Genomic DNA, 60,948 nt, shown 5'->3' with positions numbered 1-60,948 from the left:
ACAAATATTAACACCAAAGCAGTGTTAATTTTTATTGACGCGGAGAAGGCCTTTGACAACATTTCTTGGAAATTTATGAAGAAAAACTTGGAAGGGATGGGAGTGGGAAGGGGGTTTGAGAATGGAATAGAGGCAATCTATTCAGAACAAAAAGCTAAGTTGATAGTGAACAATGTGGTGACAGAAGAACTTCATATTGAAAAAGGAACACGCCAGGGGTGCCCCCTATCCCCTCTGTTGTTTATTTCAGTCCTGGAGGTTTTGCTGAATATGATAAGGGAGGATCGGCAGGTACAAGGAATACGGGTCGGAGCGAAACAATATAAACTGAAAGCATTTGCAGATGACTTGGTTTTAACATTACAGGAGCCAGAACCTAGCACAAAAAGAGTTTTGGAATTGATTCAGAAATTTGGTCGGGTGGCGGGTTTTAAGCTGAATAAACAAAAAACTAAGGTGTTAGGGAAAAACTTGACGGTTACTGAAACAGAGGGGTTTCAGAAGGAAACAGAACTAAACATTGTTAAAAAAGTGAAATACCTGGGGGTCAATCTGTCCTCCAAGAATTTGAATTTATTTAAAGATAATTATGAAAAATGTTGGTCAGAAGTTAAAAAAGATCTAGAAATTTGGTCAAGATTGAAACTATCCTTGTTAGGCCGAATTGCAGCTATAAAAATGAACGTTTTGCCAAAAATGTTGTTTTTGTTCCAGGCCTTGCAGGTCGTGGACAGAGTGGATTGTTTCGGAAAGTGGCAGAAGGACATTTCTAAATTTGTCTGGCAGGGCAAAAAGCCCCGAATAAAGTTTAAAATACTAACTGATGCAAAGGAGAGAGGGGGGTTTGCCCTGCCGGACTTAAGGTTATACTATGAAGCTGCGGCCTTCTGCTGGATGAAAGATTGGATTTTATTGGAAAACACTGATGTCCTAGATCTGGAAGGCTTTAATAATTCGTTAGGTTGGCATGCGTATTTGTGGTATGACAAGGGGAAAACACATGGAATGTTTAAAAACCATATTGTCAGAAAAGCAATATTTATGGTCTGGAAAAAATACAAAGACTTATTGGAAAGTAAAACTCCGAGGTGGATTTCACCAATAGAGGCCAAAGCTCGGAAAACATCCAATATGGAGGCATATTGGCCGAAATATTGGGAAATAATAGAAAGCATTGGAGGTAATTGGAGGTTGCAGAGCTTTGAAAAATTAAAGGATAAGGTGCAAAATTGGCTACATTATGCCCAAATTAATGAGGTTTTTAAGCTAGATAAAAAAATAGGATTCCAGGTGGAAAAATCGAAACTTGAGACAGAGTTGTTAGAACCAAAGACCAAGGTAATATCGAGAATGTACAACTTGCTGCTTAAATGGAACACTCAGGATGAGACAGTTAAATCAGCCATGATAAAATGGGCTCAAGACATTGGTTACAATATTATGTCTGAAGACTGGGAAAAGTTATGGACCACCGGTATGAAGTTTACGGCATGTAATGCCTTGAAAGAAAACATTATGAAAATGGTATACAGGTGGTACATGACCCCAGTCAAGCTCGCTAAGATATACCATTTGTCTGATAATAAATGTTGGAAATGCAAGGAGGCTGAAGGGACATTCTTTCACCTCTGGTGGACTTGTCCAAGATTGAAGGCCTTTTGGGAAATGATCTATAACGAGTTAAAAAAGGTGTTTAAGTACACCTTTCCCAAGAAACCAGAGGCCTTCCTTCTGGGCATAGTCGGCCAGAAGGTGTTAAAAAAGGATAGAACTTTCTTTATGTATGCTACAACTGCAGCAAGAATTCTTATCGCCAAGTATTGGAAGACCCAAGATTTGCCCACACTGGAGGAGTGGCAGACGCAACTGATGAACTACATGGAATTGGCCGAGATGACTGCAAGAATCCGGGACCTGGGAGAAGAGGCAATGGAGGAGGACTGGAAAAAATTTAAAGACTATCTGCAAAAGTATTATAAGTTGTATGAAACATAAGACGTCGTATGATTTGGAACGTTAGCCCCAGCAATGAAATTTAATTATTTATGAAATTGCTAACATTTGCGAAAGAATCAAAATTTAAATGGGTAAAAATGATATCAGGTTATATTTTTAGAGTAAATGGAGAATAAGAGATTTAAACTTAAATTGCAACTGAAAATATAAAGAAACATACGAAATAAGGGTATAATTTGCTGATGACTTTATTATCAAGAATGCATTATGCGGGAGATGCGGGGAAGTCCAATGGAAATTTGAAATAAGCTGTTGAAATGGATGTGACTTTCTGTTCTTTTTTCTTTTTTCTTTTTTTTCTTCTATTCTGTTTTTTCTTCTGTTTTTTCTGTAATTTGGAAAAATGTAATAAAAAATTATTATAAAAAAATAAAAAAAAAATAAACAGGAACATGTGTTGAGCCTGGCTTCTATTTCATGAGTAGAGCACATGGGTGGCAGGCTTCATGATGACAGATGGGCATTGGACCTTTGGTTCTGTTCTTTGGAACAGGGATGCAGGTGGCACTGAGGTCTAAACCGCTGATCCTCTTGGGCTTGCCGATCGGAAGGTCAGCTGTTCAAATCCCCACGATGGAGTGAGCTCCTGTTGCTCTGTCCCATCTCCTGCCAACCTCGCAGTTCGAAAGCACGCCAGTGCAAATAGATAAATATGTACCGCTGTGGTGGGAAGGTAAATGGCATTTCCGTGTGCTCTGGTTTCCGTCACAGTGTTCCATTGTGGCAGAAGTGGTTCAGTCATGCTGGCCACATGACCCGGGAAGCTGTCTGTGGATGAACGCCGGCTCCTTTAGCCTGAAAGTGAGATGAGCGCCACAACCCCATAGTTGCCTTTGACGGGACTTAACCGTCCAAGAGTCCTTTACCTTTTTTTACTCTGTTCTTTGAATAATCATATGGGCTTAATGGCAGCTCGGCCTCCTCCAGTTCTGAGCAAGGCCCCTCGAGATCTTGCAAAGGAGGCTGGGATCGAGATCTTGCAAAGGAGGCTGGGATACCATATCCCCTGCAGACTCTGGATCTCCTTACTCCATTTCATGGTCCCTTGACACACACTGCTCCCCCACAATATTTGTTTTGGGGAGCACCAGATCCTCTTTTGAAGAGGATTCCTCCAGCAAAGACATGAGAAAGATTAGAACAATGTTCACCCAGCATCACAATAAAGGGCCACAGCTTCTAAGAGCCTCTCAAGCATTATAGCCTTTCCTTTCTCCAGACATTATTCCATTCCCTCCACCTCCCGTCCCTGATGTGGGAAGCGAAAGGGGGAGGATAATTGTTTGGGCTAGAACAGGCACCCTTTGTTGAGATGACACCTGGCAGAGGAGGGGCATCCATTCAGCCCGCTTCCCTAAATATCAATTCCTTCATGTGGTTAGGAGGGTTAACAACCATTTGTAATCACATTAGAGAAAAACGGTTTAATTCTAAAGAGGGCTGTTTTCTGGACTTGCTTCCCCTGACTGCATTACAATGAGAAGATCAAACAGAATCAGCTTCAATGGCGAGATTATAACCAAGGAAGAGAGAAATCGTTAGCTGGGAGAGCAAGGGGAAGACAGCTCTGTCCTCCTGCAACAACGGAAATCTTTGCAAATATAATTAACAGATGTCTGAATTAGAAAGCCAGATAGTCAAGCTCTGGGAAGGCAGGAGATAAAAGAAGAGACTGGAAGAAATAACTAAGTGTTGTCCAGAGTAGCCTTAAATATCACACAAGTCAGGTATGCCCACATGCTCAAAAGGACATAAAAAGAGCCCTGCTGGATCAGGTTGATTGCTCAACTAGTACAACATCCTGTTCACACAGTGGTCAGCCTGTAAGCAGGACCTGAGGACAAGAGCACTTGCTTCTCCTGCAGTTTCCAACAAATGCTATTCAGAAGCCTACTGCCTCCAACCACTGATAGCATTTACATGCATGAATTTATCTAATCCTGTTTTAAAGCCATCTCCACATTACTTTGTTACTCAGTGCTCTGTGATTACAGTTGAATCTGTGAACAGATCCCATTGGAAAGTATTGTGCCTTGAGTCAATGATATAAACCAGGGTAGCCAACATTGTGCCCTCCAGATGTTGTTTGATGCCAACTCCCGTCAGCCCTAGCCATCATGGCCAATGTGGAGTTGTAGTTCGACAGCAACTGGAGGAGATAAGAATATAGGAAGAGCCCAGTTGGACCAGGCCATCGAATCCAGCATCTTACAGTGGTCAACCACATGCCTCTGGGAAACCCACATGGAGGGCAGAAACACAACAGCCCTCTTCCCCACTCATGTTCCCTAGCAACTTGTGTTGAGAGGCAATCCTGAGCCAGATGGACAGATGGTCTAGTTTAACATTGTCCTAAGACATCCTCCCCCTGAGAGTTGTTATAGTCCATGTGTAAGAGGTGCCCTGTTGGATCAGACCCTGCTGGATCAGTCTAGCATTCTGTTCTTACAGGATGACTAATCAGATGCCAGTGGAAAGTCCACAGGCACAACACAAGCACTCTCTTTCCTGCTAACCCCAGAAACTGGTATTCAGAGGCATATTGCTTCTGCTACTACAGATACCAAGTATATACAGTGGTACCTCAGGTAACAAACGCTTCGGGTTACAAACTCTGCTAACCCAGAAGTAGTTGCTCTGGGTTGTGAACTTTGCCCCAGGATGAGAACGGAAATCACGTGCTCCCAGTGCGGCGGCAGCGTGAGGCCCCACTAGTGAAAGCGCGCCTCAGGTTAAGAATGGTTTCGGGTTAAGAACAGACCTACAGAACAAATTAAGTTCGTAACCTGAGGTACCACTGTATAGTAAATCTGTTTGCAATTGGTAGCTTTATCCTCCATTAATCCCCCTTTAAAGCTGGCCAAGCTAGTGGTCATTCTTGTGAAACCAAATTCCATAGTTTTAACGGTGTTCTGTCTCAATAAGTACGGTACTTCCTTTTGTCTGAGTCTCCCAATGTGCAGCTTTCCAAAAACCGTTTGATTTTCCTGCCACACTCAAAGAACAGATCTGCTCCACCAATGGCAGTCAGAGACCTTCCTGCGTGTTCTCATCCTGTGACATCAGCACATTTCAGCCAATCACTCCCAGAGACTTCATCGCCGCCACCATATGGACCACAAGGACTTCCAAGCCTTCCTCACACTGGTGCTCCTTAGCCAATAATGGAGTGGTTTTCTTACAAGCAAAGAAACCCCCGTGACTGTTACGGGAAGAGAGGCAAAGGAATGAAGGGAAGAAAGGGACTCAAGTCTCCTTGGGAACATGTTCTGGTAAGAAACCTCATAATTCCCAGTGCCCCATTTATTTTGATTAATTAAACTGTCAAAAGGGGAAGGTATTTACCTGTCATTCACCGCAGGCGCTGATGAGGTGTCAGCCTGCTGATAGGTAGCTGTTCAATTACAGTAATTGCCTTTGTTTCTGTCCCAGGCTTCTGTTCATCGCCCACAGCTTTCCGCACTGCCTCTCCTCTAACTCTTTCCTTGCTTGGTTGGGTTGACATCAGGCACATCAGGAAATGTGGTAATACTCTCATGTCCTCATGCCATGAACTCAACCATATTGAGGTCATGAATGCACACCACTGCCTCCTATTGTTGGGTGGGGCAACCAAGGGAATCTCTGGAGGTGGAGCTAAGGAGACCACAAGAGGCCATCGGACTACAACTTCCACCATACCTGCCCATTGGCCATGCTGTCTAGGGTTGAAGGAAGAAATTGGAGTCCAACAACATCTTGAAGGTCACAAGTTAGACACTCCAGACCTAAATGATTCCAGGAAGAGAAAATAAAAAAAATCCTTCCAGTAGCAGTTCCAGGAAGAGATTCAGCCTACGCACCATTGTTCAACTCTGGCCAAGACTACTGGGAGAGCTACAAGGAAGTTGCTCAGGATCTAAGTCTGAGTATTTTAAGTGATGCTGATTGACTTCTACACAAGCTTAGCAATCAAAGTGGTCAGGATACTCCCCAGGCTACTGCAGGTTGACTCTGCCACCATCTTCCCTGCAAGAGCTGCAGAATTGACACCTGAATAAAGCTGGTGCAGGAACACTTTCACGGCACACAGAGTTCTTCCTCTGCTTATTTTTGTTCTTCTCACCCTAGTTGTGGAGCAAATGGGGATGATGTGAATTTTTAAAGGGTCCCCCCACTCTCCGCTGCTGCCAAACTGTTGGAGCATCTCAGTCTTTTCCTTCAACAAAATTTCCTCCTCGGTTTTGCCATCTGTGAATGTTAGGTGCAGCCATGGACCCAGTTTAATTATTGTTTAATACTATTTTAATACTGTTTGAAGGAAACAAAGACACCCCCAGCTCTCCTATATTAGCACATGACTTCCTTCATCTACCAGTAGGAACTAATGACAGAGTTTTTATTGAACATCAAGTGAGCCAAAATGTCTCTTTAAAATGATTTTTTGGCCATGGAGGGGTGGTGGTGTTAGTTCCTCCTGATTAATTACCGGAAAATCTCAATTGTCCCCTGGAGAAGGGTTGGCAAAATCCACCCCCTTTCCCACCTTCCCACCCACAAATAACATGGAGAGTTTTAGAGGCCATTTTCTAACAGTCGTAGAACCAAGAGTTTGCATGGGCTCATGTTAAATGGAAGCCATTTCTGGCTGTTTAAAAAAGAATAATGAGGAATTTTTTCACTGCTTTGTTTTAAGTTTCTTTCTCTGGAATGATGCTTGTGGCCATTCCAGTGGGGATGTGTGATCTGCATTTAGACTGCATCGCCAGGATACAGAATGCAGTGGACCATGTAAGTATCAATTTTCCATAGTGGGCAGATTGTGTGTAATTATAGACCATTCCAAGGTTTACGGCCATGAAGAATCTTTGCGACCGGCACTAAAATGCTTATGGAGTTGTTTTGAAATGTTTCCAGCAAGGTGCTTTTGCAGGAAAGGGGAGAGCCCCTGCCTCAAGGCTCCCCAAATTCCACTTCTGTGGGAGCGTTACTTGTTATGGGAATTGCCTGTAGACTGGGCCTCTCTCATGCTCGTATGCCACCCGCAGAACTGCTACTTCAAGAAGGGGCAAACAAATTTGATGAGTTATAAATCCTGAGGATGTGAAGCTGGGGATGGGGTAGGGAATGCCTTCCCAAATCTATAAGGTTGCATATTGTTCCTGTGGTTCTCTGCTGGTGCACTAAAAAAAGATTTTATTTTTCTATTTTAGTGCTTAAATATCTATTATTTATCACCGTGCATTCTGCAAGGCTATATATAGGTTGAAGTCAGATGGAGCCATCGTTACAGCAGTCAGAACATTCTTAACAACCAACAGAGCAGATTCTTCACTCGTGACTTGAACTTAGTTTTGCCACTTGCCTTATCTGGGTACGTATATGAGTTCAAATGAATGGATTACATCTCCAATAACCAGTGCTGGATTTACATATAAGCTAAACAAGCTATAGTTTAGGGCCCCACTCTCTTGGGGCCCCCTAAAAAAAACCAAAGAAAAACACACACCTGGATGTACATTTCCAAAATATTAGATAAAAAAGCGAATAAAATAAAACCTACATACAGTAACAGTGTTTTGTGTTGTGTAGGCTCCTATGATGTAAGTAATGGGCCCCACCTGCTAGCCTGTTCCCTAAAATATCACTGGTTTGCTCATCTCTATATGGCTTTAGATACCTATTAGGTCCATAAATTGCCATATAGCATATATTCAATGCAAAAAAACAGTGACAATTTGTTGTTGACAAAAGATAGCTGGACATATAAAGGGCCCCATTACCTTCAGTAGCTTAGGGCCTCATCAAACCTACAGCAGCTCCAATAGCTACTGGTCTGCTTCTGAACACAAATCAAAGTGCTGGTTATGACCTATAAAGCCCTACACCAGTCACAGGCAAACTCGGACCTCCAGATGTTTTGGGACTACAACTCCCATCATCCATGACCACTAGTCCTGCTGGCTATGCTATTTGGGGATTACAGTCCAGTAACATTGGGAAGGGACATAGGTGGTGCTGTGATCTAAACCACAGAGCCTAGGCTTGCCGATCGGAAGGTCGGCAGTTAGAATCCCCACGACGGGGTGAACTCCCGTTGCTCTGTCCCAGCTCCTGCCAACCTAGCAGTTTGAAAGCATGTCAAAGTGCAAGTAGATAAATAGGTACTGCCCCAGCGGGAAGGTAAACGGTGTTTCTGTGTGCTGCTCTGGTTCACCAGAAGTGGCTTAGTCATGCTGGCCACATGACCCAGAAGCTGTCTGCAGACAAATGCCAGCTCCCTCAGCCAGTAAAGCGAGATGAGCGCTGCAACCCCAGAGTTGTCCGCAACTGGGCTTAATGGTCAGGGCTCCCTTTACCTTTAACATTGGCAAGACCACAGATTAGCCCCTTGTTTTTACTGTCTTCTTTTTCTAAGGCAGCTTCTGGAGCATCCCATAATACTGTTAAGTCAGAGGTTTTACAGCCTGAGTGCCACACGCCAGTGTTGTCTGGAGTCAGAGGTAAAAGTAAGAAGAGCAATTAATGTGAATGTTATCTTTGTGCATTAGGGTAGCTTCTACACAACCTCACACAACCATCTCTAACCTCCACGCACACAAGCAAGAGGCATCATCAGAGTCCAAGGAGATGTTCCCACCAGACAAAAGGATAGCTCAGTTGGTTAGACCGTGGTGCTGATAGCACCAAGGTTGCCGATTCAATCCCTGTATGGGACAGTTGCATAGTGCTGCATTGCAAGGGGTTGGACTCAGTGCATCCCAGATGTGGGTCTCTGGCTGTTTTTGGACTGCAACTCCCACCATCCCTAGCCAGCTGGACCAGTGTTCAGGGATGAAGGGAATTGTAGTCCGGGGTGGAGACCCAAGTGTGGGAAACACTGGACTAATCTGCAGGGTCCCTTCCAACTCTACAATTCTATTCTATGAAGATGCAAAGCAGTGAAAGGTGTGGCCTGTGGGGCATTCCAGGGGCCAGCTAGGGAGACCTGGAGGGTCATATGTGACCTATAGGCCTGAGGATTCCCACACTTGCCTTAAATTTCCAAAGAGCCCCCTACAATATAAGTTTACCCCACCTACTTCAAATTTATCAGTTCCAGTATTGTCAGGAATGAAGGTCAGATGAAGATATGGGAGGAATACTTGGACAACCCCATATCTGCACTTTGGAATATGGAGCCAAACAAATGTTATATTACGGTAATTCTTTTTTTAAAAAGAGAGAGAGAGAGGCATAATTAATAAAATGGTGGCATCCTTCATGGCTGCCTCAAGAAAAACCTCCTCAGTGAACTTGCTTCACGAAAAGAACTTACGGATGAATTACACAGAAATCAAGTGAGGCTCTGTTCCATGGCGCTGCTCTCTAGAGAAACATTTTGTCTTGCTCTGCACTCTCCTGTGTGTCAGTAATAAAGTCAGTGGCAAAAAAGAGAGAGATACTTTTGCAAAAAAGGAAGATGTTCGGGGAGAAAGAAGCCCTTAAAGCAGACATTTAATAATATGGCAATAAAACAAGGGGATAAAACAAGATGTGAAATAATAGGCCCACAATGAATCTTCTTTGGGATTCCCCCCAGACCCGGCTCTCTGATCCTGCTGCAAAAACCATTTCAAATTGGCTTTGGGGGACTTCCAAGACTAGGACAGGGAACTCAAGAAAATATGGCAATGGCACCATCCTGGCGAGTTTGTGAAATGTGGCTGTGCAGACACATTGGGATGGAGTCAGCTCAGCGGTAGCAGAGCTGCGCAGATCTCATGATTCATATCATGTCCCAGGTTCAATCTCTGACAACTCAGGTTAGCAAAGTTCTCCTTGATAGCAAGGGAAGGGAAAGTTGTGTCTGAGGATCATGGAGAACCAGTCATTTGGCCCAGTATTAGACTGCTTAGTATATTCCACAATCGGCAGGTCTTTGGCCCATTAGAGTTTGTCTGATGCCCTACTTGCTAATAAGGTATTGGAATTCTATGGGAACCTCCAAAGTTTAAGGACCTAGAAAGCAGCCTTATAACAAACTGGCCTCTTGGTCCATCTAGTACAGTAATATCAAGGCCAGAAGCGGGGAATCTTTTATAGCCCAAGAGTCACATTCCCTTCTGCGCAGATATTCAAGGCCACAAAAACAATTAAACATTAATAGAAGTGTGTGTGTGTAGAGGTAAAGGGACACCTGACCATTAGGTCCAGTCATGACCGACTCTGGGGTTATGACACTCATCTCACTTTATTGGCCAAGGGAGCCGGCATACAGCTTCCAGGTCATGTAGCCAGCATGACTAAACCGCTTCTGGCGAACCAGAGCAGCGCATGGAAACACCGTTTACCTTCCCGCCGGAGCAGTACCTATTTATCTTCTTGCACTTTGACGTGCTTTCGAACTGCTAGGTTGGCAGGAGCAGGAACCGAGCAATGGGAGCTCACCCCGTTGTGGGGATTCAAACCGCTGACCTTCTGATCGGCAAGTCCTAGGCTCTGTGGTTTAACCCACAGCGCCACCCGCATCCCGTGTGTGTGTGTAGGCATGCACATACAGATCATTAAAATAAAAACATCACAGTACCAGCCCTTTCCTTAAAAACAGTCAGTTTCTGAGAGTCTGTTAGAACAAAAAAGTGTCTTCACCTTGGCAGAAGGACAAGGATATAAAGCAACAGTCAGTTCCAGGCCAGTGATTCTCAGGAGTTCAGTGCCCCACCTGATCCTAAAGCTTTCTCCACAGCGAACTCTCCATGGTCCTGATTTTCAACTGCCTGACCCTCACCAGGCCACGCTTCATCAGAGTATCTCAGTGACAACTTAATGGCAAATCAGAAACTTGGAATTTGGGTAAACCCTGAAACACATTGATTACTCAAGCCGTCTAATTCCTAACAAACTATGGAGCATGATGTTGTCTTCATAACAGAGGCCATCATTCTTAGTTCAGAGCTAAGTTACCTGTGGGGCTGAACATTTAAGCTTTGAGGAAGGGCTGCAGCTGGGTGTTAGAGCATCTGCTTTGCATTCAGAAAACCCCAGGTTCAATTCGTGAAATCTCTAAGTAGGGCTGGGAGAGACCCCTGTATCAAATCCCCAAAAGCTGCTACCAGTCAGAGTAGAAAGCATTAGACCAGATAGAGCAATGGTCTGACTCAGTTCAAGACAGCTTTCTATCTTCTTGTGTTTCATTGCTTCTTCATGTTAGGGATGCTTCTGAAATCATTTCTGTCATTCCATCCCACTCATCACACCTCTTATCCCCACATCTCATGCTTGGATCAGACTTTGATATTAGTGAGGAACCACTTCCAGCAGAGGCCATAAACATATTGCTGGAAGTGCAAGAGTAGGGGTCATTCAGTTTGTAATGTAAAGGTTAATTCTGATAGTGTTAAAAACAACAAGCCAAGAGAGGGGTGACGGGTAGAGGTGTTGCTTGGCAACCAGACAAAATGGCATGATCTTCAATGAAGTAGTATATGCTCTGATTGGTTGTGTAGTTCTGAGGAAGTTTTCCCTCTGTATGTTTGGCTGAATGCCTCCCTATTATGTATATGCCTGACCTGATGTAAGAAAAACAAAACCTCCTGGTTCCTTTCTCCTCCAATTATATACTGCTTTGTTCCATTTCCTCAGTAAATCATTATCAGGATATATTTTCTCTCTGGGCCCCATCTGCAGTGTTTAAGCAATTTTGCCAACATTTGTATCTATTCTTGAAGAACTGGAGCATAATTTATTAGTAAAGAGCAATCAAGACCTTGCATGCATCCGATATGCACAACATAACCCATAAACTGTTGTGTTTTTACCGTCCTCTATTTTTCAATACAGCAAAGGAGCGTCCAGGTCAGATGAAAAGAAAAAGTATCCCAACCAGAGTGTCAGAACACAAACCTGTGATTCACAGCCACTAAAAGACTGTATGTGCTATTTATGAGTGGGGTAAAATGTGTACAGGCAGCAACTCCTACCAGTCTCACCATGAAATGTGCTGGTGTGACCAAAGGAAAGAAGAATCCACTTTACTGCTGGTCAAAAAATGCCTGAACTAACTGCTGTTCCATTTGTACCGATCTTCTTGGTACTGATCTTCTCAGCATCTGTGTCTCAATTTATGCCGGCTATCTTATTTAAAAATAAATCTTTGTGAAGAAAGGGACGGGGGGAGAGACAAGAAGAAGCATAAAACCCACACATTGCAATATGCTCACCCAAGTCAAACTGCTATCCTGGCCCTGATTTCATCTGAAAGGAACATGTTGTCCCTGCAGGACAATTTTTAACCCTTGTGAAAATTATTTCCAGCTGGCGAAAACAGCAAGAAGACGGAGAAAAACTCTCGGGTCGCCATGTGATGGTGTTTTGTGTGTTTGTGTGTGTTGATGCAGTGTCTCATTTTAACACATCTCAGCATGGTGATGCTTCCAGGGGGCGGGGGAAGCAATCTTGGCGTGTCCAGACGTCGTCATCGTAGGGGAACATGATCCTAGGAAAAGACAAGTAAATCAGGAATGTGCTCAGAAAAATCTGCATAATTTCCGATTGACGTACAGATGCTCTAGCTGGCTTTTGAGAAGCACAAACTCTCTGTTGCATTTGATGGTGTGATGATAAACCTGCTTGTTACGGAAGACCCATGGGCTTGACGTTGGTGGTGATCCCCGTATGAATGTAGTCATTGGAGACGAAGGGTATATCGGGGATGAGGAATCGCCATCCCAGGGGCCAAATGTAGCCCTCTGGTCCTCTCTCAGGCCTGCTGTTCCAATGCCAGAACCAAGAAGGAAACACTGATTAAAACAACTTGGCTCCCAGATCCAGTTCAGGTCAGCCACAGATTGTCCTAGATTGGATGAAGCACTGAATCAGGCCCCAGACTGGACTGGGGGAAACAGCTCAGGTTACAACTGCCTGGAACTGACATTCATTCCCTCCTGTCATCAGCAACTCTTCTGACACTGACTGGGAACTTTTGAATGGGAGTCAAGCTTGATGGCAGCTGCTCACCATGTTTAATTACCCCCAAATGCACTGACCCAGCTTATAGTACTACAAAAGATATAATCTCGGTCCTACTAGAGCAGTGTTTCCCAAACTTGGGTCTCCAGTTTTTTGGGGACTACAGTTCCCATCATCCCTGACCATTGGTCCTGCTAGCTAGGGATGATGGGAGCTGTAGTCAAAATACAGTCGGAGACCCGAGTGTGGGAAACCCGTACTTGAGCTACAATTTTCATAGCTCTATAGGCCAGGCCAATGTACTCGCGGTAATTAAACATGGAGGGCGGTCACTGGCAATGGGAGCTATCTTGTCTCCCAATCAAAAGCTACATTGTCACCCATTCAGCACTGCAATGCCTCTGGAGGTATGCCAGGGAGGGGGTGAGTGGTAGCATCAGAGGAGGGCTGGTAAAGGCCCATCTCGGCCTCTGGAACCCTTGGCCAGTGCTTAACCTGGCCCGCGGGTGCCACTGGGTCAATTAATTTTCTAGCTGTCCCAGACCAAAGCCCATTTTGCATCCCTAGCACACCTGGGCTGTAACTACCATCAAAATGAATATGGAAGTTCACGCAGGCTCAGGAGTTCCGTCAGCATCTCAAAGATCCTGAACTGCAAAAACAAAATTACAAGATTGGGGTGTTTGTATCTAAATGATCTGTCCTCCTCAGTTTAATTACAGTTTTATCGGTGCATCTGCTGTGATCCCTCCATTCTCTGTCAAAGGTGTGAGCAGCCTGTGATTAGATGTGAGCAAGATACTGATTACTAGTTAATTAGCTAGGCTAATAAACTGCCATTTAGAAGGGAGGGAGGGTGGATGGGGAGGAAATGCTGGATTCTTCCCAAGGAAAGTTGTTTTAAAACATGGAGACGTGAGACTTGGGTTTATCTTCAAAACTGCACAAAAATCTGCATGGGAAAGCATTTCTCCTCATCTCTTAAACACACAAATACACACACACACACACACACACACACACACACTTGGGGGCTCGCATAGCAGACTTTGGTAGCTGGAGGGGGGGTGTCAAATGTTCATTTTAGCTTCAGCTGAGCTGATGCAGTCTTGCAAACTTTGGATATCCAATGAACACATTTAATTATTATTCATAGGAGTACAATGAAGAGTAGGGATGAAGGAGAAATCTTATTCAGTTCACATTTAAATGTAAACCTAATTGATGCCTTTCAAAACAGCATCCTTCAAAATTTTACAGAGCTGGACACTAGCTGAATAATATGTACAAAAAATGCATATACTGATATAAAGTGTACATGAAAATACAATGCACTGCTGAAAATAACATACAAAAATGTACTAAAATAGGGTAAATGTCTGCGGAAATGTGTATATTAGAGGAAATGTCATTCACTGATGTCCCTGCTGATCTACAGTTCCCAGAGTGGTTAAGAATCAATCCTTCTTCACAAGAAACTCTGGGAATTGTAGCTGTGGATGTGGAACGGGGTCTCCTAACAACTCTCAGCACATTTAACAAACTCCAACTCCCAGTGTTCTTTCAGGAAAGCCTTGGCTGTTAAAGTGGTATCATAGTACTTTAAATAGATGGTGTTGCAAGCCTTTTGGGTCCTTTCTTCTTTCATCTGAGCTGATTTCCTCTCAGCCTGCTGCTTTTTTTCATGCTTCCTTCTTCTCCATTGTGTTTTGGTCTCCTGTCAAACACCATTATCTTTAACCTCAGGGCAGGGAAACAAAATCAAGGCACTGGGTAATGCATGACAAAATCTAACTTGCATTGTATCAGACTGAAAGCGTGCAACAATGAACACATTCGCTGTCAGCAGCGTTATTGAAGGGGTGTCAAGCAAAGCCCATTTTCGCTCTTGTATCCGTTGGAATGAGTCAAGTAGACGTGTGAGGCTCTAGTATAAAAATACACATTCCCCTTCTGCCACACTTCTGCCTTGTACCTTAATACTGTAGTGACATTTAAAATCTCCCACCACCACCACCACCTAATAGTCCCCAATATGCACGGATATGGAAATCTGCAACTTGCTGAACACTGGGCAGGCTTTTTCCGTCACAGTATGCTCTGCCCATCTGCTATCAAGTTCAGCAAACCCTGCTGTGGGGTTCGGGGAGATCCCACCAAATCAAAACAAATGCATTAAAAATAAGGCAACTGCAGTGTAATCCTAAAGCTTACCAGAGGCTGGATCACTAGAAATGGTGCCTCTGGACTCTGCCTGATTGGTGCTGACCCATCAGAGTATGTAGCCAATATCTGCACTGTACATTTAAAGCACAATTATACTACTTTATTCTTTGCAATATTTTTTTATTAACGTTTTCAGTATTGCAATACAATATAAAAAAGGAAAGCAGATGCAAGAGAAACAAATACCGTATTTTTTGCTCTATAAGACTCACTTTTTCCCTCCTAAAAAGTAAGGGGAAATGTGTGTGCATCTTATGGCGCGAATGCAGGCTGCGCAGCTATCCCAGAAGCCAGAACAGCAAGAGGGATTGCTGCTTTCACTGCATAGCGATCCCTCTTGCTGTTCTGGCTTCTGAGATTCAGAATATTTTTTTTCTTGTTTTCCTCCTCCAAAAACTAGGTGCGTCTTGTGGTCTGGTGCGTCTTATAGAGTGAAAAATACGGTAAATAGTGAGCAGAGGTTCAAGTATATATATCTGAGGCAATTGACGCATCTGGAAGAAATAGATCTATCTATCATTGAACAGGAATGAGAGGATAGAAAAGGCAAAGAAGGGCGTCAGAAAGTCCATCTTCAGTCTTTCACCTCTTTGCTGTGTGAAATGGTTCTCAGATCGAAGTGGGAGGCCCTCTGGAGGGATTGTTTTCCATTTTCCATGAATGGGAAAGCAGGGACATGACCGCAACTGTAGAAAAGGGAGGTGAGAGCCCCACATTCAATGCTGCGATCCAGCTGGCTGCAATGTTCAGAAGGAGAGCATCGTTGCTTCCAACAGCAGCCTTTATATTTTCAAAGAAAACATTTAATTCCATCTCTTGTAAAATTATTTTTTAAAAAAAATGGTAGGGGAAGATTGTGGGATAGAGAAACATATGATTTACCCCAACCTCTTACAAATCCTTATAATAGGGCACTTATCGGCAATGGTCCTCCCCCCACATTCATTCTCAAAGCTATTACTGAGCACAACACATACAGTTAAAGGATTGCTAGCACTTTAGATTATTATATGGAGTTTGCTTGTTTGTGTTAAAGAAAAGAATCTATTTCCCCCCTTTTATTTTTCACTTTGTTTTTTTCCATAAAATTATATTCAGCCCCAAAAAGAATATTAGTTTCCCCTGAAGATGATGCATCGCCAACAAAGTGCCCTTTGAATGCCCTTGGTCCCCTGTTCGGTTAGAGTGAATAGGACATTAAATGGAACACAATTCCACAATGACTGTTAATTTTTCTCTTGCACACTGAAAAAAATGGAACAAACTGGCGTGGCTACCTAGAACAACACCTTATGGAATAGATGGGATATTGGCCTAGGTTTTTTTTTTTCAACTTGATAGAGGTTTGGCAGATCAGTATTCTTCAACAGAATCATAAGGAAATAATTTGTGGGTTGTGCAGGGCCATTCCGTCCTATTAGGCAGGGTTAGACAGCTGCCGCAGAAAGCAGATCATGGGACATAGGAGGAGTAACATTGGTAGGATTGCCTGCCATTCCTCCTGAACCGTCTGGTGGTTCCCCTCTGTTAAGAGGATAGATCTGTGTCTGTCATGCAGCATGCTCTGACTAGCCTAAACTAGCCTGACACCCTCAATTGCAGGGGGGAGGAATCGCTGCAGTTCAGTAACAGTGTCTGCTTTGCATGCAGAATTCTGTGCATCTCCAGATAGGGTTGGGTAAGCCCTGTTGGGGATCACTGGAGACCCTTCACCAGCTGGTGCAGAGCCAGGGGTCAGCAAACGTTTTCAGCAGTCGGACGGTCCACTGTCCCTCGGACCTTGTGGGGGGCCGGACTATATTTGGAGGGGGGAATGAACGAATTCCTATACCCCACAAATAACCCAGAGATCCATTTTAAATAAAAGGACACATTCTACTCAGGTAAAAACACGCTCATTCCTGAATCGTCCATGGGCTGGATTTAGAAGGTGATTGGGCCGGATCCAGCCCCCGGGCCTTAGTTTGCCTACCCATGAGCTAGATGGGCATTGGTCTGACTTTGTATGGCAGTTTCCTAGGTTCCTATGAGGCCGTTGTCTTATCAAAATGAAGGTTCAACTTCCAGTCTAGTATGTGGAAAGATAGGGCACGCCATCTTTGTAGGGAGACAGTCAACCATAATGTCTTGGGATGACCTCAAGATTCCAACAAAGGCTTGCAAATATTAACAACATTGCCTCATTCACTGTACCTCTTCCATCTGCCACAGAAATGCCAGGGACCTCATTGACACTGTGGCTTGCTTAACCAACAAGCTGTTCCTGAGGTTCAGCTGTGAATATATCCTTGGTTTCTTCTCAGCTCTATAAATATGTAAGAATGTAATATAATGGAACCTATGAAGGCTCTGATGATCAGCAGCAGACACCAGAATTGGCATTCATTGAGCGACTTATATTTTTCAGGTTCTTCAGTAACATTTGGTGTGAATTCTATTGCACATCGATCTGTCCAGGCAGAGTGGCCCGACATCATTCCCAGTTACAAAAGTCTATATAGCTTTTCCTTTATAAATAAAAACATAAGGCTGTTGTCATGCAGCAGTTCACCTGGCTGCCAATACATGGCGAGTGAGGGGGCTCTCTGAGTATACCATACTTTCTTCCTCCTCCCTTTCCAAATATTTGGTACCTTTGCTGATGTGGGGGATTCCAAACAAGGTTGAGCACACATGTGACAATAACACTGACCCCTCCTCTTCTCCGGAGATCTGCTCCTGCCTGAGACCTTCATTAAAAGGGTCACATTTACACAAGCTAAAGGCCAGCCATTGCTTGGAAAGCAAGCTGCTGCTAGTGGACCCACAAGGATCTCTGTCCGGTTGAGAATCTCAGCCGTAAAGCTGCAAGCAATAATCTCTCACTTGGGGCCCATAAAGCAACATGGGATAGAGACTGCTGTGATAAATGGGAACATAACTCACACTTTCCCACCCATTGTCTGTCAAGTGGAAGGGGTGGGGAGTTGTCCCCCAGGAACCTTCAGAAGCTGGGGTTGGATCATTCACACCAGTTCCTGCCTGAGTAGCCAGTCAATTAGAACTTCATCAGAAATCAATTTGCAAGGCTCAGCTGAGATGTACACATAGATCAGCCTATGCCAACTGATTATCACACTAATGGAATATTCCATTGATTAATTGAATATCTAAGTCCTGAAATGTAAGCCTGATGGAATTATCACCAGTTAGCTGAGGAATAGCCACATGCCAGGGCTTCCTGAAGCCATTGTTGGTGTCACTGTAGCAAAGTTGCAAAGCAAGTATGAGACCATCAAAGAGACCAGTACTTGCAATAGATTCTCACATATTTACACCCTTCTCACTTCCCTATTCTAGGGTTGCTACATGAGGTTGGGAGGGGGAGCAAATTACTCTTTTGAGCTTTTCTGGCAAAATCCAAGAGTTATTGTGTTATGGGAGAGGGAGAAAATTGGGGGAGGGGTGGATATGATAAAGAAACCAAGACTTCTATTATACCAGGATCTTTTAGTTCAACAATAGGCAGGCTGTCAAGCTGCAGGGAAATCTTTCCAAGTATAATGAGAAAGTGGCTCATTTTCAACTATTAGAATGCCCCCTTCACTTTTTAAAAAATTTTGTATTTTTGAATTTCATTATCCAGCAGGAGAAAGTGAGTGATGGATCATTGGTAGCTGGAATTGTGTTTTTGTGCGTGTTTGCATTTTCACTGCTCAGAGGAAGAGTCTAGTAATGTTTCTCAGTTTTCTAAAGTTGCTTGAGGCAACTCGGTGTGAGAGAGTTTGGATTTGGATTTGATATCCCGCCTTTCACTCCCCTTCAGGAGTCTCAAAGCGGCGAACATTCTCCTTTCCCTTCCTCCCCCACAACAAACACTCTGTGAGGTGAGTGGGGCTGAGAGACTTCAGAGAAGTGTGACTGGCCCAAGGTCACCCAGCAGCTGCATGTGGAGGAGCGGAGACGCGAACCAGGTTCCCCTGATTACGAGACTACCGCTCTTAACCACTACACCACACTGAGGCAGAATCAGTACAGAGTAAGGCCCTATCTTGATGGGAGGTGGGGAAGTGGGGGTGTAAGGTAGCAAGCTGCATTTTGTGCATTGCTCTAGATCAGGGTAGTCAATGTAGTAGCACCTTCCAGGTGGTCCTAGCCCTAACTTACATCAGCCCCAACCAGCATAGTCAATCACTAGGGATGATGGGAGCTGTGGTCCAACAGCATCTAGAGGGCACCTTGTCAGCTATCCTAGAATGAGGTGGGTAAATGAACTCGTTGTACATTGCGCTTCATGCTATCTGAAACTTTCTGCTGGCATGTAGGGATGTAGGCAAAATATACATTTCATTTATTTTGCTCAGTCATTAACAATGTTTACACACAGAATTTTCATCATATTTTTCATATTGGATTTTTATTTGTCATGTTTTCTAAATGTTTAAAATCGTATTTTGTTTCCCGGCCAATTATGCCATTTTAAATATGGATATTTACTGTGTCTGATTCTCATTTGTAATGCTTTATTTTGATCATCTCTAATGTTCTATTTGGTTATTTAAGACAGGTTCCTATGGAAATGTGAAGCTGTAGAGAAATGATTTGGATAAATGAATAAAATAATATTTTATTGTGGGGTTTTTTGATGGCATTTCAATGTGATTTACTGGAAATTACTAAAATAACTATCTTATTTAAATATATGTAGAATAAGAATTGGTGAATCTGTCGATTTTGGTTTCTCATTGTTTCCATGTTGTACTTTCTATTCTCTACATCTGTTCATGAAAATTCACCAGCATTTTATGTGAATTTCTCCTAATATACACAATTTTTGAAAAGCAATTTCCCTAATATAAATGCTGATTTTTTTCCTTTCCTTTTCTTTATGTAATGTTCACTTAACAGGTTTTTATGAATACTATACCTAGGTTATGCATGTGTGCAGACATTACTAGGCTGGAGAGCTGTATTGCAAAATGGAAATAAATGCAAATTTTGAAAGATGGCTGTGTTTCGGTTTATGTGTTGTTCCAGAAACAGTGAGTTTCATAGATTCACCATTAAATGTGAACTGAATTGAATTTATTTTCCATTACTTAGTGCGGAAGGGAGAGAGAAACATACTAGTGTGTTAAAAACGATGTATGAATTCACCAGAGAGGGAGGGAGGGAGATTATATAAGTATATGAATCATTTTTAAAATGAGATGCATGTCCCCCAACACTAATACATTTTATTATACTTTCAGACCTATTAAACCCTACGTCCAAATCAGTCCAGGGGAATTCCTCAGTGAGCGAATACCATGGTTCTGCTGTGGCCCAAAGTAAATAAAATAATTAACAGCTGGAAGAGAGGGTAAGTAGCAAACCTGTTTTGAATTGTTCATTATAACCAGCCTCTTCATTACTAAAGCTTTCAAAATGAGCAACAGGTAGCCGTAGCTCCTGGCAGACCACTTGTGCTTAACATGATTTATTATTGCCGTCTTCTTTCTTCTCTCTTCCCTCCCCCCCCCCCAACTTTTTATCTAGTTTAAAGAGCTACAGGCTGAACCCGTGAAAGCTCATTGTCTGGTTAAACAGGAAAATAAAGGGGGAAAAACAGAGAAGAAGATCCCAGCTTCAATACCCAAGCATTTCCAGGTAGGGCTGGGAATCACACCTGTCTGGAACCTTAGAAAGCCTCTCCCCATCAATGGAGACACTAGGGGTTTCCTAACAATGCTCAGTATCCCTAACCAAATACACTTCTCGGATTTTTTTTTTATTTTTTTTTTTAGGGGGGGAGTCATGACTCCCAAAGAGATGTAAGTGTGCTTTAAATGTATGGTGTACATGTGGTCTGGAAGGAGGGGAAGGCGGAACAGAGGGAGAGAGGGAGTGAGTAGAGAAAGATGTTCCACTTTCTTGCGTGGCTGCTGCATTGAGTCCATCCTATTGACCTCTTGGAAAAGAAGGTCACATCCAGTAAATGGAAGGGGAGGAGAAAGGCTACTTTCTCCAAATAAAAGGTCATGGCCTTGACCCCTCAGTCCTTTTCGGCCTCCACATTTGAAGTCTCCACTTAGAAATGTCTACAAATGGCCTGAAGGTCACACACACACACACACATCCAAACCAAGGCAAGCCACTTAACTCTTCTCTAGTTTACTTGTTTTATTATTTTATTTATTTGATAAAGTATTTATCTGGGCAGCCCTATATAGGGCTGATTTTTAAGGTTTAATGTTTTATTATGCTTTTTTAAAATGCTGGAAGCCACCCAGAGTGGCTGGGATAAGCCAGTCAGATGGGTGAGGTACAAATAAATTGTTGTTGTTGTTTTGATGCCACCCTTCAACCACATTCCCAGGGCAGTTTCCATAAGAAAAAGGAAGCGATTAAACTGCAAGTAAGTAAATAAATGAATAAAGCAGCTAAAAAGAAAAAAAGAAATCATTAAAGCAGCATCAAACAGAATGTGAAGAGTGCATCTAAAAAATAATAATGGTCAGCAAAATAGGACATTTTTCACCTGGCACTGCCAAGGGGGGACCATTGGTCCTTTTCTCTCTCTCTCCTCTGGTTCTCCTTGCTTTTGATGCCTCCATTTCACACACCAAACATTCTTTCTTCTTGGACAAATTTCTTTCAGGTAAGGTTCATTTGAAAAAGGACATGATGGGAAAGCCGCCTGTTGTCTCCTGCAAGGATAGGAGACCTGTGGTCCCCCAGATGTTGTTGGACTCCAAAGTCCCATCAGCCTCAGCCACCTTGGCAAGTGGTCAGGGATTATGGGAGCTGTAGTCCAGCATCATCTGGGAGGGACACTTTCTCATCCCCAGTCTACTGGGTTTTAAAAACCATGACAAGTGTACACAGGTCCAGTCATAACATACCAGAGAGTGGGAAATTGGCCCTGACTGACTTTAAGTATGAAGACAGATGTAGCATTGTTTCAGCTGTCACAGCAGCTAGTGATGGATAAACACCCCCTTCCTTGGTCTGACACTTAATGGGCACAATTAAAACAAATTAATTTGCCAAGCGTCCAATGTGCTCATAATTAAATTGTCTTAAATTTAGGCCAATTATGAATCAAGGCCCTTGTCATGCTCCAGATTATTTTGTCAGAAGCCCAGCAGGGACAAGATGTTAATATAGAAGGGTTGTGCATGCAGAGAGGGGGGGGGAGGACAAAAAAGGGTTAAGTTGGGTGTCCTGCTTAATTTGGGTGTGTTTTGTCCTGCACCTGTAGCTAGTTCAGCATGTGAGAATGACTCTGGCACAATCTACAGGATAAATGTTGTTGGGTTTCAGGCAAGTTTGCTCTTTGCCCCTGCCTTTGAGCAGAGTATAGTCTGTATGTTGTAAGGAGATGGTTATCTACAACTGTATGTAACCGAAACACCATTATATTGTCAGTCAAGCAACTGACTCTTGCTAGGACTGTTTGGTGTTTCTCTGTTCTTTTGACACACTCTGCGCATGCCCAGGGTCATATTTAGGTTTGATGAGGCCCTAAGCTACTGAAGGTAATGGGGCCCTTAATATGTCCAGCTGTCCTTTGTCAACAACAAATTGTCGTTGTTTTCTGTGTTGAATATACAATATGCTATGTGGTAATTTATGGACCTAATAGGTATCTAAAGCCATTTGCACATGTTGCCATGTAACCAGTCCATGCAGAGTGATATTTTAGGGAGCAGGCTAGCAGGCGGAACCCATTACTTACATCATAGGAGCCTACACAACACAAAACACTGTTGCTGTAGGTGGGTTTTATTTTATTTGTTTTTTTATCTTATATTCTGGAAATGTACATCCAGTTTTTAAAAATAAAAAATTGGGAGGCCCCCAAGAGAGTGGGGCCCTAAGCTATAGTTTGTTTAGCTTATACGTAAATCCAGCATAGCACATGACCCAACAAAGAGGCTTCCAAGATGCTTCTTGAATGGCCAAAAAAGAAGAATAGCATCATTCCCACACACCCCAAAAAAAGACCAAAAAGGATACAGATTTGCATTGTATTTGAATATGCTAATTAAGGAGTGAAGATGCAGATATAGAAATGCCAATACCTATACAATATATATCCCCATTGTGAGGAAGACCAGGTGACCTATGTGTCTGCTCAATCCGCTATCCAGGTGCTGCTAACTAGTAATGGACAGCTTCAATGCCCGTCCTGCTCTTCCTTCTAATGATTCTTGATCTTGATCAGGTTTAGACTGGGCAGACTGGGCAGAGGACTGGCCTCTGGAAAGTAGGGAGCATAGCTACCTGCTTTGGAGCAAAACCTATCCAACAGTAAACAACAACAAACAACAAATCTAAATCAAAACAATAAATCTAAATCAAACAAGTGCTGGAAATGTAAAGAGAAAGATGGTTCTTTTTATCGTATGTGGTGGTCTTGTAGTAAGGTTAAAGCTTACTGGGAAATGATATAATAGTAATAGTAATAATAATAATAATTTATTTATACCCTGCCCATATGGCTCGGTTTCCCCAGCCATTCTAGGCGGCTCCCAACAGAATATTAAAATACAATGATTCATATGTGGTGGGAGTGTAAGGTAATTAAAAAATTTTGGGAAATGATATACAATGAATTGAAGAAAATGTTCCATTTAACATTTGTTTAAAAACCCGAGGCATTTTTGTTGGGGATTGTAGGGAAAGACCTGCCAAAAAAGTTGAAAAACATCTTCATGTATGCAACAACGGCCGCAAGAGTTCTGGTTGCACAAGGATGGAAGACTGAAGAAACCCCAACTAAAGAATCATGGCAAGAAAAATTGATGGACTATGCAGAACTGGCAAAATTGACATATAAGCTACGGGACAAGGCTAACTGTGACTTTAAGGATGAATGGGAACCTTTCACAAAGTATCTGAAGACACAACAAAGCGAATTGGACTCCTTGGCAGGTTTAGAATAAACATCCACAATTTTTTTTACTGATAATAATCAGCTAAACAGTTTGAGGATCTATACAACTTTGTAACATGCAGAAAATAGCAATATTAGAGAAACCAAAGACTGGAACTGAGGGAAATCGAGAGGTGGGGTGGGGGGTGGGTTCTGGGGGGGAGGGGGGAAGGAGGGAAAATGGGGGGAAGGAGGGAAAATGGGGGGAATAAGGATATGTTTTTGAATAATATGTCTTGTTATAACTTTGAATAAAAAAAATTTTAAAAATACAATGAGTCATCAAATATTAAAAGCTTCCTTAAACAGGGCTGCCTTCAGAGGTCTTCTAAAATCCGCTAGTTGTTTATTTCTTTGACATCTGATGGGAGGGCATTCCACAGGGTGGGCGCCACCACCAAGAAGGCCCTCTGCCTGGTTCCCTGTAACTTCGCTTCTCGCAGTGAGGGAACCGCCAGAAGGCCCTTGGCGCTGGACCCCAGTGTTTGGGCAGAATGATGGGGGTGGAGACACTCCTTCAGGATGTTCAAAATTACTTTTATTTTAAAAAAAGGAGCTTTCCTTTTGAGAATTATACAGATGGAACTACCTAAATTGTATAGAAATTTATTCATGTATGCTACTAGCAAGAATGCTACTTGCCCAAAAGTGGAAAGAAGCAGAAGTCTCAGTAAAGGAAGAATGGATACAAAAACTCATGGAATATGCAGATATGGTGAAACTTACCAGAAGAATAAGAAATCAAGATAACAAACTTTTCATAAAGAAATGGAAATATTTACAGATAAATTGTAAACAGATAAAAACATTAGCAGGATTGTTGTAATAACCTGTGGTTCCACAAGAGTATATATTCACAGTAGATAAGTAAATAAGCAAGTTACCGGTAAATGAATTTGGATAAGCAGAAGATATTAAATAATAATAATTAAGGAACAGCAGAAAGAGGGGGAAGGAAGTCAAATATTGAAATGTTAAGTTGAATGTAGAATTAATGAAATCTATAAACTTGAAAAGTATATATAACTTATCCAATAGTAGCAGAGGCTATGGAACCAATTGCAATGGTACCTTCACTGGATCTCAGTGTTGGAGCCTATGTGAGAGTAGTCTGAACTTTCTCTTATTTTCTCCTTCCCTAGCCTCTTCCTTTCCTCCTCTCTTTACAGCCTGATTAAAAAAAAACAGGAGGAAAAAGAAGTGCTGATGAAACAGCTCGAAGGAGTAGCGAGTAAAGAACAGGATACTCCCTCCTGCTGAGAGGTCTGACCTTTTAGCAGCAACTCCAGAAACAACAGCCCTTTGGTGGAATCACCAGCTGAAGCAGTACAGAGAGTTTCTGCTCTCCCCTCTGCCATGCTCTCAGCAGAACTCCTTTAAGCCCTCAGCTCCCCCTGTCCTGAAAGCCTGAACGTTCCTCATATTACCTTCATCATGGCTGCTGGGCAAGAAAAATAGCTGCCAATATAACCCAGTGGCTCCAAATGTCAGGCTGAGAATTAGGGTGATCCTATGGCCAGGGTGGGGACACGGGTGGTGCTGTGGGTCAAACCACAGAGCCTAGGACTTGCCGATCAGAAGGTCAGTGGTTCGAATCCCCACGATGGGGTGAGCTCCTGTTGCTCAGTCCCTGCTCCTGCCAACCTAGCAGTTCGAAAGCACATCAAAGTGCAAGTAGATAAATAGGTACCGCTCCAGTGGGAAGGTAAACGGCGTTTCTGTGCGCTGCTGTGGTTTGCCAGAAGCGGTTTAGTCATGCTGGCCACATGACCTGGAAAGCTGTCTGTGGACAAATGCCAGCTCCCTTGGCCTGAAAGCGAGATAAGCGCCACAACCCCAGAGTCGCCTTTGACTGGACTTAACTGTCCAGGGGTCCTTTACATTTACTTTTTTACTATGCCCATGGAGCATTTTCCTATGATGTGCTATATGGAATTGGGTGCTAACCAACTCTGGAAAGGCGCTTATCAAGGTGTTTTAGACTACAGTGGTACCTCTGGTTGCGAACGGGATCCATTCCGGAGGCCCGTTCGCAACATGAGCAGAATGTAGCCCACGTCTGCGCATGCGCAGGTCACGATTTGCCACTTGTGCACATACATGTGACATCATTTTGAGTGTCTGAGCATGCGCAAGCAGCGAAACCCGAAAGTAACCCTTTCCAGTACTTCCAGGTCACCGCAGGACGCAACCTGAAAATGCTCAACCTGAAGCAGACGTAACATGAGGTATGACTGTGTTAAGGAAAAATCTAGGTGTGAGGCTGCTCAGTCACCCAGCTCGTCGGTCAGAGCCCGTGGGTCCCTGCGGAATAAAGGAAGGAGTCCAGCCAACCAGAGCAAACAGCTGTAGACCAAAGTTTATTGCGCAATTGGTTCAAAGAGCAAATTTGAACCCCGGGGATGGGGTGACAAAGACTTTTAAAACTTTCCCACCATATCCCAGAATACAGTTCGTACAACATCATTGACATGTCACAAAAGGGGAGGGGTAGACAGGGGTTACACTAGTTCAACCTTGGAAAACATGTCCAGACAAGTCCTTGGTACAAGATTAGCATAAGCAGACATGTCATGGCAAGACTCAGGTATAAGATTAGCATAGACAAATATGTCTTAAGAACCCACCACCCAAAAGTACAATAGAAGTTCCTTTGCATGTCTGGAGCCTGAGGCGAGTCAGGTAATGAGATTTGGCTTCCTTTGGCTAACAATGAGCCCAGCAATTGTCACCTCTGAGAACTTCCTGGAGTCCTTTTGCAAGGGGAAAATAGCTTTGGAATGGAGTACACTGGGAAAGGAGATGATTTTATATTATTTTTAAAGCTAGGTGACTTCCCTGAGCTGTCAAGTTGAAAGCATATATTCAGGCATAATATTTGTAATATTTAACTTTAAAGATGTGCCCCCCTCCATAATTTCCATAACAACTGTATTATTATTTTCCAGAACTGAGCTCTGCTTTGATCTTGAATATGTGTCAAACTAAGGGATTGGCCCTTCTGAATCCAGATGGGCCCTACAGCTAATTAGATGCACCAGTCCGTCCCCCCCTTCGTAGCCACTCTTGAGAACAGATCATTTTAGAGCTAGTTATCTGACCAAACTCTCACTAGTTTCCTTAGGAAATGCCTTTTTTGAGCTGTGTTTCCAAGTGGCACCCACTGCAGTCTGAGATGGCAGCTACAATAAGGTCCCGTACGCAGACAAAATTTGTATTTGTGGTCAACCTCAATTGAATGGCATCACTAATTATCTGTTAGCCTACACCTTATATAGAGACCTTCTGAAACCTTTGTTCATACAAGTGAAAATAATAGGTTCATAACACAGAGAGTGGCCCTCTATGCACTGGCTGCAAAAAGAAAAAAGGAAAAGGAAAAAAGGAAGGAGATAAAATTGTGGTATTTCAGAGGTTTAATCTGAAATCAAGCTGGATTTGAATTTGCTGGTGTCTCTAGTAACTTATCTCTCTTCCTTCATGGATGTTGGCAAATTGGATTTTTAAAAGGCAAAATAACATTAGAATCGGAGCTGTCAGAGATGAATAAGGGAATCGGTGTTTTAATGCTCAGGAACTTGGCAAAGTCCTTTTTATATTATAGATTTTTATATTATGGATGTACGTTCTGTATTGTTTTATTAATACTATTGCCTAATACAAGTTTGTCATGGCCTTTGGCTGGAACAATAAACTTATGAACTTGAGCTTGACAAAAGGTGCGTAAACGATGGTGTCATGATCCTGGTGGCAGATTTCCCATCTTGAGGTGAAGAGGCTGTGGACTGAGAGAGGAAACTGCCCTCAGAGGCAACTCCAGATATTACGACTAATCCAGAAGTTAAGCCAATACAGTGGTACCTCGGGTTAAGAATTTAATTTGTTCCGGAGGTCCGTTCTTAACCTGAAACTGTTCTTAACCTGAAGCACCACTTTAGCTAATAGGGCCTCCCGCTGCCCCCACACCACTGGAGCACGATTTCTGTTCTCATCCTGAAGCAAAGTTCTTAACCCGAGGTACTATTTCTGGGTTAGTGGAGTCTGTAACCTGAAGCGTCTGTAACCTGAAGCGTATGTAACCTGAGGTACCACTGTACCTCTCTGCTGAGGAGGTTACCATGGCCTCTTAGAAGCTCCCATAGAATCACAGCCCTGAGCTCTGTAAGAGCCAATGACCATTAAAGGCCTCCTTTAAATGAGGAGGTTCCCTGAAGGCATCTCCTTTGCAAATGCTGAGCCTGTGGTTGACTGGTACTGAAACAGGATCCATATGTTATTCTGAAATCTCCAGCCTGAGCCTCACACAGAGCTGTCAGAAACTCTCACCTTGCCAGAAGCTGGACCTCATCCTACTTCGCTTCACCTTGTTCTGCTTGCCTGAACCTTGCCAGGACCCGTGTTACCGAGTGTGTTGCTTGGAATATAGTGGAAGATGCTAATTAACCTTGCAGGGGGTTTCTGCTAATAGGATCTATTGGTGAGGAAATGTCAGGAAAGGATCTTGGCCATCAAAAAAAAAAAGGCATCACTAGATGATATGGTGCTGCATTAAATTTAAACATCACGCGGAGCCATAGTTTTACATTCTGTGTTTAGGTAACAGCAGGAAAAGGATTGCCTCTGTTAAGAGCTCTAGTGTAGAAACAACTGTAGAGTTTATTCCCCGCGTGCAGAACATCTCAGATTCCATTTCTAGGTTACAATGGGAGTCCAGGTCGGAGAGTTGGGAAGACCTCTGTAAAATAGCAGACCTACACAATACATTTAAAGAGCATTCAGTGCACATTTATGGCACATGACTTCCCCCACCAAAATCTGGGTCAAATGGACCTCATAGCCTTATGGACAATCTTCTGGGGCAATATGCCAGTGGTGGGTGGAGACCAGAGGCAATAGTGGATGGAAGAATGGGTGAAACTCTTGGCTTTGTACAGTAGACAATACAGTGGTACCTAAGGTTACAGATGCTTCAGGTTACAGACTCTGCTAACCCAGAAATAGTACCTCGGGTTAAGAACTTTGCTTCAGGATGAGAACAGAAATTGTGTGGCAGTGGTGCGGCAGCAGTGGGAGGCCCCATTAGCTAAAGTGGTACCTCAGGTTAAGAACAGTTTCAGGTTAAGAACGGACCTCCGGAACAAATTAAGTTCTTAACCCAAGGTAACACTGTACTCTGTACTACAACTCATGGGCATCCAATGAAGCGGAATGTTGGAAGATTCAGGACAGATCAAAGAAAATTATTATTCACGCAGCACATAATTAACCCATGGAACTCACTCCCACAGGAGCACTGGGGCCAATTCCTGGGGGCCCAGGTACCCACAAATTTTTGGTGACCTCCAAAGTCTCTTGGGGCCTCCAACATGACGTCCAGGGCTCCCAGGCTCCACTGTGGCGTGTGCAAAGTAATATGACGTCATTCCTGCCAGGCAAAAGCATAATAAGGTCACGGGGGGGCTGGGGGGGCGGACTTCCAAGAGACAGGCAGAGAGGCTTGGAGAGCAGCAATTGCCCCTCCAGCCCTGTTGCTCCCCATCACTGAAAGCTTCATATGTTCTGAAACTGGCACCAACAATTGAGAATCAAAGGGGAAATCACGTTTGTTTGAAATGGCAGCAGAATGTCAGGAGAAGGGAGATCAATGCCGGCTTTGTTCCCCACCCTCCAATCCGCATTTGGGCTATGAAGGGAGAGTAGGGCTGCCCTACATCCAGATTTTCCTGGACGTTACCGGGATTTCAAAGGCCAATTTGACGTCCGTGGGGAATTTCCAAAGGGTGTCCTGGTTTTTACTTTTTGAAATTTGGCAACCCTAAGGGAGAGGTCAGGCTCTTCTCCCTCAACCCTCCCCACTCATTTCCTACCTCGTCACCACAGCGATGTCCTAGGATTCTCTCCACGGACTGTCCAGTTCCCTTTTCATCCTGTGATTGCCAATAAACATAGCTTCGTGCTCTTTTTATTTTACCCAAAAAAAAAAAAAAAGGCACAACATCATTGATTTTAAAATAAAAATCACTAGGCCTTTCGAAGGAGCATTTTTCAGAAAGCTTAAAACTGATGATGTTGCATTATTTTCCCATTATCCTCTTTGTAACCTTGTATAGAAACAGTGGACTGGCCATCTCTCTCGCTTCTCTCTCCCTCTCTCATTTTCCTCTACTGGGGTTTTTTCTTTGTTCATTGCTGTATGAAGACTCACATTTACTGCCTTGGGAGAGAGGACCCCGCCCCCCAAAAAAACCCTAGGCCTTGAAATAGAGAATTGGGACAAATCTACAAAGTTGTTGTTTTTTTATCTCTAGGGTGGGCCATCTGCCCCAAAGAGAGGAAACTGCTTGATGCATAGTAACTAGGGTTGTCTGTATAGTGTGATTCCACCCAAGTGCATGTCGATTCATGGAATATATTGCCTGCAAAAGAAAAGAGAAGAAAAAGAATTAGTTCCCATCAAATCCCAGCTTTCATTCTAAACAAGTTTCTAGTCCATGTGGAGGTAAAGCTATGTTTCTGTCAATATCCCTGCTTGTGCTTGGATTTTGAAACCAACGAGATCGTCTACGCCTCTACCCTACTCCCTGCTCTGGCTTCTGGTGTCTAGGGATGGACCAAGCAGTCTATTTCTGACCTGTGTCGATTCCTCATGCCTGCTCCGTCCCATTTCCACATTGATCTGCAACTGAAATATTAAAAGTGCGCTAAAATTGCCATGCATCTTTTTGTTTTCACAAAACACACACTGCTGGCATGCATTTCATCCTAAAATACACTTTTTAAATAGGCATCTTGGGGGGAGGGGTTGAAAATTCAGAGATGTGCACGAACTGAAGGAAAGGTGTGTTCCAGGCTGCAGAGTAGCCCTGGAAGCATGTGTTTGCTTCAAAACACAGCCTCAGGCATCTCCACCTGATCAGGGCTATCTGAAACTGATGGATTGCAAGGATGTGTACCTGAACTGAGATTCCCACAGTCCAGTGGGTGGGCTTGACTGCCCTGTGTCAGGGCTCACTCCTGCTAGCTGTTTTCAATGCCAGGGCTGGACCCCAGAACATATTTATTTCTTCATTTTATTAGCTCTCTATACCACCCTTCATCCGAAGATCACAGGGCGGCTTACAATATAAAAACTCAAAGTTATATAGCATCATATCAAACGAAAAGAATAACTCTCTCTCTCTCTCTCTCTCTCACACACACACACACACACGATTTAAAATTAGCCAATGGCTTGTGAGAAGAGGAATATCTTTGCCTGACACAAAACAAACAACTACAGGAGAAAACCCCCACACAAATTAAAATCAGCTAAAACAGCGAAAGCAATTAAAGCGATTGTAGCTTTTTTCTATGCACAGTAAAATGAAGCAGTCAGATCACTCCCTGGAGAGGGCATTCTCTGGGGTATCTCCTAGGTTGCTGAATTTCCTTCCCACAGGGATGTGTTTGGCACATCCCCTGTACAATTTTTGTCATATGCTGGAGAGACACCTCTTTACGCTAGCCTTTGACACTTGGGTTGTGTATTTTCAGGATCCTGCGATGGTCATTTGTTTCAAGTCTGTTTAATTTTTGGTTTTTAAAATTGTTGTCACCTGTCCTGGGACATTCCACTGAAGGGTGGGCAATAATTCTTTAGAGAATACAGTGGTACCTCAGGTTAAGTACTTAATTCGTTCCGGAGGTCCGTTCTTAACCTGAAACTGTTCTTAACCTGAAGCACCACTTTAGCTAATGGAGCCTCCTGCTGCTGCTGCACCACCGGAGCACGAGTTCTGTTCTCATCCTGAAGCAAAGTTCTTAACCTGAGGTACTATTTCTGGGTTAGCGGAGTCTGTAACCTGAAACATATGTAACCTGAAGCGTATATAACCCGAGATACCACTGTATTTTCAAGGACACGTTCCAGCCAGGAAAAAGCACTTGAGGAGAGCACAAAGCTGGTGAGTAAGGCGTAAGGAATGGAGTCAGATGGAGTGTGGCTTGGTAAGTGTCCCTGCAGACAGGTAGACAGTTCTTCTGAAAGGCCACATTCAGCCCCTGAGCCTGAGATTCCCCACCCGTGAATCAAAGAACTCAACCTCCTCCTCCTTCTTCTCAAAATAAAATGGTGTTCTTGTGACAAGAGGGGGGAAGCAGATGGGTGAGTGAAAACTCACGCAAGGGAGGGGAAAGATGCTTACTAAACTTTGCAAAATGTTGTGCTAATGTGCTATATTTGCATAACTGATATAGGTCACCCAGTTTAGCTTTCCCTGGCTCAGGATCTCAGTTGTGTTTGTTTACTTTGGGAACTTTAAAGCTTGCGATAAAATATTCTCAGACGTTCTCTGTTTTAGAGTGCAGACGACATATGGCCCAGATATTAACAGACCTTGTTTTTCACATCACACTTCCCTTTTTTTGCAGCACCCTGAAAAAAGCCACCCCGCTTCCAGCTTGTGGTGGTGTTGCAAACAGAAGCTAATATAATTCAGGTGAAAAATCAGCTGGTGCCCCAAGGTGGAAGATGCGATCGCTGGCCTACTTCTCACTAAAGTGGCAAACTTTGTGACTGGGCTGCACCACTTGTGAACACAGGGAACTGCCATATGCTGAGTCAGATCATTGGTCTATCTAGTTCAGTATTGTCTACCCTGACTGGCAGCAGTTCTCCAGGATTTCAGGCAGGGCAGTCTCTCTGCTCTTCCTGAAAGACGCTGAGGATTGAACCCACAACCTTCTGCATGCAAATCATGCTTCTATCTTGGCCGCTGCTGGACTCTGGGTGTCATGACATAGCAACAAATGGTATGTGTCGTGGGCCCCTTGGTCCTGTCAGGATCAGTCATGGCATGGCAGCCCCAGAGAGAAGAGGAGGAAGATGAAGATGGAGCAGATGGGGATGAGTAAGGCAGGAGCCTGGAGATGGAGATTGCTGGTCCTCCCCTTGTAACTCTAGATCAAGGTTTCCCAAACTTGGGTCTCCAGCTGTTTTTGGACTACAGTTCCCATCATCCATGACCACTGGTCCTGCTAGCTAGGAATGATGGGAGTTGTAGTCCAAAAACAGCTAGAGACCAAGTTTGGGAATCCCTGTTCTAGACATTAGAGGGAGGGAAACAGAGGACCAGTGCTCACCATTGCCCTTCTTGCAAAGTGCAGAGACTCATTAGGGAAGACTCCGACCGGCCAAGAGGAGTTAGATACCAGAAGCCCAGCACCGTCTTCGTAAGTGGGGTCAGCTGCACCCACACCAGACTCATAGGGCAAGCGTGTCTCATGAGTAAGCGCACCCCGCCTCATCTTTAAAAGCTTGGCAGGAAGGCTGTTTCATAGCTTCTGTTCCGTTTCGAATCTCCTGCCTTGCTTGTGTACCCTGAACTCTTGACTCCCAGAGCTTGTGCTTGCTATTGAACCTGTACTGCTATTAGCCTGGATAAAAGAGCCCGTGTGTTGGAGTGGTTAGAGCAGGCATCCCCAAACTTGGCCCTCCATATGTTTTGGGACTACAACTCCCATCATCCCTAGCTAACAGGACTAGTGGTCAGGGATGATGGGAATTGTAGTCCCAAAACTTCTGGAGGGCTGAGTTTGGGGATGCTTGGGTTAGAGTGTCAGGCTAGCACCTGGGAGACCAGGGTTCAAATCCCCACTTGGTGTCATGAAGCTCACTGAGTGACCTTGGGCCAGACATTGCCTCTCAGTCTGACTTACCTATCAGGAAATGAGTGGAAGCGACTCCATCAATGCATAAACCTGACCTATCTCAATGGTACAAGTATATGCCTAATTATGAGAAGTCACAGAATCGTTGTGAGGATAAAATGGGGAGGAGGAATGTCAGTTTCCATTTCTTAGAGCAGAAAGTTTTGATCTGATGTGTAGATATCTTTCCTATCGTAGTTCAAGAGGGTTCTGGAAGCTTCTCTGTGTGAAAGAAAAAAAAGCAGAAGGTTTGTGATGTTTGGGTTATTCCTTCAGAGAAGCTGAGTACAGATGGTTTAAACTGGTTCTCTTATCTCTTTCTGTCAAGGTCATGCTGACTGTAATAGCAACAGAAGGAGACTGGGTTTCACTTACTCTTTCTATCTCTTGGTGTGGTGTTCTGTACATACTATAGTATTAATATAAGTTACTGTAAGTTTAAGTTAAACCTGCTGCAACTGGATTTTTTATGGACAGTGCCAATCCTGAATGTATTGGATTTGCGACCATTATGCTCATATATGCTCATATACATATGCCTTCAGTAGCAGTAAAGCTCTGCTGGATAAAATATTAATTTTTTGAGAATCCTGCAACGTGTTTTAAGTTTTTACTCTGCTAACTATACATTGGAGTTCTGCTCTGGATCAATATTGAGTAGAATTTCATGACAAGGAGAACCCTGTATGAAATCTCAAGCTCTTTGGAATAGAAAAATGGCATATAAATATCAATAAATAACTAGAACACTTCCTTATTCTGAAATAAGTGTCACTGTCGTCATGTTCTGGGACATAAGCCTGACAGAATGGCTCAGTGACAAGTAGCTTCCCTCACTGGTTTGTACACGCAACACAAATTTTAAAACCTGGTGTGTGGGTGTGTTTTTACAAAGTAATCGAATGGGAGAATTATTGGTCTAGGTGAGGCAGAGGATGCACTGGCTGTGATGGTCCTTTATCTCAGCAAACTGGATGATGGTGCCCTTTTCGGTGCAATCATCGCCCACTAGGCACTCTTGAAGCGCACTTCATTCATGAATTAACTCCCTGACAGCCCATATCTGTATGATCAATATGTTTGTTTATTAGCACCAGCTGCCGTGTTTTAGCAATTCTGGTGGGCTCTGGCAAAAAGCGCCGGGTATTAACCGCAGAACAGCACTCAGGACTGGGGGAGGAGAGAAACTCCTGCCGGCAAATGGGAATTGGGATGGATAAGGTTTCACGCTAATGACGCTTTAATTGAAATTGGGAATGGATCGCTCATCTCAGGGAAATCTGCTTTGATGGCTCCTGGCTTGGCCCCTCCTCGGAGGAGTCCATTAACTTGGTGGTTATGTGTGATGGGCAAACAGAGGCTAGCAAGAATAATGGAAAGACAGAGGTGCCTAAGGTCAGTAGGGGAGGGAAGGCAGAGCAGCAGCAGAGAGCATTCTCCGCATGCAATTAGTCTCAAGTTTAATCCTCAGCATCTCCAGGTAAATGTTCATGAAATGAATTATGGGAATGGGAAAGGCCTCCTCTAGAAATGTTGCAGAATGTCCTACTTATTATCTCTATGGAGCCACTAGCAGCAGTTGCTAGGAATAATAGAATTATGGGTTGGAAGAGACACCAATGGTTATTTAGTCCAACCACCAGGTGGCCATATGTCCTGTTTTTCCGGGACATGTCCTCTTTTTCATGGGTAGAGTCGTCATTGCGATCCATAGTTAAAAGCAGAAGTCGGCAAATGTGTCCTCTTTTTTTGCGCTTCAAAATATGGCACCCACTTGCACAGAACTGTTTCACCTGACACCCCTAAGTTGTTGTATTTGTGTATAAAATAAAATTAGACCAAATGACAAAGATGGGATCCTGAGCTGTTTGACCTCTGGACACTTTTAGCTTATGCAAAAAATAATAATCAAAAAGGGTGATTTAACAAATCTTAGCATACCAATAATCCAGGTTATTATGATCAAAAATCCATTGGCATCTAGGCAGGCACCTGCACAGTATGTTTTTCAGTGCCTGCTTAAAACATTTTTTTCAATAAGTTTATTTATAATTTCCATTTTAACAAATAAACATTTCCAAAAAAAAACCAATTCTCGCCTATCAAACCTCGACTTCCGTCCCCCTCTTTCAGCAGTTCCATGAATTTACCCTCTCTCTTCTGCATATCCCAGTTAACCCTATTTATTTTTTCCCTCATCTGATTCATATATGTTTTAGAAACTGCAAGTTTTTACAATAATCCTGCTAAGGTCGTAATTTGTTTACAATTTGCTTGTAACTATGCAATAAACGATTTCCATTCCCTAATAAAAAGTTTGCTGTCTTGATTTCTTATTCTTCCTGTAAGTTTTGCCATTTCTGCATAGTCTATTAATTTCTGTAGCCATTCTTCTTTCATTAGGACTTCTTCTTCTTCTTTCCATTTTTGAGCAAATGCAATTTCACTTCCTGGTTTGTGGCGTTTGGGAGCCACAAAGTTCGAGAACTAAGCTGTTCAGAAACCAAGATACGTCTGTATAGGTACCAACATTCCAAAGGAGAAGAAAAGACTTTTTAGGTATGCAACAACAGCCAAACGGATGCTACTAGACCAGAGATGAAAAGAAGAAAGAGTCCCTACCAGAGAGGAATGGCAAACTAAGCTGATGGACTACGCCAAAACGGCAAAGCTGGCTGGAAAGCTCAGGAACCAAGAGGACAAAAACTTTAAAAAAGAATGGGGGGAAATTATAATTTATCTAGGAGACCACTGTAAGCAGATGAAAACATCAGCAGGATTTTAATCTCACTTATAATGTAGCAAACACTATGGATAATATGGATGGATACAAAATATAGATAATGAAATAACATGCAGTTGAAAATGTTGACAATAGTACCCATGGAGGGAATGGGGGAAAGTCTTGAGATTCAAAGAAATCTCTTTATACGGATATGTATTTGGTATTGTTATAAACTTATATTTGTAAAATCAAATAATAATGATTTCATCATAATAATAATAATTTTTTGATTACCAAGCAAGTTAAGCCAGTAAAATCCATTCATAAGAAAGCATTCATCATCACAAACATACAAAATCCAAATATTTGCTATTAGTGTAGTGGCAAATTCAGAAGTGCAGGGTCGCCTCTTGAAAGTCACAGTCATGCACACCTGGTTGTGTTTAAAGCCACTTACTGTGTACACCAGGTATGGGGAACCAGTGGCCCTCCAGAAGTTGCAGAAATACAACTACTATTGGCCCCGGCCAGCATGTCCAGGGCTGAGGGAAGCTGTGGCCCAAGGATATCGGATATCTAGAGGGCCAAAGCTTCCTTACACCTGGTCCACACCCATTCACATAAAATATGTGCCACAGCCACTCATGCATCCCTCTGAAGCAAAGAGCCATAAGCCATGCTGGTTACACTGTAAGTAGTATAATCAGTGGCACGATGTGGGTGGCACTGTGGTCTAGACCACTGAGCCTCTTGGGCTTGCTGATCAGAAGGTCGGTGGTTCAAATCCCTACGACAGGGTGAGCTCCCTTTCCTCTGTCCCAGCTCCTGCCAACCTAGCAGTTCAAAAGCACACCAGTGCAAGTAGAAAAATAGGTACCACAGCAGCGGGAAGGTAAATGGTGTTTCCTTTCACTCTGGTGTCCCGTTGCACCAGAAGTGGTTTAGTCATGCTGGCCACATGACTCGGAAAGCTGTCTGTGGACAACCACCAGCTCCCTCGGCCTGAAAGCGAGATGAGCGCCACAACCCCACAGTCACCTTTGACTGGATTTAACCATCCAGGGGTCCTTTACCTTTACGTATTTACCTAGTATAACCAGCTTTAGACATGCCTCCAGGAGATTCAACCAACACATGCAGGAGCCTGGAGGAATAACCTACAATTAATATAGCCTCTCCTAACTATCATTGATGCAACAGCTTTGCAACCCCATCTTTACAAAAGGACAAAGCACCTTCGTCTTCCAGATCCAGGCCTTTTTTCTCACAAGCGTCAGGAGCCTTCCATCCCTGGAGACTTGGGGGGGGCAGGGGAAACAGTGATGCTTTATTATGGACCAGAGAGGCACTAACGAAACACAAGCATATCAGACACCGGCAGCCCATCCTGCGACCCCTTTTTATTGTATTTGAGTGGAAATGTTGACATCCGTATCTTGCTCTGCACAGGGAAGCTGGACGGCCAGGAAAGACGCACGCGATCGAACCGCTTTGAATGAATTTATTATTCACATTAATTACAATGTCGGCTAAAGAGGACAGCTGTTCAAGGAGGCTGCAATACCAATTTATCAGACAGAGGAAGGCTCTGAGAAAAGTCCTGCATTTCCAACCCCCCTCTCAGCGCTCTGAACTTGTGAGGGTGGAAGACAGGGGATTTTTTTAAATTAGAACTTGTTATTAACAGGAACCTAGTGAATTAAAAATAGCCTTCCCCCCCCCCCACCACCACCACCTCAATACATTAAGTTCTGGTCTCAATTAGAGAGATCAGGGACAAGTCAATGAATGGGAATTAATGAGATGAAAAAAGGGATGCAAGAAAAAGAATGAATGTGCCAGTGATATTGGAGCAGGAGATTTTGGGGGAGGGCACTGTTGACTGCCTTTGGGGAAAGAAGCTCTAATGGGAAATTGCTGAGGTTGATCGCAACTGCTGAGCCCACACTACAGACAGAAACATGCCAAAGACACTATCCCAATGGGAGAGATTGACACCAAGGAACAATTTCATCCTTACTAATTTACCAGTATTAGAGCACAATAAGCACCTATTGGATCAAGCCAGTGGCCCATCAAGACCAGGATCCTGGTCTTATAGCAACGAACACAAAATCTGTGAGAAAACTGGTAGTAGTAGTAGTAGAAGAAGAAGAAGAAGAAGAAGAAGAAGAATAGTAGTAGTAGTAGTAGTAGTAGTTGGAGATGATAACCCCCCTTTCACTCCCCTTAAGGAGTCTCAAAGCAGCTAACAATCTCCTTTCCCTTCCTCCCCCACAAGTACTTTGTGAGGTGAGTGAGGCTGAGAGACTTCAGAGAAGTGTGACTGGCCCAAGGTCACCCAGCAGCTGCATGTGGAGGAGCGGAGACGCGAACCAGGTTCCCCTGATTACGAGACTACCGCTCTTAACCACTACACCACACTGAGGCAGAATCAGTACAGAGTAAGGCCCTATCTTGATGGGAGGTGGGGAAGTGGGGGTGTAAGGTAGCAAGCTGCATTTTGTGCATTGCTCTAGATCAGGGTAGTCAATGTAGTAGCACCTTCCAGTAGTAACAATCTCCTTTCCCTTCCTCCCCCACAAGTACTTTGTGAGGTGAGTGAGGCTGAGAGACTTCAGAGAAGTGTGACTGGCCCAAGGTCACCCAGCAGTTGCATGTGGAGGAGCGGGGAAGTGAACCCAGTTCACCAGATTATGAATCCACCGCTCTTAACCACTACACCATGCTGGCTCACTCATTGATGCCTGAGAGGGATCTCCAACATATCCTCTGATATCAGAGAGTGATATCTGTTATATCCTAAGGACTGAGATGCTCTCCTAGAGGCCACTATTACCAAACACATGTATGTCCTCTGGGAAGACTCAGGCCATAGTTTTCTGGTCTTAGGAACCTAAGAACTCCCCTCTCCTACAGGCAGCAATGGCTGCAGCCAACTCCACAGGATATTTTTATTTATTATTTTATTTATTATTGACAACATCTGTACCCCACTCTTCAGCCAAAGCAGCTCCCAGAGTGGCTTAAAAAGGTAAAGGGATCCCTGACCATTAGGTCCAGTCGTGGCCGATTCTAGGGTTGCGGCGCTCATCTCGCTTTATTGGCCAAGGGAGCCGGCGTACGGCTTCCTGGTCATGTGGCCAGCATGACTAAGCCACTTCTGGCAAACCAGAGCAGCACACGGAAATGCCGTTTACCTTCCTGCTGGAGCGGTACCTATTTATCTACTTGCACTTTGATGTGCTTTCAAACTGCTAGGTTGGCAGGAGCAGGGATCGAGCAACGGGAGCTCGCCCCATCACGGGGATTCGAACCACCGACCTTCTGATCAGCAAGTCCTAGGCTCTGTGGTTTAACCCACAGCGCCACCCACGTCCCTCCCCAGAGCGGCTTACATACATCCAAATCAAGACAGTCCCTACCCACAGGCTTACAATCTAAAACAAAAAAACCACCACGACACTCAAGGGGGAAGAACCAGGGAGGGAAGAGGAATAATCAGAGTCAGGTAGGTAGATCTCATGCCTGGAGACTATATGCCACCCTACAAACCTATCTGTCCCTCAGGACTTGCTCCAGGCTACTCCCAGACCATACCCTTTTCCCAGCCTAGCTTCGCACCCTCTTTGAGTGTTTTTGCCTAGCTGGAATGTTCCCTTGAACTCTAGCAATGCCTCTTTCTTCTCTGGGTGTCACGCATAGTAAAAAAACCTGATGAACCAAGGTAACATCTGCATTTGTTGCTCCACCCATTTTGCCTCTGGTCCCACCCGCCAGTGGCCTGCGGCCCCCAGAAGGTTGCCCAGGAAGGAATGGGGCCCTCTGGATGAACAAGATTCCTCATTCCTAATCTAAATGAGATTAAGGAGAGCACGTGTTGCAGTGAGGTCACCAAGGCTGCCCTGGGTATGTTTGGATGACCTCAACTCCCGATTGGTCATCCCTCGGTTGCTGGGATGGAATTTGGCTCAGGGAATGTGTGATTGACAACCGAGGGGCTAGATATGTCCCTGCATGTGACATTGAGCTTTCTCTTTTTGTTGCATGCACAAGATCACCCGCCCTCCCTCCCTATATTTAGGGAGGTTTTTTTGACCTTGCTACGCCTGTCTAGGGGGTCATCTGCTTTGGAGCAGGGGCCTGGTAGAAATTTTGCCATTTGGCTGATTGTCTGGTGCCTCTTGGTTTTTGCCTACTGCGTAGCAAATCATCACAACTTTGTAAGGTTTGCAGTTAGGCATTGGTTCAATTGGTTGGTGGAGGGGATGTGGTTGGCTGTGCCTGCCCCCCAAGTTGCTGCTACAAGGGTATTCCATTAAAGGAATCCAGGGGCTCACCTTGCTTTTGTCCAAACCCCCTGTCAAGAGGCTAGGGCCATGCCAGAGCCCCTGGGAGCATTTGGGGTGAGGTTAGAGACTGGTGTCCAGCTCAATGCTCCCCCATAATGTTTTCCCTTACTGACTTCTGCAGGGCTGCAGATGTCAGTTCTGGTCCTGCCTAAGCAACCACTCACATGCTGTAATCAATAAAGTTGTGGCCAAAATTATGCCAAAAAAACTTAAACTAAAATTCTGTGCATATTGTGAAGTATTTCTGGGGTGGCTTTGGGGGACCTTAACAGGCAACTCATTTTATTTTTACACAGAAAGAGGTAACGGTGACATTTTTCAGATAAGGCAAAAGGAACAGCATTCGATCCATGCCGATGCACTGCAACAGCCAATTGGCCAGAAAATACTTTGCCCGTTTGAAAACAGTCCCTAAAAACTATGATGTAAGCACCCTATCAACCTTGTTTGAATCATATGTACTTCTAAGTGATCGCGATTCTCCAAGCGCTGAGATAATATCACTTTCCTAACCCCATCAGAATTTCCCTTACCCCATCAGATTAATGATAAATGTTTTCAGATGATCTATGAACATGATTCTTATGTTTCCTGGTTTTTTCCCCTGCTAGCAGGGCAAACTTTTCCGATGCAGTGTATCAAATTTCGTCTGTAAGAATTCATTAGGTTGGGAACACCTAAGCAGTTCTGATGGGGCAGTGCTCCCTGATGGCTATCAAATCCCTGCATCTATCAAAATACAATTCTCTCCTTGTAGAGTGAGGTGTTATAGCCTGTGCAAACCTCTACAGTTCTGATAGAAGATCATTTCCTGAAAGCCAGGCAATCATGTTTCATGTTTCTGTTTAATTCAGTGTTGGATGTGCTGAAATGTGTATGTCTGGACCTCTTTCAGTATCTAAAACTATCCTGCATAGATTTTGCTTCACATTTGAAACTCATTCAATATCCATAGACACAACTCAGATTAAGAATTATCAAATTACTGACTATACTAAAAATAAAGTCAGGCCACAAACTAACTATTTGGCAGACTTTACACACTACAGTGGTACCTCGGGTTACGGACACTTCAGGTTACAGACTCCGCTAACCCAGAAATAGTACCTTGGGTTAAGAACTTTGCTTCAGGTTGAGAACAGAAATAGTTTGGTGGTGGCATGGCAGCAGCGGAAGGTCCCATTAGCTAAAGTGGTACTTTGGGTTAAGAACAGTTTCAAGTTAAGAACTGACCTCCAGAACGAATTAAGTTCTTAACCCGAGGTACCACTGTATTTTAAAGATTCTATTCAAACAGGTGATAGCAAAGTCACTGAAACATTGTAGATCAGAGTCCAGAGAGAAAGAAGTCCTGATAACATTTTACTGAAGAAACTGAACAAAACGCAGCATATAATTTTAAGAGAGATAGCATGTGATCTGATTGGCTGTGTAGTTCTGAGGAAGTCTTCCCCTCTATGGTTTGAGGGGAAGACTTCCTCAGAACTACACAGCCAATCAGATCACACGCTATCTCTTCAAAGAACCTTTCAATTCTATGTGGTTCTATCTCTACCCTTCTTGGGTAGTTTACTAGCACTGATGTAGCAGGAACCCCCCCCCCCAATCATTCAATTTGTACAAACTTCACTCACACTCACACTCACACACTACATACACTACGCTTCTGTTATAAATTCATAAAAATCAACCATACATCAGATTTGCACTGTTCCACTTTTATTTTACTCCATGAAGGAAGCACTACAAAATGGGGAAGGTTTGATACAGGGCAGCCATAATCCTTGAGCATACCAGTACATACACAGGAGCCCTGCCCAGTTGCTATGCCAACCCTGATGGTCCTAGACAGAAGACCATCAAGATCACAAAGAATTTGCATATGGGAGTGGATTCAGCACGGACTGGAACAAAGGACAATAATCAGCTCTTCCCACTGGGGGCAGGAAACTGCAAACTCCCCTCTGTCACCTGGAAAGTACTCATGGGGAGAGGGAAAGGGGGAACCAGCCAGGTGACAGGACACTCAGGTTACCACCACAACTCCTCCCTCAAACCCCTCCTTTCTGTGATGTAGGTTTCTGGGGGTGGTCTTGATCTACAGGGTGGCAATTTCAAAAGTCTTTATAAGGTCTTGCACACCATTTTTCTGGGTCCTTCCTCTCTCCTGCAAGTGAGGGGAGCACCCTGTTGCAACAGTTCAATAAAGGTCAAGCCTACAGGCTGCTGTTTTGCTCCATAGAGGAGGGAGAAAGAGGAGGGAGAAAGGTTGTTTTCTGCTTCTCCAGAGAAGCGGACACGGAGCAATGGATCCAAACTACAAGAAAGAAGATTCCACCTAAACATTAGGAAGAACTTCCTGACAGTAAGAGCTGTTCGACAGTGGAATTTGCTGCCAAGGAGTGTGGTGGAGTCTCCTACTTTGGAGGTCTTTAAGCAGAGGCTTGACAACCATATGTCAGGAGTGCTCTGATGGTGTTTCCTGCTTGGCAGGGGGTTGGACTCGATGGCCCTTGTGGTCTCTTCCAACTCTATGATTCTATGATTCTAAGTTATCCTGGTTGGTGTCTTTGTTTTTGTCCAAGCGAGCCCTCGGATTTTTCCATTAACACCAAGAACAGAATCATCCCTTAACTGAATAATCCCTGCTGTTGCACTTCCAGAAAAAGGTTGCCCAGATGGGAATGTGGTCATTAGTCTGAAAAGAGTTTTCCATCCCTGCATTATAGTCAATGCTTGGAATGAACATCCTCACTGAAATAGCTCAGAAATCTCTGAACTATGTCTGAAAGTCATTCCCATAATTGCCAGGTGAGCTGAAAGGGAATTAAGTTTCTTTTAGAGTATAACTTTGAAGGATTTCAAGGCCCCAGTTGTGCTATACATTTAAAGCACTATCATGCCACTTTAAATGGTCATGGCTTCCCCCAAAGAATTCTGGGGACTGTAGTTTGTTAAGCATGCTGCGAGTTGTTAAAACACTCCTATTTGACCTCACAGAGCTACCGTTCTCAGAGTTCCCTGAGAAGAGGGATTGATTATTAAATCCCTATGGGAATTTCTTAACATGCACAGGCTCATGGTGGGAGATCAGTCTCATTTTCAGTTTTGTTGCCAGTTCTCTTTTTAGTCTTCTCTCTGAGACTTTGCCTGGCTGCCACCTCAGTTGCTCACTCGTATTCTTGGTGGTGCCTGGCTTCTAACACCCACTTTTAAGATGATGCTAGCAGAAACCTGTTGCTGCCAGAGGGCCAGTAAAAATGTGAGCAGACAGACAGAAGCATTGAGAGAGATGGCTGCAAGGGGAGCTCTCTGTACTTGCCTGTAGCAGCTGTCAGAACAGATAGCTACCATAGTCACCCAGAGGCTTCTTATCTTGTGGGGCATCTATTTAGGGCTCCTGGGTTGACAGCTGCAATACTAAATACATTTACCAGGAAGTCTCATTGAAACAACAATAGCACCAACAACTCTCCTTGAGCTTCTTCAATGTTTTTCTACATTCTTCTGCCTCAATTTTCAGGGTGCTTGAGAATTTCTTGAGAATTTGTTGTTGGTTGCTTACTTTTGCATTATGATATGGCTACGGATTGTGTGTGTTTTCCTTTCCAGTAAAGAAAGGAAAGGTCTAGAAGTCAAGCCTTATGAGGAACGGTTGAAGGAGCTGGGCATGTTTAGCTTGCAAAAGAGGATACGCGAGAGGAGATTTGATAGCGATCTTCAAATATCTGAAGGGCTGTCACATGGAGGATGGAGCAAGCTTGTTATCCCCTTCTCTGGAAGGTAGGACTTGAACCACAATGGCTTCAAGTTGCAAGAAAGGAGATTCCAACTAAACATCAGGAAAAGCTTTCTGACAGTAAACATTTCCTAAGCCTCCATGCAACTTCCCCAGCTGCCTACGCTTCCTGATCTGAAAAAGCCCCGGGGAGGAGTTGCATCATGATATCTTCCCCTGGGTTTTAATTGAAGTGTGGATGATAATGATAATAGAATCACCAATGCAGTGATACCTCAGCTTACGAACTTAATCTGTTCCAGAAGCCCGTTCTTAAAATGAAACCGTTCTTAAACCGAGGTGTGCTTTCCCTAATGAGGCCTCCTGCTGCTGGTGCCCTTCCACCATTTGTATTCCGTTCTTAGATCGAGGTAAAGTTCTCAAACCGGGACACTATTTCCGATTTTACAGAGTTTGTAAAGCCAATCGTTCTTAAACCGGACTGTTCTTCAACCAAGGTACCACTGCAGGTGTTTGTTGCATTTGCTAAACCACATTCCACATGACAGCAGCCATGAATGTGCTATCAGGTGGAAGAATTGCATTGAAAGAGAACGAGGCTCTTCATCTCAGGGTTGTGGGTGTGAGCCCTATACTGGGTAAAAAATTAATGCACTGCAGGGGCTTAGACTAGGTGATCCTCCTTGCCCCTTCCAACTCTACAATCTATTAATTTGTCTATTCAATGTGTGGCACAGCCAGCACACTTCCAGATGAGCTGTTCATTGAACAGCCATGCTGATTTGTTTTCAGGGAAATTAGACACCACCAACTATTTAATGAGCATTCATTCTGACTTTTCTATGGGAAGCTCAGGTGACATTGTACCAAAGCAAGGCTTATCCCAGTTTCTAGTGCATTTCCCCATTACTTTTAGAACATAAAGAGGTTGGATTGGACCAGGCCAATGGACCCATCTCACAATGCTCAAGCAGATGCCTATGGGAAGCCCAAGGGCAAGATCCAAAATCTCTAGGGTATTTCATTTGGCACCATCACATTTATCTTTCCGTTGCCACGTGGAAACACCTTAATCTACCAGGTCTTCTAGAGATGTTCAGTGTATTTGATGGGTTTTATCTCATCTTCTAAATGCTCTTCTGATGTGATCTTCTTTTGCTGTACTGCAGTGGTTCTCAGCCTTTGGGGGGTGCCCTTGGGCAAAATCTGTAATTGTGGAAAAAAAATGTCAGGGATGCCAGCACAAAATGTCTGCTGTGTACAGGGTGTGATCAAACACATAATGGCTGCCATGGGGGCATGGCCAGTCATAAAATTTTTGAACCAAAGCTTAGCCCCTCCTTGGTAGATTGAAATGCATATGTCTAATTTTTTTTAAGATGAATTAATGGTGTTGACATTAGTAAGGATAATAAAATAAGCTATGGTGGCTTTTCTTGCTTAGGAAAATATGTCCTTTAAGAATTGCTCCCGGACAAAAAGATGATCAAATTAGACTTACTTTTCTCTCACGTATCGATTTTAGTTACAGTTAAGCAGATTATGAATATTTAGGATAAGATTATGTATTATTTTTAAGAAAGTGACTCAAGGTCGCTCTCTGTTCTCAGATAAAAATAGACTTACTTTTCTCTTATGTGTCTGCTTCAGCTATAGATATGTAAATTATAAATATTTAGGATAATACTATGTAATCTTTTTTAAAAAAAAAAAGTGCTTTGAGATATTTTTGATGAAGCGCTAAATAAATTTTGCTAAGTAAAATAGAAGTCTCTCTGTTCTCAGTTGTAAAACTAGCGTGATCAATAAGAGTATTTTCTTACACACATGCACACACACACTTGAAATACACAATAAAAACCATCACTGCAAGCTGATATACTGCACCATCAGAAATATTTTAATGCTTTCCTCTGTCACTCACTATCTACTAAAGCATGTTTTAGTCACAAGGCAGGTGCTCGTATTTCAGCCTCTCTGTGGCCAAGTAAATCTAGTTTGGCAATACACCTTTAAAATGTTCATGATGTGAAATGCAGGTAAGGGAGGGCCAGTTGCTCCATGGTAGAGCACCTGCTTTTCATATCTCTCACTGGTGGTGGAACAACAACAACAAATCTCTCCTCTCCTTCAAAGAGCTTGAAGTGGCATACATGGTTCTCCCCATCTCTATTTAATCCTCCATTTTTAACACTGTAAGGCAGGTTAGAAAGTGACTAACCTCAAGTCTACCCAGTGAGCTTCAGGGTCGAGTGGGATTCGAACCCTGATCTTCCAGGTCCTGGTCTAATACTCCAACCACTACACCACACTGGTTTTCTGGAAAGGATTGATGTGATTCCACCATCTTGCCCTCGCCCCTTCCCAAATCTCCACAGCAAAGTACTTGTTTGAATTGATATGATGAAAAGTGTGTGTTTTAATACTGGTCACCTTCCGCCAGGAGCCTCGATGAGTTACTCTGGCCAAGAATCTGTGCCATATTGCAGGGCAGGCAGGGACCTGAGACAGAAATTACAGACTTGCTTGCTAATTGCTGCATGTTCTCTCTGTAGGTATATCATTGCCGGCAATTAGCACAAAGATCCTTTCCCACTCTTGTTAAGTTCCTGTGCTGCAGTTAAATACTCCCAGATCCCATTTAAATGATTTCAAATGCAATTCATTCTGGCTCGTTAAATAATTCCACAGCAGCGTCTGTCTTCCCTTCTCTCTCTCTCTCTTTTCCAGCAGCTGCTTTCACCTGGAAAGAATGTGGCGAGCGGAGAGGTTAGATGACCGGGCATAGTTGAAATGTTGGGTTGCAGGCGGGCATCAGCATGCAGATGATGAAACCAGATTTGGGGGATAGAGAAAAGATTCGGTGTTTGTTCCTTTTTTGCCCTTCTCGTCTTTCTTTCCTCCCCCCCTCCCCCCGCTCAACTGTCCTCCGCTTCACCTCTTTTCCCTGATCTTTCTTTGGCAGCGATTCCACCTGCCAGCAAACGAAGTCAGGAGATTTTACACCAATTATACACGCCCAACAAGAAAATTAGTTCACAGTGCTCCGGTCGCGCTGTTTTCTCGTGCACACGGCCAAATGGAGAGAGGACCAAGGTCACTTGCGTCTTGATTGGCTGCCATCTCGCCGGCCCTCTGGGGATGCTGATTGGATGTACATCGTTTTGCATTTGGCTGAGGCACAAATCTGTGCATGTGTGTGAGGCCAGAAAAACAGCTACAGTTCACCAGCAGGTCTATGGAGGAGGGCGGTTCTTCAGAAACAAACCCTAAACAACTTGGAGCCAGGGATATCTGAGGGATGGGGATATCTGAGGGATTTGCTGATGGTGGGCAGGGCAAGCAAGAAATGGAAATGGGTAGGATCAAAGGTTCTTCACTGCCCTCTTTTCTCTGATGAGTAACACCTCCTCTTCTTCTTCTTCTTCTTCTTCTTCTTCTTCTTCTTCCTCTTCCTCTTCCTCTTCCTCTTCTTCATACCCTGCCCATCTAGCTGGGTTTCCCCACTCACTCTGGGCAGCTCTCAACATCATAATCACCAAGCAATAAAACACCAAGCATTAAAAACTTCCCTAAACAGGGCTGCCTTCAGATGTCTTCTAAAAGTCCAATGGTTGTTTATTTCCTTGACATCTGATGGGAGGGTGTTCCACAGGGCAGGCGCCACTACCTATATGGCCCTCTGCCTGGTTCCCTGTAACCTCACTTCTCTCAGGGAGAGAACCACCAGAAGGCCCTAGGAGCTGGACCTCAGTGTCCAGGCTGAACAATAGAGGTGGATACACACCTTCTGGTATGCTGAGCTGAGGCCCAGGTATACTTCCTCCACTGTATTCCATGTTTGACTGGTCACCTCAGTTCTTATTGGGCTGTTGGGAGAGGGTTCTGTTAACAATGTCACTGAAACAACTTAGATGGAACCCTGAGAGTACTATACAGACAAAACGGGGGGGGGTAGGAACAGTGTATAATATATGGAGAAATAAACAATGAGGCTGTGACCTTCTCAATTCAGGCCTTGTACATAGCAAGGAGACATTGAACCAAACATATGGAGGAAAACTCCCTCAGAATTACACAGTCAGTCAGGTCATGTACTACCTCAAAAAACATCGTGCTACCCTCCCTGGTTGGCTAGTTGACATACAAATGGAATTAACCTTTAAATTACAAAGTGAATGATCCCTACTGTTGCACTTCCAACAGGTTCCAAGCTTTATATGTGCATTTGTGCTTTGCTTTTACTTCTGCAAAATTTATGTTACCTTCTGTTATTTTTCTGGGATAACCAGCCTCATATAACCAACATGTTTAAGTCTAATTGATGCATGAGGGAGTTAATACCATTGAAGAAGCTGTCCTACCAGGCTTAGCTCACCTTGTGAGGAACTAGGTAATCAAACCTTTGTTTCCCTCAGTCTACTTGAGAAGCTCAGTGTGTGAGGAGGTCTGAATTGGTTGTTCCAGTTCAGACTCCATGGCTCTCATAAGCCATTCTTGAGTTCCTATACCAATAATTTAGGAACTTTCACCACTTTGGAACTAAACAAAATTTTACTGCCTGTGCAACCTTCCTAACTGTTGTAAGGAATAGCACATGAACCTCACGTTTTAAGAGTTTGTAAGTAAACCCATTTTTAACTTCCCAAATGGGTGGTCTTTTTCTATGCTGCATGTTTTGTGATTTTAAATCTCTGCTGGGGTTCTTTCACCAAAGAGTACTTCCCCCCAAACCTGGATCTTGGTATCCATGGATTCTCATTTTTGTACCTATTTATTTCCTCACCACCAACAATTTTCTCAGTGGCCTTCTTTTGGGTACAATCAGCACATACCACCTGAGTTAGCTGTTAGAAGGCGTCATGCTGTGACTTTGCACACTTCAAGGGCTTAATTTTCTCCCATTGAAATGGAACCTGAGAGTCTTGAGTTTGGCTGCATACTTCTTCTTTTTACACTTGGTAACGATGGCAGGAGGAAACGTCTAAAATCCTTATTGCTCGAAATCTCTACTTAGAATATGCTTTTGAAGATTTGAGTGTAGGGAGATTTTTCAGGACACACAAATACTTGTGGCCAAGGACCATACTTATGGTCCCGAAAGAAAGAAACAAATCATATTTTTCGCTCTATAGGACACACCGGACCATAGGACGTACCTTGTTTTAGAGGGGGAGAACAAGAAAAAAAAAATCTCCCCCTCTCTGCTCAGCACCCCTTCAAAGAAGTGGCAGGAGAAATGGAGCCCCTTCCATTTCTCCTCCCGCTTGGCTGAAGGGGCGCTGCGCAGCTCTCCCTCTCTGCTGAAGCCAGGAGAGTCTTGCTCTCCTGGCTTCAGCAAAAGGAACCTGAAGCTTGCAGAGTGCAGCAGGAACTCGCGCTGCGCTCCACAGGCTTCAGGCAGCTGTCCCTCAAGCCTGGAGAGCGAGAGGGGTCGGTGCGCACCGACCCCTCTCGCTCTCCAGGCTTTAGCGAAAGCAACGCGAAGCCTCCGGAGCGCGGAAGGTGTGCTTCAGAGGCTTCGCGTTGATATCGCTGAAGCCAAGGAGCCTGCATTTGCTCCATAGGATGCACACACATTTCCCCTTAATTTTTGGAGGGGGCAAAGTGCGTCCTATAGAGTGAAAAATACGGTAGGTTGCTCTCCAGCCACAGCCAAGGTGCTAAGGTCCCATTCATTTCAGATGGGACTCACTAGCTTGACTGTGTGCTGGATGAAGGGCCAAAAACAAACAGGGGGGAAAACGTCAGGGGGAAAAAATCACAGCATATTTTGAAATAATTTCACTGAAGCCTGTTTGGGAGGCTGTGTACAAGACAGATTGTCCTCACAGCCTGGATCATTATTGCATATTTATAATGAATAATTAATTTCTTGTCTTTCTATAATGCCCTTCAGCCTGAGGCTTACATTTTGTCAACTAATTGGTTGCCAGGAATATGACAACTTTGGAATAAATTTCCCTTAAAACTATTTCCAATTTTTATAGGGTTTTTAAAAATATATATATGTGTGTTTCTGTTCTCTTGACCAAAGTACATTCAACTCCAAGTTTCATTAATAACAATAATTTTCCCAAAACAAGAAAAAGAAAAAAGAAAACCACCATGGATGCTTCTGTAAGATTGTTCTTTGGTCAGCTCTTTGATATAATATTGTGCCAATGGAAACCAATTGGCAAGTACCTGACAATAGTCAACAGATGTCAATAGGCTTGCCACAACATCCTAGCAGGGCCAGAGGCCTGCAAAATTTAGCAGAGCGTTGACACCCCCACTAGATTATCTCTAGAGGCTTTCTTTTCAAAATGGATCATTACCTACAAATGTTCAAAGATATTAGGAGGCATTGGGCATTTGCATGAAGACAAAAATAAACAAATCAGTAAGCTGATGTGGAAATGGGGAGATCTCAGCTGAACAACTGAAGCCAGATGCAAACAATTCCTTGGAGACTAGTCATGGTCTTTATTTATTTCTTCTTATGCATACCCCACCTTTTTCCCTGACAGGGACTCAAGGCGGTTTACAGAGGAAAACAGAAACCGCTAAAAACATGGAGCAGAGTGGGGGGAGGCAATTATTTTTTAAAAAACACAATTAAACTTTGATTAAAACAATTTAAACTATGCATCTATATGTTTAAAATGTATTAAAGCCATACAAAGAATTATGGTAAAAACAGCATGGCACCAGCCCTTTCATTAAAACCAATCAGTACTCAAAACCCTGTTGGAGCAACAGGATTAATCCAGAATGTATCCAGAATCATGGAAGCTAATTCTTCTGAGCAGAAGCTTTGCCCAGAGATGTGTACAGTACCAGAACTCAATTCATAAGCTTTTTGCAGTTTTGCTTCCACAGATGCATCAAGATTTCTGAACTTCAATAACCAAGTTTTGGAAATAAAAATGTACCCTCCATTTCCTTCCTTTCCTTTCCTTTCCTTTCCTTTCCTTTCCTTTCCTTTCCTTTCCTTTCCTTTCCTTTCCTTTCCTTTCCTTTTATTTTCTTCTTTCTTTCTTTATCTATTGTCAAAAACAAAATTAGCAGGCAGGCAAAATAGTGGGATAGTAAAGGTAAAAGGTAAAGGACCTTTGGATGGTTAAGTCCTGTCAAAGGCAACTATGGGGTTGCGGTGCTCATCTTGCTTTCAGACCAAGGGAGCTGGTGTTTGTCCACAGACAGCTTTCCGCTTCATGTGGCCAGCATGACTAAATTGCTTCTGGTGCAATGGAGCACCGTGATGGAAACCAGAGCACATGGAAACACCATTTACCTTCCTGCCGCAGTGGTACCTATTTATCTACCTGCACTGGTGTGCTTTCGAACTGTTAGGTTAGCAAGTAGCTGGGACAGAGCAACGGGAGCTCACTCTGTCACAGGGATTCGAACCGCCAACCTTCCGATCAGCAAGCCCAAGAGGCTCAGTGGTTTAGACAACAGCACCACCCGTGTCCCAATAGTGGGATATTACTGGCCTTGTTGATATATTGAGCATCTTCCAGGTGCATCTCGCAGATGGGGATATTACAGCATCAGATTCCGATAAAACAGTCCAGTTGCAGTCATGCAGGTGAAACTTCTTGAAACCTTCCTAAGAACATAAGAAGAGCCAGTGGCCCATCTAGCCCTGAATCCTGTTCTCACAGTGGCCAAGGAGATGCCCCTGGAAAGCCCATAAGCAGGATTTGAGTACAATGGCCTCTTCTCCACTCAATTCCCAGCCGCTGTGTTTCTTGCTATTGCTTAACTTGTGCAACAAAGTTGTACCAGTCTGCAGTGAAAGTACCTGTGTGCTGAAGCCATTCATAGCTCTTTAACAGTCATGGCTTCCCCCAAAGAATTCTGTGAGCTATAGTTTACTCTATAGTTCCCAGCACCCTTAACAGGTCCCAGAATACTCTGGAGAAAGCCATATGCTCTAATGGATGGGTGAGTGTGGCCAGAGAGAGAGAGGTGTTTTTTAGCTGTGACTGTTGTTCACCATTTGGGAATCCGAAATCCTTGTCAATCCACTGCTAATCACCTTGAGATCTACCAGGAGATCTTGATCTACTCTCTTCTTACCACTGCTGTAGAGGAAGAATTGTGTTAGTGTATTATTTTTATCAGAAAGCAAAGTAGCCAAGAGAAGCCAAGAGAATCATTTGCAAATGTTAGAAAAGTCCTGGCATGTTCTTTGGTCATGCTCATTAATTTCAATGGGTCTACTCTGAGTAAAACTGGTAAACTTCATTGAATACTACCCTTGTTCTTTAAAGCAAGTCCTTGCCTTGCACCCAGACCCACTCAGTGGCCAGCGCACACCCAAACAGGCACACACCATATTCAATTAAGTTGTTCTAAACGCGATGAGCCATTTTTGGAACCTCCCCAAAGTGCATATCTTAACTTAAAATGTATCAACCGCAAAAGACAGGAGAAGAAGAAAGTCCCTTTGCTTGAAGAGGAGAAATGCATATCCCCATCTGCTAAAGAGATTCCAGGTGCAGCTTTGGTTTCTCTTCTACCAAGATTTATGCAACAATGATTTCCAGAGGCGGATTGTCAAAGGAACAGAACAGATGGAGAGAGCCATTCTTCTGTCCAGGGTTTTGCACCCAATCTGCAGGCAGAGAGTTTGCTAACCTGGCTTTCTTTCGGGGTATGTGTGGAGGGGGCTGTGAGCTTGATAACCAAAGCTAAGAGATGTGCTGGCAGATCTGGGCCACTAGGAGCCCAGAGGACCCTTAGCAAATCTTATTTCACCTTCCAGATGGCAGAGGCAGAGCTAGCTGCTCTGGCACCCAGAGCGGCGCACATGCTGTACACCCGGGGGTGGGGCTAGCTGCCCACAGCAAACGGCAAGCATCCCAGAGGGTCAGCCTGGTGATGCCACACACCCCCAAGGGATGACACCCGGGGCAGACTGCACCCACCACACACCCCTTTCTCCGCCAGTGCCAGATGGCAGACAGCAGGGTCCTATGCTAGTTGTAGTGTTTTCTCTCAAAGGAATTCCAATGGTGGTTTTCTTGCTCTATATCCTACTTCATCCATTAAGGTCCCTCTGGTTGGAGCAAGGCTAAAACCATGTGTCATGCTGCAATAGTTCAGGTGGTAGAGCACTGAATCATAGAACTGTAATAATAACAATAATAATAAATTTTATTTATACCCCGCCCTCCCCAGCCAAGGCCGGGCTCAGGGCGGCTAACAACCAATAATAAAAACAAGTTGAATGAATACAACTTAAAAACAAGATTAAAATACAACATTAAAACATTAAAATGCAGCCTCATCACAGGAGGAGAAAGGAAAAAAGAAAGAGGGGGAGGGAATCAAATTGACTCCAAGCCAAAGGCCAGGCGGTACAACTCTGTCTTACAGGCCCTGTGGAAAGAAATCATACCCTGCAGGGCCCTGGTCTCATGAGACAGAGCGTTCCACCAAGCCGGAGCCAGTGTTGAAAAAGCCCTGGCTCTGGTTGAGGCTAATCTGACTTCCTTAGAGCCTGGGACCTCTAAGATGTTGCTATTTATGGACCTTAAGGTCCTCCGTGGGGCATACCGGGACATAGAACTGTAGAGTTGGAAGGGACCCTGAGGATCATATAGTACAAGCCCCTGGAATGCAGGAATACGCAGCTGTCCCATACGGGGATCGAACCAGCAACCTTGGTGTTCTCAACACCACACTCTAACCAACTGACCATGAGACACTTAATCTTAGGGTCATGGGTTCGAGTCCCGCATTGCACAAAAGATTCCTGCATTGCTCAATTTCATACTTGCGGAAACTCAAGTGTGCATAAATGAAAGAGCTGCCTATGCTGTCCCTATTGAGCTCTGCTTTTCATTAGTCCCACTTCCCTCTGTTCTGTCTGTTTTAAAATGGTAAGCCCCTTGGAACAGAGCCCTGCACACTTTTTTCCTTTGTAAAATGCCATGTACGTAGATGGTGCTATATAAATAAATAGAACTAAACTTTGTGATGCTTTTATTTAACCAAAAAAACCAACAGCCCATAAGGGAAGAAAGAGTATGTTTAAAGTCAACAAATCCCCAGTTGCATCAACAGCTCCTGATCTTTCTCTCTGCCTTCTGAATCTTGAGGGACTATTCAAAGATGAGAGGGGTGGAAAAGGATGCGACGTGATTGTGAATGACAAACTGTTTTTCAGTTCGCCGGAAAAAGCATTCTGGCAATGGAGTCGGCGGACGGCACACTTTAAAGGGCAGAAAAGTTCTATTGTAATTAAAGCTGATGCAATAATTGTAACAGATGGAAGGCAGAAATGTTACCTTGTTTGTCTTCCCCTCTTCTCTCCCTGCCTTGCCCACTGGGTTTTGTTTTTGGAGCGGCACAAAACACTAAGAAGGCTTTCAAAGGGGAATGGCTTTCAACGAACTGAATTTTAATGAGGAAAGGCTGCTTTGATTTCTTACTGATCTGCTGTCAAATTGCAACGGAGTTCTAGAGAGCACGGCTCTTCTCTCAACGCAACCTGCAAAAACTTGGTCAGTCTCCAGCAGCACACCTGAGAGCCAGCATCCTGGGGGAATGGAGACGGAGCTTTCAGGTTAGGAGGAACATCAAAACTATTCCCCACATAGAGACCGACCCTGCTGTTTGGTTCCATGCCAGGGCATTGTTTTCTTTTAAGTCCACATTTGTCAAGTGGCCTACATGCCTAGGTGAGGTCCTCTCCAACCTCAGAGACTTGAAAGGATAATTCCTTTGGATGCCTAGCCAAACAGCATGACTGCACCAATTGTGTGTTTCTTATAAAACAGCCAATCAGAACTGAAACTGAATGGCCAACCCCATCATCTTCATGCAAACTTTGGTTGGCACAGTTGTGCAGATGCCGTGTGATCTTCAGATAAAGGGCAAAATATAAATTTAATAGGTAATAATAATATAATGTGATGTCACAGCAGGGGTCACCAAGAAGGCAAATCAAGACCAACAGGAGCGTCTCCACCTCCATCGTTCAGCCCAGACACTGAGGTCCAGCTCTGAGGGCCTTCTGGCGGTTCCCTCCCTGAGAGAAGTGCGCTTACAGGGAACCAGGCAGAGGGCCTTCTCCAGTGGTGGCACCCACCCTGTGGAACGCCCTCCCATCAGATGTCAAGGAAATAAACAACTACCTGACTTTTAGAAGACATCTGAAGGCAGCCCTGTTTAGGGAAGTTTTTCATGTCTGATGTCTTATCATGTTTTTAATATTGTGTTGGGAGCCGCCTAGAATGGCTGGGGAAACCCTGCCGGGTGTGTGGGGTATAAATAATAAATTAGTAGTAGTGGTAGTAGTTTAGTCGTGTCCAACTCTTCGTGACCCCATGGACCAGAGCACACCAGGCACTCCTGTCTTCCACTGCCTCCCGCAGTTTGGTCAAACTCATGCTGGTAGCTTCAAGAACACTGTCCAACCATTTCGTCCTCTGTCGTCCCCTTCTCCTTGTGCCCTCAATCTTTACCAACATCAGGGTCTTTTCCAGGGAGTCTTCTCTTCTCATGAGGTGGCCAAAGTATTGGAGCCTCAGCTTCAGGATCTGTCCTTCCAGTGAGCACTCAGGGCTGATTTCCTTCAGAATGCAGAGGTCTGATCTTCTTGCAGTCCATGGGACTCTCAAGAGTCTCCTCCAGCACCATAATTCAAAAGTATCAATTCTTTGGCGATCAGCCTTCTTTATGGTCCAGCTTTCACTTCCATACATCACTACTGGGGAAACCATAGCTTTAACTATACAGTCCTTTGTTGGCAAGGTGATGTCTCTGCTTTTTAGGATGCTGTCTAGGTAGTAGTAGTATAGGTGAATACTGCTTGGAGACAGAGTGAGAGATTTGAAAAACATGTGCTGAGATATAGCAAGGAAGAAGGGATGCTTCAAGAAAGGGATAGGTCAGTAGACTCCTCACCTTCCAGGGGCAGCAGCAACTTCCATGCAGGAGAAGTCTCAGGTTGTGGGCAAGCCACCTGTCAGAGGAGGGTATATAAGCCAGATGAGGGAGAGGAGAGCCCCCACTGTTGCTGCAACTGCTCCATAGGGCCCAGACATGTGGACAGCTGCCTAGATGCTAGAAGAGTCTGATTGTGTGTATCTGGAGCACCGTGGAAGCTGCTGCAAGTGTTTCTCTTGCCAATAAAGAGTTACTTATCAGATGTATCCCTTCCTTATCTGGGATGGGCTGTGGCATCCATCAAGCGGGAGGTTTGTCACTGATGCATGCCTTGCTTAATATAATCTTTAGCCTTCACCCTGTTTCTGTGTCCATTGTGCTCAAAATCTTCCTTTTCTTTTCTTTTTACCCTCTGCTCCCTGACAGAACAACAATATGAACACAAATGCAAACGTTAAAGGAAATAAAATACAAAAATGTGTTATATTAAGGAAATGGCTACCAAAAATGTACATACAAAAATTAGGAGAATTCACACTAAAATGCCGTCAGATCTTCATGAGGATTTAAACAAACAAACAAACAAAACAACCCTGCAAAATGCTGTATAAATAAGTAGATTGCTGTGGAAATATGTAGAACTGAATTTAAGACTGGAAAGATGAGAAACTCAGAGAAGCAAAACTGAAAGATTCTTCCAGCCCTATGATCCATACAAGCCTTGTGATGAATTTAGGAGGTTTTGTCTTTTTGGGGAAAAAATAATAATCCAGCAACTATAAATTTCACTCACTCCAATAGTTCTTTAAACCCTTTTTGTCCTTTCATTTTGGTGAGTGAGATATGAACATCGAAAACTGCCTTATATCGAGTCAGATCATTGGTCCATCTAGCTCAATATTGTCTGCACTGGCTGGCAGCAGCACTTTAGGGCTTCAGGCAGGGTTCTCTCCCATTCAGCCTGGACCTTCTACTTGCAAGGCAATTGCTCTGCCTCCGAGCTGCAGTTCTTCCCTAAAGAGTGCCAGTATATTGTGACTGATGTACTGGAGACATTCACCTGGTAGACCTCCTACTTGCCTCTTACAGCTGGTCTCTCCCCAACTGGTTAGATGCCTACTTTAGAGAGCTATCTTATGCCATCTCACTTCAGAGAGAGAGAAACCTTTCCATTTTTGCCTTGTTTCTTCCTTTCTCCTCATCCCACCATCCTTTTCCTGACTGCTTTCTCCTCCCTAGCAACTGTTCCCTAGCACCTGTTGCCGTGGCTCTCCCCCTTTCTGACATTTATTTGTTGAGTTACTTACAGCTTTTTTACCCCACCCTTTAGCCCAAAAGGCTCTCAGAGCAGCTGACAGTTGAGTTCTAAGACAGTCCCTGACCACAGGCTCACCACCTAGAACAGACCTGGCACACAAGGAAGAGAGAACAGGAGGGAGGAGGGGAAAGCAAGCACAAGCACACAAGTTATTTAAATTACAGTTCACACCCACGGCCAGTGTCAGTGGTGGTTTTGGCTGTTTTGCCCTTGATAAAGAGGAGTCTCTCCATGGAGGAACTCACTGCTCCTACCCCAGATCAGATCCAGGAAGCCACTCTAGGTTCTTCCCCCCAATCCTACCAGGAGATGTTGAGGATCGAATTAGGACCATTTGCTTCCAGTTATGTCCCCTGACACTGAATTAGAACAGCTAAGCAAGGGCATTTCTGCAAATGCCATCCCATTCACTTATACAGCATTGGGGGGGAGGCATATTCTTACACTAAAATGGAAGCATGTGTTGATCTGCTGATTGATTGCATGTGTATCCCACTTTTCCTTCAAGATGCTCAAAGTGACATATATAGTTGACCTCCTCCCCATTTCATCCTCACAACATGCCCCTGAGGTAGGTAAGGCTGAGACTTAGTGAATGGTCCAAGGTCACCCAGTGAGCTTCAAAGCCAAATGGCTGCTGGACGCTCAAGCTGTGCAGTCACTGTGTTAGGCTCTGCTTCGGTCTCCTCCCAATGTCCTGACATCACATTTGCGACGTTGGGAAGTCGCACGCGTGCGACATCACACGTGGCGTCATGCACACGGCGTTGCCTTCCCCCCGAGTCGCCTTTGTAAGCTGGGCACCTCTGGCTCGCAGCCAGGATCAGAGCCATTCTTGAAGAATTATTCCCAATGTTGAGGCAGATGGAAGGGAAGGAGCAGAAACAGCCCAAGACTTTTGACCACCTACGGCGAAGGACAAAATGGCACCCAGCTTCGATGTCCAAAAGCCAACTGAGCTAGCAGTTGAATTGTTCTTCAATGCTGGTGACATGTGAGAGCTTTCGGGGTACAAACAGGTCATGTGGCCCACACAGTTCTGTCTTCTGGAACCACCATCACCTGGTGATTTGTTGACTGAAGTAGCTGCCTCATCCCACCTAATGATAGCGCCGGACATAGCGAGGAAAGGCTGCAAGTGACAATACTCTGTGGTAGGCCCACCAGTGAGTATTTTGCCAAGTCGCCCCCCTAAAAAAATGGTTTTTGTTCATGGGCAAAGGCAACAAACATGGCTGCCTCTGTTTATGTTTACTCCGGCCCTGAGCCAAAGTAACATCTGACCTTGCCGCAAGTGATGGCTTGGATGTACAAGTCAAGGGTGATAAAGTTCAAGGAATGAAGATGATCATTTGATAGTTAGCAAGTAATAAGAGCTTTTTCGACTGATGCTGGATTTATAAGAAGGTGCATTCATTTCCTCCCCAACACCACAGCCATTTGTCACTAGGCACCAATTACTTCACAGTACTTTAAAAAGCACAGGGAGGGGAACAACTCTGCAACAAGTATGCCATGCTAACAGGTTTCAAGAGTTTGATTCTTCTCCTTCCTCCTCCTCCTCCTCTTCCTCCTCTCACAAATTTCCTCCTACTCAGAAAGAGTGACTAATCGCATTGTATTTCTCCACGGCGCACAAACATGGATAAACGGTGCTTTGAGAGTGGGCTGGGCTGGGGGTGTTTGCCTGAGCTTCAGGTCTGCGAGAGCACTTGTGAAGGATGTAAGAACATGTAGGAGAGAGATTGTCATACGGTGAAATTAAAGGAGGTGATTGTCTGTCTGTGTGCCTGGAACAGACTTTGAGTCAGTTCTGACAACATAAGGGGAAACAGAAGATTGAGAATGGGGGGATATTATATAGAGGATCATAAAATTATGAATGGTGTAGAGACAGAGAATTCGCTCCTCTTTTTAACAACAAAAACTTTGGGTCACACGCAGCACAATCCTAGTCATGCCTGCTCGGAAGGAAGTCCCACTTAGTTCAATGAGACTTACCCCCAGGTAAGTGAGTGGAGAACTTCAACCTCAGTAGAGCTGATTTGCACTAGTCTCAGAACGCAAGGAATCCTGGACATCCCATAAAGCTGAATGTTGGAAGATTCAGGACAGATGAAAGGAAGTGCATCTTCGTAGTTAAACTATGGAACTCACTGCCACAGGAGGCAGTGATGGATGGTTTTACAAGAGGATCGGACAAATTCATGGCAGACAAGGCTATCAACAGTTACCAGCCACAATGGCTGTATTCTACCTCCCCTGCAATAGAGGCATTATGCCTCTGAATCCTAGTTGCTGGGAATCGCAGCCGGACAGAGTGCTGTTGAGTTTGTGTCCAGCTCTTGCAGGCTTACCACAGGTCAGCCATTGTGAGAACAGGATAGCTCAGTTGGTTAGAGCTTAGTGTTGATAATGCCAAGGTTGCAGGTTTGATCCCCATATGGGGCAGCTGTATATTCCTGCGTTGCAGGAGATTAGACTAGATGATGAGACGTCTGGGTATAGGTTGTTGTTTAGTCAGTTAGCCTTGTCCAACTCTTCGTGACCCCATGGACCAGAGCACGCCAGGCACTCCTGTCTTCCACTGCCTCCCGCAGTTTGGTCAAACTCATGCTGGTAGCTTCGAGAACACTGTCCAACCATCTCGTCCTCTGTCGTCCCCTTATACTTCTGCCATCCATCTTTCCCAACATCAGGGTCTTTTCCAGGGAGTCTTCTCTTCTCATGAGGTGGCCAAAGTATTGGAGCCTCAGCTTCAGGATCTGTCCTTCCAGTAAGCACTCAGGGCTGATTTCCTTAAGAATGGATAGGTTTGATCTTCTTGCAGTCCGTGGGACTCTCAAGAGTCTCCTCTAGCACCAGAATTCAAAAGCATCAATTCTTCAGCGATCAGCCTTCTTTATGGTCCAGCTCTCACTTCCATACATCACTACTGGGAAAACCATAGCTTTAACTATACGGACCTTTGTCGGCAAGGTGATGTCTCTCTGGGTATAGGGCGGTATATAAATTCAATAAATGAATAAAATAAATAAAATGATCCTCAGGGTCTCTTCCAGCTCTACAGTTCTATGTTTCTAGGAGCCTGGATAAGTTGGGCTAACTTTTCTCTGTCCACTTTCTGTCCACTGTGCCGTGCTTTGTTTATTTTATAAACTTCCATCA

The 60,948-nt window shown here is 44.0% G+C and overlaps 1 long non-coding RNA gene across 2 annotated transcripts; it reads left to right on the top strand.

Annotated features, from left to right (window-relative positions):
* The first annotated feature begins 5,144 nt into the window (after window positions 1-5,144).
* On the top strand, window positions 5,145-8,646 carry LOC309518574. 2 transcript variants are annotated; one of them, XR_014213510.1, is made up of 4 exons: window positions 5,145-5,288; window positions 6,692-6,786; window positions 7,249-7,369; window positions 8,547-8,646. It is a non-coding gene; the product is annotated as an uncharacterized lncRNA (long non-coding RNA). The 2 variants fall into 2 exon arrangements; XR_014213509.1 differs by lacking the exon at window positions 6,692-6,786 and having other exon boundaries at window positions 7,209-7,369.
* The last annotated feature ends 52,302 nt before the right edge of the window (window positions 8,647-60,948 follow it).

The sequence above is a fragment of the Podarcis vaucheri genome, assembly GCF_965113315.1.
Source record: "Podarcis vaucheri genome assembly, chromosome: 14".
Taxonomy (NCBI): Eukaryota; Metazoa; Chordata; class Lepidosauria; order Squamata; family Lacertidae; genus Podarcis; species Podarcis vaucheri.
The sequence above is the reverse complement of the archived record's forward strand: the minus strand, read 5'-3'. Positions and strand labels throughout refer to the sequence as shown.